General features: G+C 38.5%; 2 protein-coding genes across 3 annotated transcripts in view; both read left to right on the top strand.

The window, feature by feature from the left end:
* Positions 1-13,220: 13,220 nt before the first annotated feature.
* Positions 13,221-52,079, top strand: HELLS (helicase, lymphoid specific). Of its 2 annotated transcripts, XM_080823382.1 has the most exons (22): positions 13,221-13,406; positions 13,833-13,951; positions 19,774-19,896; positions 22,928-22,984; positions 24,436-24,472; positions 24,765-24,829; positions 27,668-27,709; positions 30,773-30,997; positions 31,339-31,521; positions 32,154-32,297; positions 35,165-35,361; positions 35,556-35,652; positions 36,191-36,352; positions 37,432-37,571; positions 37,658-37,796; positions 38,429-38,512; positions 38,593-38,712; positions 40,659-40,775; positions 41,092-41,251; positions 44,794-44,890; positions 44,983-45,059; positions 51,510-52,079. In XM_080823382.1, exons 1-22 carry the CDS (start codon positions 13,376-13,378, stop codon positions 51,602-51,604), a joined length of 2,511 nt encoding a protein of 836 aa, XP_080679508.1. In that variant the 5' UTR covers positions 13,221-13,375; the 3' UTR covers positions 51,605-52,079. The 2 variants fall into 2 exon arrangements, with proteins under 2 accessions (XP_080679508.1, XP_080679509.1); XM_080823383.1 differs by lacking the exons at positions 13,221-13,406; positions 13,833-13,951; positions 19,774-19,896; ... (5 more) ...; positions 31,339-31,521; positions 35,165-35,361 and having other exon boundaries at positions 32,186-32,297.
* A 10,952-nt stretch (positions 52,080-63,031) lies between these two features.
* Positions 63,032-72,089, top strand: part of LOC308354703 (cytochrome P450 2C41-like) — a 24,397-nt gene continuing 15,339 nt past the window's right edge. Inside the window, exons 1-4 of the mRNA XM_080822323.1 lie at positions 63,032-63,255; positions 65,477-65,639; positions 65,810-65,959; positions 71,574-71,734. Of these exons, the coding sequence (XP_080678449.1) occupies positions 63,088-63,255; positions 65,477-65,639; positions 65,810-65,959; positions 71,574-71,734 (642 nt within the window). The 5' untranslated portion in view covers positions 63,032-63,087. The remainder of the gene's footprint in view (positions 63,256-65,476; positions 65,640-65,809; positions 65,960-71,573; positions 71,735-72,089) is intronic.

Here is a 72,089-nt window from a genome sequence, read left to right as displayed (position 1 = left end):
CTCCTGCTCCCTCATCACTGCTAAACACTATCTCTTAATATTTTTGATAAGCTAAATAAAATTGCAAGGCTTAGGAAGTTAGCAAAGTTACATTTCTTTCCAAACATTCTACCATTCATATTTATCTTCCCTCAGTTCCAATTAATAAGGTTTTACTATTTTCATTCTGTGGGTGGGTTTATTTTCTAATAAGTAACCAGAAAAAACTTTGACTTTTAAAAAAAATTGCATTACAAAGTATTTTTATTTGTTGAACATTTACATAAACTGTACTTTCATGATTTTATTTCAAATGACTTTTATACTATTGCATTGAATTTGAAAAATCATTTTTATAATAAAAATGTAAACTAATTCAGATTTGGAAAAGTATATAAAATTGACAACAATATTGTATATATGTTCTCATTTTTCATTTTCAGGCAGAAAACTGTACATAATGGTTTTATAAAAGCAGTAAAACTTCACTTTCTCCTGTTCTAGGCAGTACTGATAATCAATATTGTAAGTAAATGATGTATTTTGATTATTACATAAATCTCAAGGCTTTTAATTTTAGCATCTATATTATTAAGAAACTTTGAAAGGGAAGTATTGACTTGGTTAAAATCTTGTAGATTGTATTTAGGGTGCCTGTGTTTGGACTTTGATAGTGAAAAGATAAATTGGAAAGTGTTTGAAGGATAGGGTTTGTATTCTTGAAGTAAACCAAGTGATTTTAAAATAAATTTTAGTGTAGAAAGGGAATTTCTCATTACTTTGTCTTAATATTTCTTCTGATTTGGTTTTTAAGGCCATTTATGTGAGCCCTTGAAAAGTAAACAGTGCTCATCAAATTTTTAATTAGACTACATGTTTTACTCTTTAAAAAAAAGAGAGAGAGAAAAATGAGAGAGAGTGAGCGTGAGCAGTGGGGAGAGGGAGAAACAGGCTCCCCGCTGAGCAGGGAGCCCAGTGTGGGACCCAGTCCAAGGATCCTGGGATCATGACCTGTTTTCTTCTTTTTTAAAAATGCAGGGGCGCCTGGGTGGCTTAGTCGGTTAAGCGGCTGCCTTCGGCTCATTTCATGATCCCAGGGTCTTGGGATTGAGCCCCACGTTGGGCTCTCTGCTCAGCGGGGAGCCTGCTTCCTCCTCTCTCTCTCTGCCTGCCTCTCTGCCTACTTGTGATCTCTCTCTGTCAAATAAATAAAATAAAATCTTAAAAAAAAAAAAAAGAAATAGAGAATGGGATAATAGGTAATCTAAGATTCCTGAACAGACTACAGGAAAATGGATGCAGAGCATGACATAAGGGAAAGTGGAAAAGGTGTTCAGATGAAGGGAGGTTTGTAAATTTGGTGTTGGGATTCTGAACGGGGAGTTCTGAATGCAAATGTTGTTTACTTTGGGAGGTAGGCAGGAAATGGGGCCATCTAGCATAAGCAAGAGGGAACATGGTTTTGTTTTTTAATTTTGGGGTTTCCCCCTTCACTTCTACAACTGGGTGGATAAACAAAACCACTAATAAATATGAAAGGGATTTCTAGGAGAGGTAGACATTTTATGTGGGTGGGGGAAAACCATGACTATAACATCTTAGAAGTAAGTATCAGTGCCTCATCTGGACAGTCTGCCTCTGACTTTTGTATCCCCCCTCCCCTGCCAACTTTGCTTCAATCATACTGGCCACTTTCTAATATTCAAACATGCCCAAGCTTATTCTTGCCTTAGTCTCTTTGCACTAGCAATAGCTTCTGTTTGGACTTCAGTGAGGGTTTCAAAACAAGTCTCCCCAGAATGTGCCAATTTTGCATGCTCATTATTTTGAGTGGAAGACATTTAAGGCCCAAAAGACTCAAGAAGAGTTTTTTAGGTTCCCCCTCAATTGCCTGAAAGAATTTAGATAGAGGGGCTGGTCCAGGAAGAGAAATGTCACCAAAGATAGTTACAAAGAATATGGAATACATATGGTAAGCTGGTAAGCTGGGTAGGGCCTATTTGTTCAAAGTTCTCTCTGTTCCTTTCCCTGTGCATGGCCTGGCGACCATTTGTTTGCCAAACATTGGTTCTTCACCTTTTCATGTGAATTGTCTTCCTTCCCTTTGAAGTCCCAGACCCCATCCCCTTCTTTGTAACTCAAATGGTGTATAAGCTTCAATTGCCTGATTGTTGGGGAACCTTTTGTTTTCATTGTGGGGCTACTATATGTATGTATGTAATTACATTTGTTTTTCTTTTGTTAACCTGTCATAGGTCATTTTGATTAACAGACCAGATAAAAGAGCCTAGAGAGGTAGAGGAAAAATTTTTCTTCCCCTACAGTTGGTTACCACAAAGGGAAAAAATTCTCTGGCTGTTGTCACTCTGAGGCTGCTACAGCTGTGAGATCCTGGGACCTCTGAAAAAAAGCTGGCGGAAGGTAAGAATTCTTACCCAATCACTCTCCCATCTTTGCCTGCAGGGTAGGATGGAAGCAAGAGTCCTTTCTTTTCCTTCTCTAAATTTAGATTAGCAGGAGGAAATATTTGTGGAACTAGTTCCTTGGGTATAGCAGCTCTGGTAAGGATTTATTATAAGTACTCTTAATTTTTTGTAAGTCAGCTGTTCAAGCCAGCCTTACAGACTAGTGAGTTCACAGTCCTCACCAGCCAGTGTCTGTGTAAACAAACTTTGTTGTGGTCTAATGGGCACACGAGGTAAAGGCTCTTGCTAAGGGACATCTATGAAGCCAAAGCTACAAAATTGATGGGCGTGGGCTGAGCACCTCAGAGCTGTTAGAGTGCTAAGGTGGTACCTTAGGATAGGATAAGTTGGTCACTGAATGGGTTGCGTTGACACAGGTCACCTGCCAACCTCAAGAAAATATCCGTGCAACAAGTACACGCCACACAATCCCCAACCCAGCAGCACATCCTCCTTAGGTATTAGTTTGGCTCCAAGAGACCCAAGGATTAACCAGAACTGTTTCTGTGCATATGAGAAAAACCAGATGGAAGTTTTCCTTTTGTCTTACTCTATGTCTTGAAAGCTTGGCTTTGTGACTAGTGAGAATATTGTCTCTGTTCACGGACAACTGGAAGATGAGTGTACCAGTGTGCATCTTGGTGGCCAGTTGATTATAGACTGAGGTTCCCAGTCACCAAATCACAAGCAGCATTCTCTTCATCTGACTGTGCCAGCTTCAGGGGAGCTTATCAGAAGGGGCTTTTGTCATCTCAACCTTCATTGTTTTTGTTGGTGCTGGAAAAAATCCCATTCCAGTAGTGCCTGCCCCATGTCATAGATTAGTGGGTCTATGACTGGAGGCAACTAAGACATTGTTTTCACTGCACAATTCTTAATGCCTGTAACCCTGTGGTGAGGGGCTTTAGTTTCCTAGATTATGTTTGGAGTGAACTTTTTGGATCATGAGGGCTGCATCTTCTGCACCCACTCCACGGATGCCTGTTGTATTCATGGTAAAAATTTATTCTGATCCCGAAAGTTGCCTCTTGGTCTTTACACAAAAAGGCTTACTGACTTGAGTTGCTATTAGAATAAATATACCATTGTAGGCCTTACTCATCAGTGGCCAGATGATGGACTTCTTAAACTACAAAAACTTGTACATTTGAAAAGTTTTTAAAAATCTCTCATCCTAAATAACTGTCTTAACTGGTACCTATGGAAAGACCAAATTGAAAAGAGGACACAAAGAAGTATAATGGCTAGCCTTAGGGAGTCCCTTAATAAGAGGAAAGAATGGAAACAGAATTTAGAACAAAAATTAAAAACCACATCTTATTCAAGTCCTTCCTTCTCTTTCCTCTTATACACACTGTTATGGCCAGCTTTCTGTCCCTTACCCTTCAGATCTTTTGGATCTCTGGGTCCTGGGTCCAAGACCCTCCTCTCAAAGCCCTACTCCATCTCCTCAGCCAATTCTCTTAGATCCTAAAATTTCTCCAATTTCTTCACAAAATCCCTTAAATACCCAGCTGCCCGTGTTCACTTCCCTGATTTGCAAGATTTACAAAGAGCATTCTGGACTGATCTCCAGGCCCGGAATATGCAGGTTGCTCACATAAATACTAAAAGCCAGGAAGTGAACTTAGCACAAGCACCTGAGAAGGGCGTAGGGCTTTCTTTGCTATTCCTTATAGCTCCTATTTTCCAGGTCTCTGTAAGCAGTCTCTGCCAGCTTCAGGCATTCCTATGTTATATACTTTGCAGATGTCTCCTGGACCTCCACCATAAAGAATTCATGTCCCCTGGAGAGCAGCAGATCTTTTGAATTTTAAAACCTTTTTACCTCTACTTTCAGAAGATGTCAAGAAATTTAGAGAGGAGTTGGAAAGATTAGTGGCCATTAACAACCCCATTCACAGGGACCCATGTTGACTACTAAAGGGTGTTCTTCCTGCCCATGATTATACTGTAGTTATCAGACAACCCAGACAGCCCCCTGGGGAAAACCCCACACACGGAGGAAACAGATGACCAGAACTTCTTCCAAGTCCTCCTATGAATGCCCAGGAAATGGCTCAGCTGGAGGCTCATATTCAAGGCTTGGTAGAAGCAATATTGACGACTACCCCCTCCCCACAAAGTAAACTAGTCTAAGGTTGAATTTTGCACTCAGGAGAGCAAAGACTTTTCTTGAACACTTTATACAGAATTTCCAATAGCTTACTGCATTAAACCCAGGAGGCCCAGAAGATAGAAATCTTTTAATTTCTGCTTTAGTGGGAAATTTTCTCCCTGGTATAAAAAAAGACATGGTGGTCCTGCCAACCTCTGAGGGTTATAAGGGAGGCAGCTACTCGTTCTTTGAAAATAACTTGCCATAGTACAAGAGGAGGGGTGTCCTGGCTGGCTCAGTTGGTAGACTATGTGACTCTTGATCTTGGGATTGTGAGTTCGAGGCCCATGTTGGGTGTAGAGGTAACCTAAAAAAAGAAGTAAGTTAAAAAAAAAAAAAAGAAAGAAGTTAAAAGCAACAATTCTTGCTTTGCAACTTGAATCTTCAGAAAAGCAAAAGCATGATTCTGAGAGTAACTCAAAATCTACTTAGAGCCCTCCCCATTTACCTCCAGAGAGTTGCAGATACTGTAAAAAAACAAACAAACAAACAAACAACAAAAAAAACAAGTGTTTTTGGAAGAAAAATTGTCCTGCACATAAGAGAAAAGAAAGTTTAAGGGACAGAAATAATCTCCCTAGACTCTATCACCCCCCAGAAGGTTTTTCTCCTCCTGTGGGACAGTTCCCCTTCAAATGAAAGGGTCAGCTAATTATTACACCCCAGAGTCTGCCATTAAATCTAAAATAGAGGATTGGGAATTAGACTTCTATTTTTTTTTTAAAGATTTTATTTATTTTTTTGAGAGAGAAAAACATGAGCAGAGGGGAGCAGCAGAGGGAAAGAGAGAAGCAGATTCCCCACTGAGCAGGCAGCCTGATGAGGGAATCAATCCAAGGACCCTGGGATCATGACCTGAGCCAAAGGCAGATAGTTAAGGACTGAGACACCCAGGCACCCCAACGGAACTGGATTTCTTAATTGACACTGGTGTAACTTTCTCCACAATCTGCTCAGAGAATTTATCTCTGCCTGTCATCCCTGATTCTATTCAAGCTGTAGGGAGTCCCTGGGCAACCTATTTCACTGCCTCTATCCCAACTCACCCCATTATCTTTAGGCACTCTTAATAGCCATCATGCTTTTTTTTTTAAGGTTTTATTTATTTGAGAGTAAGAGAGAAGCAGAGAGTATGAGAGTAAGAGAGAGGCAGAGAGAGAGAATAATTGGGGGTGGGGCGGAGGGAAAGGGAGAAGCAGACTCCCTGCTGAGCATGGACCGAGTTCGGGGCTTAACCTCAGGACCCTGAGATCATGACCTTAATTGACTGAGCCACCCAGGTGCCCCCAGTCATGCTTTTCTGGTCTCCCATCTCCTCACCAGCATAACTTTCAGGTGGAGGTTTGTTATGTAAATTTAATGCCACTATAAAATATAATAAGGCATTTTTATTTCCCTATCCTCAAACCAAACCCCAAATTTCCCACTTTGCTTACTGGAAACTCATCTCTATTTAAGTTCCTCTGAATAGAATGAGTGTTTAAAAGATGTCCTTGTTGGGGCACCTGGCTGGCTCAGTGGAGCCTGCAACTCTGGATCTCAAGGTTGTGAATTTAAGTGAGTGAGTAAATATATACACACATATGCACATATACACATGTAAGTGGTCCAAATTCATCTCTGGGCTACATGTGCAGATGAAGTTGCGTTGTTACGAGTACAGAGCCTGTGTACCTTATTTGGAAAAAGAAAAACTGTTTCTATCAGTACTAGCCCATCATCCTCTTCCTAGAGACTCGAAGTGAGGAATTGGACCTACAGTAGATCTCTTTCACAGCAGGGTATACTTGTCTTTACTTCCTCACCCTCTAACACTCCACAATCTTGCCGGTAAAGAAAGAAGGTAAATTTGACTCAGACAGGAACCAAACATTGATTTGTACAAGACCTAAGAGCTGTCAAATCTTTTCTAATTCTTCACAAACATGGAGTCCCTGATCCAGCTACTATTCTTAACCTCAGCTCCTGCTGATGCAGCCTGATTTACAGTAATTGGCCTCTGCTCAGCTGTCCTTTCAATCTCATTGCATACTGACTCACGATTTCTCTTTGCTTTTACTTTTAGAGGGAGACAGTTAATGTGGGCTTCCATACCTCAGGGATACTGAGAATCTCCCTCAGTGGTTTCCCAGGTCTTTAAAGCTGACTTGGATTCTATAGCCTTCACTCAAGGTTCCACTCTTGTTCAGTATGTTGATGACCTTTTACTTTGTAATCAGACTAGGCAAGGAGCTCTTACAGACTCCCTCATTCTCCTAAAGGCACTAGCAGAACAAGGCCATAGAGCCTCCAGAGCTAGACCTCAACAGGTGCGAACAACTATTACCTACTTCAGACATGAAATATCTCAGAGATCTCAAAACTCACCCCCGGGGCACCTGGCCGGCACAGTCAGAGGAGCATCCGACTCTTGATCTCAGGGTTGTGAGATCAAGCCAAACATCGGACTCCACACTCAGCAGGTTGTCTGCTTTAAGATTCTCTCTCCCTCTTGCCCTCTGCCGCTCCCTCCCATGAGCTCTCTCTATTTCTCTCAAATAAATAAATAGATCTTAAAAAAAAGGTAGACGGCCTCTGCTATCATCACAGATCAATAAACTTCTCTTTCACCTATACCCCTCCACCTTTTAAGACTCTGTACACACACACACACATACACACACACACACACATACCCACACACACACACACACACACACAAAATGCCACTTTCTCTTATTAATGACGCTTCTCATTTATTCATTATTTATTAGAAGGCTGATTGGAGAGTGCTTTATCTGCCCTCCTTTCCCTGAGTTTTCACTATAGACTCTTTCAACCTGTGCCTTGCTCTTATTAACCTCACTTTTCCAACAAGTTAGGGGCAGACCAAACATACCCTTATATCAGTTTACCAAACCCTGACCACATTAATCAATATGACTGCTGATTATGTCTTACATATACATAGCGCAAAAGAACCTGAATATTTGGGGCACCTGGGTGACTCAGTGGGTTATGCCTCTGTCTTTGGCTCAGGTCATGATCTCAGGGTCTTGGGATTGAGCCCCGCATCGGGCTCTCTGCTCAGCAGGGAGCCTGCTTCCCCCTCTCTCTCTGCCTGCCTCTCTGCCTACTTGTGATCTTTCTCTCTGTCAAATAAATAAATAAAATCTTTTTTAAAAAGAAAGAAAGAAATCAAGAAAGGAAGGAAGAAAGGAAAGAGCCTGAATATTTTTTGTTCCTATCACTGTGAATATGTGGTTGACTAAGTATGGAAGATGTATGTATGACAGGGTAAGGTATCCACGACTAGCAAAACTCCACTCTGCCTCTTCTGTTGAGTTATTTGGACCCAAGAAAACCTCTATAGAAGTTCAAGGACTGTTGCGCCTGGGTGGCTCAGTCGGCTAAGCGTGATCCCTGGGTTTGGGTCTGCTTGGGATTCTTCCCCCCTTTCCTCCCCCTCTGCTCCTCCCTCTGTTTTGCTCACATACCCCCTCTCTCAAATAAATACAATCTAAAAAAAAAAAAAAAATTCAAGGACTGTCCCTTGCCCAGATAAACACAATAGGCAAAAAAGTTTCCCTTTGTATCAAAAAAAGATGCCACAGAACTTTCCCTTGATGATATACCACGACAGTATTACAATCAAACCCTGTGGTTTGATTCCACAAGTAGTATCTTCAAACCTGTCAAGAAGATTAAAAATGACTCTGGCACTACTTTCTATAGCAGAGATGTTTGGCAAATCATGAAATGTTTTGAATGGTTCACAGGCCATCCTTGTACAACTTGGGATATCTTAGCTGCTCCCCTGACTGGACTGGCCAATATTCCGACTATATATAGGTAGACCAAAAATCTGAACTCTTGGTCAGGTGGCGAAACTAAGTTTTATAGCTGCCAAAGCCAGACTGCAGGCCTCCTAGAGCAAGTATTTTGCAACCTGTTCTGTTCTAACAAACCAGCAGGAGCACATGAAAATAAAGATGTATGGATGCTAACGGTACTAATAACAAAGGTCATGGGGTGTCCCAGATCTAGAAAATTACAGATTCTGCTGTGACCTTGTCTGTGAACCGCACTGGCTTTTTTATCTCATGTGGCAGCAAAATTTATACGGGCTTCCCACTTAAATGGTCAGGATCATGTGGACTCACACCTGGCTCCTTTGTCACCAGGTACTCCAGCTTAAATGCCAGCCAAATTGCAAACATGGGCTCCTCTTTTCATAAGGCCATGCCACATAAACATACGAAGCAAGAAGTTATAGGAAACTCACTTGTGTATTGGCACTCCCAAATTCTTTTGAGCATTGAGGACCTTCTTCCCAAGTTTTGTCATTTATGTCTTGAAAAAGATGAGCTTAAATCTCTTTGTGGTAGAGAACAAGGGTTCAATACTACTATGCAGACTTTGACAATACTCCAGTCAGAAGTTAATAGCTTAGCCTCTGTGGTACTCCAGAATTAATGTGCCCTGGACACACTGACCCTTAACAAGGAGGAGCTTGTGTAGTCATTGGTGAAAAATGCTGCTTCTGTGTAAATGAGACAGGACAAATAGTGTCTAACTTATGTCTATTAAAAGAGAATATTAATACTTTCATTTCAGCCTGATTCCTTTCTTTCCTTGCCAGTAGTGCATTCACAAACATGGTGAACATTCCTAAAACCCGCTGCACTTTCTGTAAGAAGTGTGGCAAACACCAAACCCAGAAAGTAACATAGTACAAGAAGAACAAGGATTCTCTATATGTCCAGGGAAAGCAGCAGCATGACAAGGAGAGTGGATATGGTGGGCAGACTAAGCCAATTTTCTAGAAAAAAAGGCTAAACCTGCAAAGAAGGTTGTGTTGAAGCTTGAATAGTTTGAACTCAACTGCAAATCTAAGAGAATGCTGGCTAATAAGAGAGGCAAATATTTTGAACTGGCAGGAGATAGGCAGAGGAAAGTTCCATGTGGTGGAGTTCTAAGCTCCATATTTTGTTTTATTATGAAACCTGTTTTATTATGAAATTGAATTTATTATGAAATTGAATGAAATGAAATATGAAAAAATCCTGTTTTGTTTTTTACAAGATTTTATTTATTAGTGTACCTATGTGGATGCAGGGGGTTGGGGAAGGAGCAGAGGGGGAGGGAGAGGGACAAGCAGACTGCACTGTGTCAGATCATGACCTGAGCTGAAACAAAGAGTCAGATGTTTGAGCCACCCAGGCGGCCCTGAAAACAATACAATCTTGAGTTTATGTTCAAGAAAAGGGAGAGAAGGGGGCATCTGCCTGGCTGGGTTGGTAGAGCAGGGGACTCTTGATCTCAGGGTCATAAGTTCAATCCCCATGTTGGGAGTAGAGATTACTTAAAATGGTTAAAGTGGCAAAGGTTATGTGGACTTTACCAAAAAAAATAAAATAAAAAGATATATATATACATATTTGTGGAATATAAATACTATTTGTGGAATTATATATATATACACATATACATGTATATATGTGTGTGTATGTGTATATATATATATATATATTTTTTTTTTTTTTTTTAAGAAAGGAAGAGAAGATTAACACTTTCCATCAAATAAATGAAGCACTGCCATTTTATTGAACTGATGTATTCCCAGGATTGAGACTGGTTAAATGGGTTGTGGAGAAAAGTGCTTCAATTTGTTCTTTTCTGTTTGTTCATCTTCATTCTATGTTTTTTTTCCTTCCTTTCCAGATGTCTTACTGCCCAGCTACTCACCTGATTCTTCTGTCCTTGGTCACTAGCTCAGCTTTTAATGTGTGCAACTTACAGAGAAGTTTCAGACAAGTGGTTCAGAACAAGTCTCCCCAGAATGCATGCAGATTATATTGAGCTAAAGACAATTAAGACCCAAAAGGGTCAAGAAAAGTTTTTTTAACCTTCCCCTCAATGCCTGAAAGAATTTACAATTAACAGAGATTAGGGACTAGGTGTGGGAAACGGGAGAATTTGGGGAGCCTATTTGTTATTTGTTATTTGTTAGAATTCTCCCTGTCCCCCTTTGTCTCTGCATGGCATGGCAAACATTTGTTTATGAAACATTTGCTCTCCCCATCTTCCTGTGAATTCTTTTCCTTCCCCTCTTAGCTTAGAATGGCATATAAGCCTCAATTACCTGCATGTGCTGAGCCTTTCCTTGACTCTATGGGACTCCTATATGTACATAAGTAATTAAATTTGTGTTTCTCCTGTTAATCTATTGTATGTCAATTTAATTAATAGATCAGACAAAAGAACCCCATAAGGTAGGAGGAATTTTTTCTTTCCTACAGCTGTCTTCCCCTGGGCTAGCTGGCTGCTTGACATTTAATTTCTAGCTTAAATGTCCATCACTTCCTCAGATACCTGACTACCCAGTCTAAAGTAACTACCCAGTTACTCTTACACCACTCTATTCTAATATTCTTGCAGGGTACTCTTCACACACCTCCTCCTACACATGATTACTTGCTTTTACTCCTGAAATGTTAAGATCCATATCAACAGGGACCTTGTCTGCCTTGTTTATTGCTGTACAGCTCCTAGAAATGTTTCTGGTACTCAGGAGACATTTAAATGTAGGTCCTTAAGTAAAAGTGAGTGAACAAAACTTTGAATAGCCACTCTGAGAGAAGGCTGGCATAATGGCAAATGTGTCAGGAAATAAATGCATCAGTGTGCTTGTACTAACAAGTGTGGGGCCAGATGTTAGATGAGATGTATTTCCTTTGGAAATCAGATGAAATTGCCTTGAACTCCATCTCATGTGTTTAGACAAATCTTCCCTACTCTCTCTCTCTCGGGAATTAGAAGGGAAGTTGTCAGCTTTGAGCTGATCATTGAAGATTGTAAAGCAGATGCTACAAGTACATAGAATATAGTATATAGAAAAACAAATATGGGAAAGATTTTGGGAGCTGGGCCAGGATTGAGTTCAAAAGAAGGAACAAGAAGATTGTCAATACATCGGGGAAAACCCTGTGAAAAGCTGTGTTTCAGAAGTCAGGGGAAACAAACTTTAGGGGATAGGTTGGGGAAGTAAAAGATGTTAAGTGAGACTGATAGCTATTGTTTTAGGTTAGAGGGAGGTAGGATTTAAGAACAAGTATTAATTGAGATTATATTTTATCTTAAGATAATACTGAAGTAGGAGTCAAAAGGCCTGGGTTTGGCTCCGTTTTATCACAAAATGACCATAGACCTCTGGGCAAGTCAATGTCACTGAGCACCAGTTTTCTTACCTACAGTGTGGGAATAAAAATAATCTCAGAGTGTTATGAAGAATAACACTCTTCAGAAGTGATTAGAAATAAATTTAATCTCAGAGTGTTATGAAGGTTGCTGAAGATGTTCATGATGGATGTATGTTGCAAGCTCTTAATTTTGTACAATTATTAAAGTTGTCCCAAGTCAGAAATGAAGGAAACAGATGGTAACATGACTGGTATACCACAATTTCCGGAAGGGGAGGGAGCCAAGGAATTTATTGAAAGGGATTGCAGGCAAGAAAGGGTGGAATTATAGGCTGAAGTAAAAAAAACAGTAACAAAAGCCCAGTCTCTTTTTCAGGTTCCCATTCTAGTTATTGGTCTATTCCTTTTTTTTTTTTTTTTAAGATTTTATTTATTTATTTGACAGAGAGAGAGAGCGCGCACAAATAGGCAGAGAGGCAGGCAGAGAAGGGGAGAAGCAGGCTCCCGCTGAGCAGAAAGCCGGATACAGGCCTCCATCACAGGACCCTGAGATCATGACCTGAGCCCAAGGCATTGGCTTAACCCACTGAGCCACCCAGGTGCTCAGTCAATTCCTTTCTTTTTTTTTTTTTTTTTTTTTAAGATTCAGTTATTTTATTTAGAGAGAGAGCCCGCGCATGCCATTGCAGGTGAGCAGGAGAAGGGCATCGGGGAGAATCTCAAGCAGACCCCCTCCCCCCGCCCCGCCTTGGAGTGGGGAGCTTGCCTAAGGGCTCATTCCATGACCCTCAGATTCTGGGGGAGCAGAAATCAAGTGATTCGCATAACCGACTGAACCACCCAAGCACCCCCTGGTCTATTCCTGAATCTTCTTTTCTCCTGGCCACTCCGTTTGCTTTATCACTACAATCAGTTCTCCCTTATCCTGAAACACCTTTCCTGAACTCTGCCATAATCTTACTTTCATATTTTTCTCTCCCATCTCACCCACAACGGAGCTCTCTTCTGGGTCATTTCGGGGAGTTTTCACCCAAAATGGGCACTGTGCACCAAGGATGGTGAGTGAGATTGGCGGCATTTGTCTCTGACATTCTCACCTGAATAGTCATACATATTTCCTGTCTAAAGGATCATCGATTGACGGGATTTAATCATATCAGCCAATTTGTGAAGGTGCCTTGCTAATAAGAGCGCTCCTAAAGTGTAATTCTGAACCATCATCCAATACGTGAGGAAACTGGGCCCTCCACAGTGGGCAGACTCACTCGTCCAGTGTTACAGACCTAGTTAAAAGCTAGCAGCAGAACCCAGTTTTCCCAGGATAAACATCTTGGTAATCGCCCACGGTCCGCCAGGTGGGTTCTGATGAAAACTAAATTGCGCCAAATCTCGCGCCTCCGGGATTCGGGGGGCGGGGCGGAGAGCAGAAAGTATCGCGAGATGACGACGTTTTCCCGCGAAGTAGAAGCGCGCGTTTTTCCTTGGCTGGGAAATTGGTGAGGAGGCTGAGCAGGCAGCGTCTGTGTGACTTCGGCGCGCGGCGTTGCAGACCTTGAGAGCCGAGGATCGGGTTCCGGAGTGCGTATCCAGCCATGCCCGCGCAGCGGCCCGCGAGTAGCGGTGGTGAGTGCGGAGACCCTTCCTCCGGGCGCCCGCGGCGGCGTCCCGGCCGGGGGCGCGGGGGTGGGGGGGCGGGCAGCATGGAGGCTACAGCAGAGATTGGTGGGTAGAGCTGACTCCAGGCAGAGACTGAGGAAGGAAGGGCAAGAAGCTGTGGAAGGTGAGTGGAGGGCCCCAGGTGCGCATATGTGCACATAGGAGACTTTACACAGCGGAGCCGCATTTTCGCGAGCATCCCTACTGGTCAACTGGGGTCCTGGCCACTTGTTGACATTGTGGAGACGCAGGATGTTTTCGGAGGACTGATGCTGGCGTCCCGTGGGTTTTCAGCTTTTGCCTCAAATGCATCCGGGAAAGATGGTTGAATGTGGGAGTTGAGTAACCGGTAATTTTTTAAAACTGCAGTTTAAAAACTTTCTCCCTTCTTAGGGTCCCCGACTCCAGACATGGTTGAACCGGAGCCTGCCGTGATTACTCAAGCCATGCTGGAGGAGGAAGAACAGCTAGAGGCTGCTGGACTTGAGAGGGAGCGGAAGATGATCGAAAAGGTAATTTAGGAATCAAGTTCATCGTCGTTTGAGCCAGCAGTGACCTTCCTCGGAGGTTTGGTCTCCCGTCTGCTTTTTTCATAATCTTTAAAACGGGCTGTTATTTATCTATTAGCATGTTTACTCAACGCTATCTTTAAGACACCTTTGCTCGTGCTTTCAATGATGCTTCTGTGATTTGTAGTCTTGGTCGGAGAACTTTTCAAGTTGCTTCTTTAGCTAGATTAATTCTTCCAAAATCGGTAGTGAATTTCTTAGGTATTTAGTGCTATTGACCACCTAAGTGATAAACTTGCTGTTTTCCTTTTGGTTTCTTGGACTAGTGCTAAGTAAGATTGTTTAGATAAAAATGGGGTGTACATTTTCGGTGATAAGTGGATTTCTTTTACAGAGTATATATTTTGCAGATGACCGAAGCAGTTTTTAACCACTTGAAATTTCAGTTCTTAAGTGTATTTCATTTCCAGTAATAAAGCCCCACTTTGCTGCTTCATCATCCCCTGTTCAAAAAAAGGAGTGATAGCCACCCCCACTTACATTCCGCCTCCTAAATTATTTTCTTGTAGTAATTTATTTAGCACTCCCGATATTGTGATGCTGTAGGTACTTTTGATATCTCTGCATTTACATATGAGGAAGCTGGGGCAGTTGGGTGGGGTCACACACCAGTGAACTTGAACTCTGTTCAAATTCAGTGAATTTGAACTCTGGCTGTCTTAAGTGTTCTTATCCTTAACCCTATACCTTAGGAAGTATACTTTAATATTTAATTAACTCTGTGCAGAACTACTTAATTTGGGAAATACTGCACCTCAAAGGCAATTAATGAATCAGTTGGTTCCCTGCTATTTAATATTAACAGAAATGATTCTTCTGCTAGCACTGTTAACACCTCCTGAACACTTTTGTGAATGTTGTACATGTATTTACTAATTGGCTCCTTAATTAGACTACAAAGTAGATACTGCTATTCATTTTAACTATTAAATTTACTAGCTTAATTACTAGTATAAACTATTATTTTTATTAAAGCGTTCTGTGAAGTAGGTTCTGTTTTCACTTCATTTTACAGATGAGAAAACTGAGGCATGTAGAGAACGTGCCGGGAGCAGGGAGTTCCACAGCTTTAATAGAGCCAAGATTGTAATGTAGGCCATGTCATTCCAGAATTCACACTTTCTAACCACCAGGCAGTACTTTCACTCCAGTAATACTAGTTTTGTTATTATTCGTCAACCATAGTTAACCATAACCAGTTACGGTAATGTTAAGAAATTTTAATAGAAAAACAAATTTTAATAGAGTTGGGAAGTCGACCAAAAATCACCTTTTACCTTTCCTCACTGTATAAATTTTTGTAGTACTAAGCAGTGTTATCATTACTTACCATTTTGTTTACTGAGAGGACTTCACTTACTGTTTTGTTTTTGTTGGCTGTTCACCTATCAAATAGGCAATCAGTAAATTGTTTATTGAATTTCGAACTATGGAAAAAGAATACTTTATTATTATACAACATATATAAGATTATGTAAATAAAATAAATGTAATTACTAGCCATGTAACCAGAGGATAATTATAAAGGGTGAATCCTGGGGCAAGTGTCTAGAACTGAATCAACTGCAGAGGTTGTAAGAATGGTAAAGCCTTCATTTTGAGTAGTATATCTTCAGTTTTGTGACTCATGAAGATTGTTGGGAAAGAAAGTACTGTTTGAAGAAAGAGTATGAGGTACAATAAGAATACATTTCCAGAATGCATTAATTCAAGGGATGAAACATTTTTACATTTTTCTTTTAAAAGATTTTATTTTTAAGTAATTTATACACCTAACATGGGGCTTAGACTTACAACTCTGAGATCGAGTCACATGTTCCAGCCACATGCCCTCATTTCCACATTTTGGAAAGATCTCTCAAAATTTATAGTACATAAGTATTTGCTGATTAAACAAGGAATCAAAATGACTTACACTTTAAGCAAAATATTTAAGCTTTTGAACAAACGTTTTGCATCAGTCCAAAAATTTTTTGTAATTGGTATTGTTGAGGGATAGGTATGGTAAAGCTAGCTTTTCTTTAGCAGTTATTCATCATAGAACTTTAAATAGCAATTTCTTTTTTTTTAAGATTTTATTTATTTTTTTGACAGAAAGAGATCACAAGTTGGCAGAGAGGCAGAGCGGGGGAGCAGGGAGCCCAAATGCGAGGCTCGATCCCAGGACCCTGAGATTATGACTGATCTGAAGGCAGAGGCTTAACCCACTGAGCCACCCAGGTGCCCCTAAAATAGCAATTTCTAATCCATTTTCAGTCCCTCCATGAATAAATTGTATAGCTCTCTTCAGTTCTTACACTAAAACCAGGGTGTGCTTTGCCAAAAAGCTGGTAGTATTATGGTCTATTATTATTATATTGACTTTTAATTTATAGTATTGAAAGAATTTGATTAATTTTTGCACTTTTAACTTATAACTTGTTCCTTACTTGACCATGGGGAAAATTCTAAGAATTAGTCTCTCCTTGCTTATCTTTGGAGACCAAAAAATTGGCAGTACAAAAATAAAGATTCCTTTTCTTTTGGGAGAAAATGTATCTATGGGCATATATTTAGAAGTACTTAAGAAGAGCTTGCTTAAGATTCTTAATGAGGAGCATTTACTTTGCTTTAGGAGATTGTAAAGTTTGTAAAGAGTAGAGAATGGCTTTTACATTGATTTGCTACAGTTATTTTCTTTGGCTTTTCACCTGTATTTCCTTTTGAAAGAAGTCATTGTTAGTCTAGAAGAGGTGAAGAATAGCATTAATGTGTACATTGTGGGGGAGGGGAAAGGTAAAGAGTTATGATAAGTGTTAGATAAAAGGAAAATAGTTCAGATTGTGGAGAGTGAAGTGTAACTCCACCCCCACTCCCAAATCTGGTGGTGTTGTTCGGAGAGATAATGACATAGACCATGGGAATTTATGTCGTTGGTGTCCACTGGCATACTCTTCCAACTCTACTTAAAAGATAATTCCTGCCAGGCGCTCAGTGCTTTCCACAGAGCTACAGTTTACCTTAATATAACAGATAAAATTGTTAAGAAACAGTAATGGTAGATAAAGGCTTACTACCAAATTATTTTGAAATACGGAAGGTTGGTGTTGAAGGTTAATAATTGATTTAGTTTCCTAATTATATTATTTACAAATTAGTGTAACATATTTAATCTTTAATTACTTAAAAAATGTGTGCTGGGGCGCCTGGGTGGCTCAATGGGTTAAAGCCTCTGCCTTTGGCTCGGGTCGTGATCCCAGGGTCCTGGGATCAAGCCCCACAACGAGCCCCACAATGGGCTCTCTGCTCGGCGGGGAGCCTGCTTCCTCCTCTCTCTCTGCCTGCCTCTCTGCCTACTTGTGATCTCTCTCTGTCAAATAAATAAATAAAATCTTTAAAAAAAAAAAAGTGTGCTAAATTATTCTGAACAGGATTTAAGGTAGCAGATATATCTAAATTAATATCTAAATTAAGCCCAGAATATTTTAATTAAAGTTTAAATAAATTTTAAAAATTAAAGATTTTTTTCAGGGGCACCTGGCTGGCTCAGTTAGTGGAGCATGCGACTCTTGGTCTCAGGTTTGTGAGTTTGAGCCCATGTTAGGTATAGACTACTTAAAATATTTACCCAAAAAAAATTTTTTTTCAAATTCTAAGTAATTTCATCTTTCAGTTTATAATATCTATTTCATTCATTGACGATTGTAATCCAGTAACATTGGTAGTAGGAAAAGAAACTGTTCTAAAAGAACTGAAAATAGTTTTGTAAGATGGCAACAGAGATTATCTGCATGGATAGAATTGTTTTATGTGTGTTTTATAACTATATAATTTCTTTTTTTTTTTTTTTTAAGATTTTACTTATTTATTTTAACAAACAGAGATCACAAGTAGGCAGAGAGGCAGACAGAGAGGGGGAAGCAGGCTTCTCGCGGAGCAGAGAGCCCGATGTGAGGCTTGATCCCAGGACCCTGGGATCATGACCTGAGCCAAAAACAGAGGCCTTAACCCACTGAGCCACCCAGGCGCCCCTAAATATATAATTTCTCTAAAATGTGTATTTATTTTCATTTTATTTATTCTTACACATTTTATTGTCATTGCTTTTGTAGTAGAAAAATTCATTTTGAAAGAAAAGCTAGAGAGATGATAGAACATCTAGGAAGTACAATGGTGTCTGAAGTACAAGATCAAGCCTTAAACATTAAAATTAATTAGGGTATGCTAACTCAGCCTCTGTGCATGTATGCATACATGCGTGTGTGAACCCTCATGCGCACACAAACTTTGTCTCAGGAGTAGAATTGCTGGTTGGTAAGGTTTGCATGTATTTAGCTTTGATAGGTGAATTCAACTGGATTCACTTCAGCGCACTTAGTGTGTTGTGGGTTATTTCTGTTTTTTTTGTTTTTAAATTCAGATTATACTGAGTTGACAGATTTTGAACTGGATCGTGCCTGTTTAGGTAAATAAAGTTCTATTGGAACATAGCCTTGCCCATTTGTTTATATATTGTCTATTACTGCTCTTGTCCAAAAAGGCAGAATTGAGTATTTATAAGCCATATGCTCAGATATTTAAATATTTACCCTTTGGCCCTTTACAGAAAGAAGTTGTGGACCACTGAACTATACTATTTATTGTTGCTTTTATGTTTTTCATCTTGTGCCCTCTGGTATTTTTATTTATTTATTTTTTATTTTTTTATTTTATTCCCCCCCCCCGGTATTTTTAAAAAATATTTCACTTTATCATTGTGAACTGAGAGAGGATGCTTCCTCAGCCACTAGCCTATTGTAGATTGAGAAATCGCTTAATAAATGGTGTGTTAAAGTAATATAGAAAGCAGGTTTGTAATTTGAAGATGTACAGAAGAGGAAGATTGAACTAAGAGTAGGAATAAAACAAGCCTAAAAACAAGGGCAAAACTGGGGACACAACGCTGAGGAGGGAGAAGCTTCTAATAATCATAAGTAGATTTAGCATGTTGAAATATTTTGACAGCGCACTTTTTTTTTTTTTTAAGATTTTATTTATTTGACAGACAGATCACAAGTAGGCAGAGAGGCAGGCAGAGAGAGAGAGGAGGAAGCAGGCTCCCCGCGGAGCAGAGAGTCCGGTGCTGGGCTGGATCCTGGGATCGTGACCTGAGCCGAAGGCAGAGGCTTTAACCCACTGCGCCACCCAGGCGCCCCTGTTTTTTGTTTTCTGAAGCAATCTCTAGGCACAACTGGGGCCCGAACTCATACCCGGAGATAAAGAGTCGGCATGCTCTACCGACTGAGCCAGCCAGGCATCTGGACAATATAGTTTTAAAATTCTAAGAACAGTTGTTCTAGTTCCTAGCCAATTAAATTATTTATTAATTCTAATGCTCTTTCAAATAAAACTGGTATGTAAAAATTTTCTGAAATCATTTGATTGTTTAAAAAACTTAAATCTACTTGAAGTGTTTACATTCTAATGTTAATTTTATAAATTTCAAAAATTGATGGATGCCAGTAAACATGTCCGGTGTCTGAAATTTCAGTATTTTGGCATCTAAGCTACATCATACCAAATGGCATGTTGAACCCTGGAATCCTATTTTTTAAGCTATTTGTCCTGGTTTGGGGTTAAAATAAACCATTGTTAGTAAAGTTAATCCTAGAAAAATATTTTTCCCCATTAATTACAGGAAATATATCAAACTCAAAGAGCATTTATTTAGCCTTTTTTTTTTATGTCTTATGCAAAACATGTATGTCAGAAAACTTAACAGTCATGGAAATTTTCTTTTTGGATAGGCTCGCATGTCTTGGGATAGAGAGTCCGTGGACATTCGGTACCGTAGACTTCAACATTTACTTGAGAAAAGCAATATCTACTCCAAATTTTTATTGACTAAAATGGAACAGCAACAACTAGAGGTATGTGTATATAATTGATTAGATTTTTTAAAAATCACTTTATTGAGATAAAAATCACATGCAGTAAGCTGTACATATTTTAAGTTTACTGTTTGATGAGGTTTGACCAGTGTATAGATCTGTGTAACCACCAGCACAGTCAAGATGAGGAGCATTTCCATTACCCCAAGAACTTTTCTTGTCTCAGTGATCCCCATGCCTGGCCTCCAAGACCACTGATTTCTGTTTTCTGTCACAATAGATTGGTATTGCTTTTTCTAGAATATACAAATGGAACATACATTAAGCACTTTATTGTATCTTGCCTCTTTAGCTCAACATATTGCGATACACTTGTGTTTATTCAGTAGGCTGTTCTCTTTATTCCTGAGAAGGATTCCACTGTATGAATATACCTCTGTTTATTTGTGTGATTTTTATCCTGTCTAGTGATAGTTTTTGAATGCTGGAAATTGTGGACTTTATGTTGCTTAGTCTTTTTTTTTTAATTGATTTATTGAGATTGATACATACAAAACACATGTATATAGTGTACAGTTTTATATGTTTTCACATGTATACACCCATGAATTCACCACAATCAAGGTAATCAACATAACCATCAACTCAAAAAATTATGTACCCCCCCTTCTTTTTTAATTAAAGTAAAATTGACATAACATACTAGTTTCAGGTTATGATTCAGTATTTGTGTATGTTGCGAAATGATCACCACAGTAAGTCTAGTTAACATCTTTTACCATACATAGTTAAAAAATTTTTTCTTATGATAAGAAATTTTAAGCTTTACTCTTAGCAACTTTTAAATATGCAATAGAGTATTACTAACTATAGTCACCAGGCTGTATAATACATAGCTCTGACTGACTTTATAACTGGATATTTGTACCTTTAAACCTATCACTCATTACACCACCACCAATCATCAGTCTTTTCTCTGTATTTATGAGCTTGGGGTGTTTTTTTTTTTTAAGATTCCACAAATGAGATTATGTGGTATTTATCTTTCTGACTCATTTCACTTAGCATAATGCCCACAAGTTCCATTCATGTTTCAAATTGCAAGGTTCTCTTCTTTTTTAGGACTGAATTCCTGCCCCTTTTTAAATTTTCTACCATCCTTCACTTCCTGTCTTCCTCACCAAATATTCACTGCTCTGCTTTCCGTTATAATGGATTCATTTGCATTTTCTTTTGATGATATATTTTTTAGCTTTTGTATTTCTGAAAAAGTCTTCATTTGCTTTTGTTTTTGGAAGTATTTTTATTGAGTGAAGAATTATTTTTCTTCAGTGCTTCCTTTCTCCTCCCCAGGTGATCCCCTGTGTTTCACTGTTTTCTATGATGTTTCACTGTTTTCTAGTTTACATTGATTGTGACAAAACCAAAATCTTTTTTTTTTCTTTTTTTTAAGGTTTTACTTAATTTGAAAGCGATTACAACGGGCAGGGCAGGGGAAGGAGGAGGGAGGTGCAGGGGGAGAGGGAGAATTAGCCTCCCTGCTCAGCAGGGTTGGACGTGGAACTCTACCCCAGGATCACGACCTGAGCCAAAGGCAGATGCTCAACCAACTGAACCACCCAGGTGCTCCAACAAGCCCTAAGTCTTAATAGTGGTCCACAAGACAATAAGCATTCTTAACTGTCTCCTTCAACCCTCTTACTTTTCTAGACTTCATTCTAGAAAAGTGTGTTTCTGCCTTTGGGCCTTTGCACTGGCTGTTTTGTACTTGGAACCATCTTCTTGCAGATATCTGCATAGCTTACTTCATCACCTTCAAGCCTGGCTTAAACGTTTTCCTGATGAAGCCTGCCCTAACAATCTTAAGTGAAATTGCTGTCTGACACCTTTTCCATCTGCACACTCCTGACCCCCTTTACCTTGTTCTGTTCTTCCCATTGTACTTATATAAGATACTATATAATTTATTTATTGCCCACTAGAACCTATGAAGATTTAAAAGCTTGTGCAAATTTCAAGGCTACAGTAATGCCCTGTGTCCCCATCATTCACAGTTCAGTTATCAATCAAGATTTTGCTTTTGCTAAGTATTTTTTCCTTTGCTCATGAACTTCTATATGGTAAAATGAAATACAAATATAAGAGAGTAAAACAATCCACGCTTAATGAGTTATTGTAATACATGTATCTTTTTTTTTTTTTAAGATTTTATTATTTATTTGAGAGTGTGCACAAGCAGGGAGGAAGGGGAGAGAGAGAAGCAGACTCCCCCTGAGCAGGGAGTCCAATGTGGGACTTGATCCCAGGACCCTGGGACCATAACCTGAGCCAAAGGCAGGCACTTAACTAACTGAGCCACCCAGGCACCCAAGGCATACATCTTTTAACCACCTTTTGGAAGTGGTTTGAATCCTTTTTTGTCTGTCTTTTAAAGCTTTGTTAGGGTGCATATGGAACATCTTTTAGTCTGGTAATAACTTGCCCCTCTTCTGAGCGCTCTTGTCACTTTGCCTGTTGGGTACAAACTGTTCCTGATCGATCCCCTGTAAGCACAGGGATTACTTTATTTGCTATTTTCTAGTTGGCTTGGTTTTACACTCCTGTCACTGATAGTTCTCAACCTGAAATTTCAACTACGTACCTTTAGGGCTTTCTTTGTGTACCTGACCCTGAGTATGCTAGCTGCTCTTAAGTTTTGTCCCCTTGTCTCTTCAACTCAGAGAGGCTGTTGAGCTGTTAAGATTCTTCCTCCACTATTTACACTTGAGACTTGCCTTCAGGCAGTAAACTGCACAATCAAGATTCGTCTCATTTATTTCTCTTTTTCAGTGTTCACTCTCCTTTGCTGGATATTGTCTGAAAATCACTGTTTAATATACTTATATGGATTTCAGTTGTGTAAGGCAGGAAGGTCTGTTCTGTTCCTTGTTGCTCCTTAAAGGTTTGAAATGGAAGTTCTCCCTTGTTTTTAAATGTTTATATAGTTCTTCATTGTGCACATGTTACTTGAGCTGTGTGTTTTATACTTTGCATTTTCCACTTGTGGCACTAAGAAAAAAGTATCTTACAGGAACAGAAGAAGAAAGAGAAATTGGAGAGAAAAAAGGAATCCCTAAAGGTTACTAAGGTAATATGTAGTAAGCTAGAAAGTCCTTTATGTTACCTTAAACATTGAGGAAATTCCTCTGTAGTTTTAACTTTATAGATCATCTACTTAATTTTCACCTTCTTTATCTGAAAACCTATCTTTGTTATAAGCTACATAGGAACATATAAAATCTGTTTTCTCAATATTTTTAGATATGGAAGGAAAGCTAAAGTATAACCCTTTCAGTTTCTTATTGTTTTTCTTAATTTCAAAATTTCACTCTTCTAAGTGGCCAGTTCTTTTGGTGCTCATAGTGATTATTCTTTCCCCTTAATGCCTCCAACCTCATCATGTCAGCGTGGATCCATAATAATTTAAATTTGTATCGTGCATAGCTGCAGCAGTGGAGCCAAAATTGGAGCAAATTTATTCTATCTTCTAATAACATTTCAGATAATAGAGCATTCATTTAGGGATAGCTTGAATTTTAGATGTGATCTTTTGGGGTAAATTTGTTTTAACATGAGGCTGTTCAATGCCGTATTGTTGGAATTTGTATAAAGAACAGTTGTACTAGTGAAAAGAGAGGGCAACATTTAGAGTACTTACTGTGTGTCATGTATTCTAAGCTTTACGTTTATTTTTTATTTTTTATTTATTTTTTTAGATTTTTTCTTTTTTTTCTGATTTGACAGAGAGAGAGATCACAAGTAGGCAGAGAGAGGGGGGAAGCAGGCTCCCTGCTGAGCAGAGAGCTGGATGCGGGGCTCAATCCCAGGACCCTGAGATCATGACCTGAGCTGAAGGCAAAGCCTTAACCCACTGAGCCACCCAGGCGCCCCTAAAATTTACCTTCTTGAGGCACCTGGCTGATTCATTCGTTTGGTAGAGCACATGATTCTTGATCTCAGGTTGTGAGTTTGAGCCCCATGTGTGGTGTGGGGTTTATGTAAGAAATTTAAAAATTTACTTTTGTAATTTTGATACATATTTTTCTCCCTATTCTTGATCTTCCTTTCCACCTCTCATTTTGAAACTTTTTTTTTGAACATCTCTTCCTTTCCTGTATTTCCCCTCACTAATATTTTTAAATCAGTATTCTCTTTTATTTCTGCTTTCAGTTATATTTAACTTAAAAATTTTACTGAAAATGAGTTGTCCTTCCATATCATACCCACTGAATATCTTTAGCATAAAGCTGCAGTTACAGAAGATGTACATGGCAAAATAAAAATGCCTTCTGTGTTTAATTTGGAAATATATCAAATGGGAAAAAATTGAGGAAAGTAGAGTCATCAAGAAAAAGGAATACAGTTATAAGCAAGTTCTGGTGGGGAAATGTAGAAAGAGGTTACATGTTGGTAGGAGTAATAGAGTTGTGGATGTGGCTCAAATGCAAGGAACATTTGGCATTTATTTACTTAGTGTCTTTTAATATGTAATACCATAAAGTCCCTAGAAAAATAATATCCTAAATTCTTGTTTTGTAGGGTAAAAATTCCATTGATGCAAGTGAGGAGAATCCAGGTAAACTTCCTTGTTCTACTTTTTTTTTTTTTTTAAAGATTTTATTTATTTATTTGACAGATAGATCACAAGTAGGCAGAGAGGCAGGCAGAGAAGGGAGGAAGCAGGCTCCCTGCTGAGCAGAGAGCCCGATGCGGGGCTCCATCCCAGGACGTTGGGATCATGACCTGAGCCGAAGGCAGCGGTCTTAACCCACTGAGCCACCCAGGCGCCCCCCTTGTTCTACTTTTGAAGGATATGTTTATATTTTCACTTTTATTGCTATCAAAAATAAAATATTTTTTTTTAATAGTCATGAGAAAGAAGAGAAGAAGAGAAGATGAATCCTACAATATTTCAGAGGTCATGTCAAAAGAGGTAAAAATAAAGTGGGGAGGGCCCATAAGATTCACTGTTCAGTAAAACCTGTTGTGGATTTCGAACCACATTTAAAGCTGTATGGATTGCTGTTACTTATTTGGCTTTTCAGGCTGTGAAGGGACTATTTCAGGGAAGAAAATGGCACCGTCTTCCTGTTTGCTAAGGGAATGTGAGCTTGGCCTAATTAGAAATTATTATAATAAAAAGTTACTATTATCAGATATTTCTCATGACTTCAAGATCGTATCTTCAGAACTTTGTTCTTGTTCCTTGTTGAGGACCTTTAGGGAACTGAAATCATATAGTCATTTTTATCTTATTTTTTATTTTTTAAAGATTTTATTTATTTGAGAGAGAGAGCAAGAGCACAAGCTTGAGGGAGAGGCAGACTGCCCACTGAGCAGGGAAGGGAGCCTGATGTGTGTCTATCCCAAGACCCTGGGATTATAACCTGAACTAAAGGCAGACACCTAACTGACTGAGCCACCTAGGCACTGCCCCCCACCCCCATATAGTCCCTTTTAAAACCAGATCCTTTTTTATCTTCTTGTCACATGTTACTTCATAAAATAGAAATTAAAAAGCATATTTAATTGTAGCAAACCTTAAATATCCCTTAGGCATATTTTAATGTTACATTCTTACATTAAAAAAAAAATTATAACATTGGCATTTACTATATTTTTCTATAACCTGAGATTCAAACTCTTGAGATCTTCATAAAGTATAAGATACAAAATTTCACATACTTGTGTTTATGGATGCACTCTAATATTTCTTTTTTTCTTTCATTTAAAAATAATGGTCAAGAACCATTTGATTGATTATGAACATAGCCTACAATTTGAAAAACACTATTATTTAAGTATTACTTAGATTTATTGAAATTCAGGCAGTTATACATTTATCAAATGTTGGTAGCATATCAGGTGTGGGCAAACTTTGTCTTACATGTGTAAGACCAATTGATCAAGGAGCTTAGTAGATACTGTCTTTGCCTTAGCTTTCATCCCGTGAGAAATAAGTAGTCAATTATAATTGGGCTCTTTTGAGCTTATAAAAGGACTCTAAACTGAGGCACTAAGTTCATAAAATTTTCATCCAGAAGGTGGCTTCTGAGTTGTGACTTGAAGCATTGAAGTAAAATCGTTTAAAGGTTGGGGAAAGTTAATAGGGAAATAGTAAGATATAGGGAAGGTAGTGAAGAGTGTTCTAGGAAGAACGAATAACCTTTGGCAAAATAACCTTTGACAGACGTCCAGAGGCAGGAGAGATCCTGGCAATTTCAAAAACTTAAAAATACATATTACCAGTTTGTATATAAATGAAAAGGAGGTAAGGAGGGTCAGGAGTTTAGTTACAAGGTTTAATTTTTAACAGTGCTTCATAGATAGTATTAGATTTGTTTTGACTGATACACAAATTGTTTTTCAAGAAGGTTCAGCTAAGTCATTGTATTTATTTTTACTTAGTTTAAAAGACAGCTCTGTTCCCTATATCCCTTCAGCCTTAGGGTATGAATATCTATACTTAAATAATACTTTACATACACATGTGACAACACATGTAAGCATGTATATATGTTTTTGTCAGCCACTTAACTCTTGTGTCCCATCATCCTATGTATCTTAAATTTAAGATACATTTGAAGTTTCTTGAATGTATCTACCATTTCATCCCCTTTGTCCTCTGCACATGCTATTCTCTGCTTGAAACATACCCTAACTTAATCTTTAGTGATTATGTCCTGATGATAACTTTTTCAGATAATTTGATATAATACTCTCCTAACTCATCAAGTGGCATTCAGGTATTGCTTGTCTTCATAATTTTAGCATCTGTTTTTCTTTTTTTAAAGCTTTTATTTATTTATTTGACAGACAGAGATCACAAGTAGGCAGAGAGGCAGGCGGGGGGTAGGCGGAAGCAGGCTCCCTGCTGAGCAGAGAGTGGGATGCGGGGTTTGATCCCAGGAACCTGAGATCAGGAGCTGAGCTGAAGGCAGAGGATTTAACCGGCTGAGCCAGCCGGGTGCCCCCATACCCTTAGCATCTAGTAGGTACTTCAAAATCAGAACACTTGTATTCTGTATTTTTAATTTATTTGTCTTTGCCTCTTGCTCAAAATTACAAACTCAGATGTCTATCCACAGAGGCCTCTAAAGTGGGATAGAGTTGGGACTATAATACATTTGGAAGTGAATCCTGAAATACCAGGAGTAGTTACAACTTAGACTGTAGAGCAGGGTTTGGAAAACCTTTTCTGTACAGGGTCAGATAGTTGTTGGCTTTGAAGAGTTGAGTGGGTAACTACTCAACACTGAACTTGGCCTTTTGTAGCCTGAGAGCAGTCATAAACAGTCATAAACTAAGCGAATATGCTCAACTTTGTTCTAATTAAACTTTATTTACAAAAACAGGTTGCCAGCTGGAGTTGGTCTACATGCTATATTTGCCAATCCCTGTACTAGAGGGTTATTGTCATATGTGCATTCGGATTTAAGTCTCTTCAGTAAGCTTTGGCTTAAAAAAGAAACAAAACAAAAACCCTGGAAATTTTAGGAAGAAATAACCCAATTTTTAAGTATTGCTAACTAATGCAGAGTTTTATAAGACAGTGTAACCTTAATTTTGTTTGAGGTCCACCAGTTTTGAGTCCTGTATTTTAATTACCTTGAGAGCCTATCCCCATTTCCTGGCATGAAGATATAACAGAATAGAATATTCTGTAGAATATTAGAATAGAATATAACAGAACAGAATAATTGCTTGTTGAGTAAATAAATGAATGAACTACATATATTGTTACTTTATTTCTGTTTTCTCAATGTTCTAGGAAATTTTGTCTGTGGCTAAAAAAAATAAAAAGGAGAATGAGGTAAGAGATTTATGAGAAATTAAATATAGGAGCCATATCTGTTTCTCTCATCATTAATTCCTTTAATCTCCATTGTACATTTTTTTCTCACTAGCTATTCTATTTCTTAACCTTAAAAAAAATTACTTCTTTCTTATCCTATCGTTCTGCTTACTTACATAATCAACTTAAGGTGTTCTATCGCATGGTCCTTAATGTGTAAATATTAGTTTATGGGTCCTTGGGAGTTTAGCAGTAATGCGAGTGCCTATAACCAAATGCATTCCACGTGTATATATTCCACAGCTTGTGGAAGCTCTAAGAGGTGCCTTAGTCTTACTTCTTTTTTTTTTTTTTTAAGATTTTATTTATTTATTTGACAGACAGAGATCACAAGTAGGCAGAGAGGCAGGCAGAGAGAGGAAGGGAAGCAGGCTCCCCGCTGAGCAGAGAGCCCGATGCGAGGCTTGATCCCAGGACTCTGGGATCATGACCTGAGCCGAAGGCAGAGGCCTTAACCCACTGAGCCACCCAGGTGCCCCCTTAATCTTGTTTCTGACATGAAATATTGTGTTTGGATCTGTTTGGGAAGACTTCTCACTCCATCCCCATTTTATGTGGAGAGATTCCTTGTTACCTGAGTATTCACTGTCCATGTCCCTTCAAGTACAAGATTTCTTAGGGAAGCAGAAACAGTTGTAATACGAAAATGCTTACCAAGGCTTATAGAAATTAACTTACCTACCAAAGATTAAGAGGCTTTTGGGAAAATTGATGACATTATAAAATGGGAGCTATTCTGTTTGCCCATCATAATTTTGACCAAAATTTGTCTCTTATATAAGTGCACTAATTTTTATTCTTCATTCAGTATAAGGATTAGTTTATGATACAGTTAAAACTCAACAATGTTAAATATAAATAAGATTAAGCTTTTTTTTTTTACAATATATAGTTGCATATTTATTTAATTTTTTAAAAAGATTCTATTTAAGAGCATGCCCATGAGCAGTGGGAGGGGCATGGCAGGGGGAAGGGGCAGACTGGGAAGCAGGCTCCCCACTGAGCAGGTGGGGCAGGGCTCATTTCCAGGACCCTGGGATCATGACCTAAGCTGAAGGCAGACTGCTAACCTACTGAGTCACCCAGGGGCCCCTTTAGTTGCATTTTCAAAGATAAAGCTTCAGTCTAATTTCCCATGACTTACTATGGAATTTTGACCATTTTATAGTATGCAGTAAGTAAATGTGTACCATCCTTACGTTAATTCTGATGAATTTTGATAAATGTATGCATTCGTGTAATTACCACCCAAATCAGGATCTAGAACCTTTTCATATGATAGAAGGATCCCTTGTATCCCTTGTTAGTCATTTCTCCCACCACCAAACCTGGAGGCAACGACTTTTTTGACTTTTGTCACAGACCAGTTTTGCCCAGTTTTTAACCTTTTTCACAGGGTATTTCTTACAAATAAAATCCAAATATGTATCTTTTATTTCCTGTTAACTTATTATTCAACATAGTTGATACTCACTTATATTGTTGTTTATTAGTAGCTTTTTTTAAATTGCTGAGTAAAATTCCATTGAATGAATATTATAATTTCTTTATCCATTCTCTGGATGGGCATTTGAATTGTTATCAGTTTGTGACTTATGAATAAGACCACCATGATAATTTGTGTACAAGTCTGTATGGACGTGTTTTCTTGTTCTTGAGTATATACCTGGGAATGGAATTGCTGGGTCATATTGTAAATGTTTGTTTTAAGTTATAAGAAAATTCTTTTCCTGAAGTGAGCACACCATTTTACTCTCACCAGCAGTGTATAAAAGTTTCTGTTAAGAAAAAAAAAATAAAATAAAAGTTTCTCTTGATGTTACTACCAGCATTTCGTGTTAGTCTTCTTAATTTTAACTGAATATGAAATGAATTTCACATTTTACTGAATGTGAAATGAATCTTGTGTGGTTTTATTTTGCATTTTCTTAATTGCTAATGTATATTTTCATGTTCTTAATGGCTTTATGTTTTCTTTTATAAAGTTTCTCTTCACATCTTTTGCCCATTTATTGGGTTACTTGCCCTTTTATTGTTGATATATGAGTTCTTTATATAATGCACAAGTTCTTTGTCAGACTTATGTACTGTATTTTCTTTCAGTTTGTGGCTTGCCTACTCATTTTCTTAATGGTGTCTTTCAGCAAGCAGAACTTCTAAGTTTTATAGTAGCTCAGTTTATCGCTTCCCCCCAACCCCTTTGGTAGTTAGTGCGTTTTTGTCCTGTTTAAGATATTATCACGAGGTTATCAAGATACTCTGTTTTCTTCTAAAAGCTTTATGGTTTTGGTTTTGACTTTATGATGAACATCACAAATTAATTTTATGTATGGAATGGTAAAATTCAGGGCTTGTAATTTTCCAGTTGAATGTCTAGTTGTAGCATTATTTGTGACTTCTCATTTATAAGACTTCCATCTGAATTGACTCAATCCTCGTTTTCACATTCTTAGATGTGAAATAAAGAGTTGTGGACGTCACTAACCAGTAAAATCTATCATTTGTCCTAAGTTGGTAATGCGTGTCATTACAGATAAATTGCTGCTCTTAAGTGTGATGTAGGGAGTTCTTAAACTTTATTTACTTTGTCCCTTTTTCTTCAATGAAAATAATTTAGACGGAAGTAAATGTTCCTGTTTCCTTGAAAGGATTTTTTTTCCTTTTTATTTTATAGACATTACCCATTATTTTTAATTTGGGTGAAAGAAATTATTATTAAGAAAATAGTTTAATAAATTCTTGAGTAGCTCATTTAAAAAATTTGGATGGGAGGTACAGTTGTAAAGGTCATTTAAGTAGTGTGTGCCTGTAATCTGTAAGAGTTATCTCAGAATTTTTTTTCAATGGCTTTGCGTTTGTGAGAGAATGGGATAACTATCTCTAAGGTTTTATTCAACAAATGGTTTTATTTCTATATACTTAATGATTATAGGACTGGGTAAATTTTGATTAAATTTTCTGATAAATAGAGGGTAGCAGCATTATGTATCAAAGTTCTAATTAAGCTTTTTTTCTTCACAGAATGAAAGTTGTTCTTCTAATCTCTGTGTAGAAGATCTTCAGAAAAACAAAGATTCAAATACTATAATTAAAGACAGATTGTCTCAAACGGTTAGGCAGAACACTAAATTCTTTTTTGACCCAGTTCGGAAATGTGATGGACAGCCAGTACCCTTTCAACAGCCAAAACACTTCACGGGAGGAGTGATGCGATGGTACCAAGTGGAAGGCATGGAATGGCTTAGGGTAATGAATTCTCAATTTTAATAGAAGATATTGGTTCATTTCTATATAATAACCTATTAATGTACTGTAACATAACTTGAGTTCTTCTAAGTTCATTATTAAATGTGAAATTTTGTGTGTAAATACTTATTTTCAAATTTATTCATGTAGACTAAATTTTTGGTATTTTATTCAAGATTGCCAACACTTCTATGGTTTGATAACCAATTTCCCACAAGTGTTATAACCATGAATATGTCAATCTTATCATTATTATCATTGGGTAAAAAGAAGAAATAAACTTGCTAATCCAGCAGGTGTTTATATCCAAATTTAAATACAGTGTGTATTGTTTTGTCCAGATGCTTTGGGAAAATGGAATTAATGGCATTTTAGCAGATGAAATGGGATTGGGAAAGACTGTTCAGTGCATTGCTACAATTGCATTGATGATTCAGAGAGGAGTACCTGGACCTTTTCTCGTCTGTGGCCCTTTGTCTACACTTCCTAACTGGATGGCAGAATTCCAGAGATTTACACCAGATGTAAGATATGTTTCCTTTTGTTGAATATATTATCATTTCTATTATTGTTTTGTTGCCTGAATTGTAAAATTATTATTATAATTGATTTTTGTACTACATCTTAAGGGTTGTGTTTTTTGTTTTAAGTTTTTTTAAGTAATTTCTACCCCAGTGTGGGGCTTGAACTCATGACCCCAAGGTCAAGAGTTGCATGCTCCTCTGACTGAGCCAGCTAGAAACCCCTAGTTGAATTATTTTTCAAATGTTAGCAAAATCCATGTTAAGTGTATACGGAAGAGTAGGTATTATTAATCTCAGGTATTTGCCAAAAATATCCCTGGATGATTTTCAGTGCATTGGATAATTTCATTCACATAAGACTGACATAGGTAGAAGTTATTTCTCTTACTGTGGTGTTTTCCTTCCATATATTTGTGTCGTCTTAGCCATATCCTTCCCTTATATTTGATTTGTTTTCATGGCTTATTTTATTCTCTTTCATTAGTAAAGTAATTTATTAGAGGTGATTGGCTCATTTTGCTATAGAAAAATAGAGCTAAGATTAATCATCTTTTCTCTCCTATATTTTCCAAATTGTTAATAATTTGCATTTTGTCCTTAAGTTTGTTATAAATCAATATAAAATCTTTTAGATTCCTACTATGCTATATCATGGGACCCAGCAGGAACGTCGAAAATTGGTAAAGAATATTCACAGACGAAAAGGGACACTGCAGATTCATCCTGTGGTAATTACTTCATTTGAAATAGCCATGAGAGACCGAAATGCATTACAGGTATTGGTCTCCATTGAACTCTTTGTGATCCATAAACCACATTTTTCTTAGTTCATAGCACTTTCGCACCATCTGGTAGCATTTGTTGATTTTTTTTTTTTCTTTTTTTTTTCTGATGGAAGCAGTGGATTGTGTTCTACAGATTCTTTCAGAAACCAAAAGTTGGTATTAACAGATTGAGAAGGTTGTAGTCTTTAAGAAGAAAATTGAAACGATAGCACCTTTACCTATAGCCATAATATCATTCTAGTGTGTTAAATTCAGCTAGACATAAACCTAATCTGAGAATATGTTCCAGATGTGTCTGACATGTGGTTTAAGTATATAGAACTTATCCATTTAGTTTTAATTAAATAAGAATAGCATATATGAAGACAAGTTATTTTTAGACTGTCTTACGGCTATATGGTGTATCTGTTTTTAGTGTATGTTGTAGCTACTTAATTATTAGTGCTCAAGTTATACAGTTGGAAAGTTAACCTTTGCTCATTGTCCCTCAGTTCATTTTTTGGTATTTGCACTTCTCTATCACTGCTCCACCTATTTCACATTTAGTTCTAAATTTACAACTTTTCCTTTTTCTGTCTGGTACATCAGATTTTACTTGTGTGCTGGTGGAAATTTGGGCTATGAATTGCAGTTATGTTACTTCTTCACAATAAAAGTAATATACACTGCTTGTAAAAGAAAGCATACAGACTTCAAAGCAGTTGTAATTCTGAGAATGCTGCTGCTATATTAAGTATTTTTGTTAGCATATAGATATAATTTATATATTGTATCTTGAAAATTCAGTTTTCTACCAAATGATATAACATGAAGACCTTTCTAGTTATTTTGACCTCCCTACCCTGACCATATTGGAACAGATGAGCCTTATTGTCAATTCCATTTGCTAGTGGTTAGAATTTTTATAATTTTCCCTTTCACTGAACTTAGGATATTATTTTAAGGATCTTCGCTTTGAGGGTACAGGGCTCCTATTCCTGACTGGCAGCAGAAGTATCTGTTAACTTAGGAAAATTTTTTTTTTTTTTAAGATTTTATTTATTTGACAGAGAAAGATAGCAAGAGAGGGAACACAAGTAGAAGGAGTGGGAGCGGGAGAAAGAAGCAGGCTTCATGCCAAGCAGGGAGCCTGATGTGGGGCTTGATCCCAGGATCCTGGGATCATGACCTGAACTGAAGGCAGACACTTAACGACTGAGTCACCCAGGTGCCCAACTTACAAAATCATTTTTCAGAACCCTCATTTCTGTTGCATTGGGTTTTCTCTTTGCTTTTACATATTCATTTATATTTGTTTTGCTTTTTTATGGTAGATGTCTTATAGTGAGAGATTACTTAGGTTATCTGGTATTACCAGCAAGAGCAGTCCCAATTTGTTTTTTTCTTTTAAAAAAAAGTCATAATATTAAAAAAAAATTTTTTTAAGATTTTATTTATTTATTTGACAGAGAGAGACAGTGAGAGAGGGAACACAAGCAGGGGGAGTGGAAGAGGGAGAAGCAGGCTTCCCGCAGAACAGAGAGCCCAATGCGGGGCTCAATCCCAGGACCCTGGGATCATGATCTGAGCCAAAGGCATCTGACGGAGACACCCAGGTGCCCCCCCCAAAACTTTTTTTTTAAAATTCTGCTATGAATCTATTAGAATGAAATGCAAAATATGTCCCATTTCATGTTCTTTCCCCCAATTTGCCAATCTTGTTCTCCAAGGATACCTACAATTGCCAGCTTGGTATTTATATTTCCCAGAAATAGTCCATATTTTTGTATTTTTAAACAGTAAAATAGATGAACTTTAAGATTGCCTGATCAAAATAAAAGAGAAAGCACAGATAATAAAAATGAGAGTAAGAAGCTTTGCACAGTGGCAATATTGTAGCCAATGAGGTTTATCCAAGGTGCGATTATTGCTAATTGAAAAATGAGAGTAAGATTTTTTTTGTTGTTTTTGCTTTTTTCCCCCCACAAAGTTTTTTTTCCTCCTTTGAGTTGATGATGCTCAGAGTAAGATTGTAGTTTTGTTGTTTTTGCTTTTTTTTAACAAGGCTTTGAAAAATGAGAAATTAAAATTATTTTTATAACAACTTACTGAAAGTAGTTGGATGGCTTTCTGTGAAGATAGAAATTATTAAAACTGGCCCCAAAAGAAAGGCAAAGCCTAAACAAATCAGTAATTATATTAAGAAACCGAGAACACCATCAGATTAGAATGTCCATTTCAGATGAGGGTCTCAAGAATGAAAATTCTAATATTTAATGTTTCAGAGCATGTGGCACTAGTAAAGCTTTAGTTCTTTTTAGGAATCTAGTATAACACTAATCAAAACCTGATAAAGCATTACACAGGGAAACCACGGACTGCTCCCCCACCCCCGTTTCTTTTAAGATTTATTTTTAGAGAGAGAGAATGAGAGGGAGCACGAGTGGGAGGGATAAGGAGGAAGGAAAGAGTCTTAGGCGGACTCCACACTGAGTGCAGAGCCCAGTGCCAGGCTCCATCTCACGACCTGAGCCAAAATCAAGTAGGACACTCAACCAGTTGCACCGCCCAGGTGTCCCCAGACTGCCTGACTAAAGAATGTGAATAGAAAAAATTTAAGTACATAATAGCAGGTGGACTTTATTAGTTCATAGCCAAGGGAAGTCTATTTTAGGAACAAAAGTATGCATCAGTTTTAGGAGATTTATTTATCCTTTTAGTAGATCAGAAGAAAACATGACCATCTCAATAGATACAGAAATGCCATTTGATAAAATTGAACATCCATCCCTGATAAAGAAGTTTTATTTTTAGAATTGTTTTTAAAAAAAAATTGTGAGATCATCATTTTAAAGTTTTTCCCTAAATTCCTTTTCTAGCACTGCTATTGGAAATACTTAATAGTAGATGAAGGACACAGAATTAAGAACATGAAATGCCGTCTAATCAGGGAGTTAAAACGATTCAATGCAGATAACAAACTTCTTTTGACTGGTACTCCCTTGCAAAACAATTTATCAGAACTTTGGTCATTGCTAAACTTTTTGTTGCCAGATGTATTTGATGACTTGAAAAGGTAGGTAAGCCAGTTATTTAACTATTTTCTATATTTTTCTAACCTCAAATCTGTTCTTAATCAAAATTAATTCCTTTCTCATAGGTAGTTGGATTAAAAATGATAGCTTTTTGGCAACTTCTTTGTGGTATATATATGTTAATATAATTGATTTGTGGGATAGGTTAAGTTGTAATCATTTTTTTCTCTTACAGCTTTGAATCTTGGTTTGATATCACTAGTCTCTCTGAAACTGCTGAAGATATTATTGCTAAAGAAAGAGAACAGAACGTATTGCATATGCTGCACCAGGTTGTGACTTTGTCTTATTCTGCTTACTATGGACTCAGAATGAAAAAAGAACTGCATAGATTATCTTTTGTAGTAGATTTTGAAAAAGTGACCTCTGGGGCTGGGAGAAGAGCAAGGGAGTAAGTTAAATCTAAAGGGGGTAGGGGGCTCTTCATTTTTCAAGACTTGATAGTATTTTTATTTATTTACTTATCTATCTAGCTATCTATTTATTTAAAGGTTATTTATTTATTTATTTGACAGAGAGAGAGAGAGAGAGATATCACAAGTAGACAGAGAGGCAGGCAGAGGGAGAGGGGGAAACAGGCTCCCTGCTGAACAGAGAGCCCCATGCGGGGCATGATTCCAGGACCCTGAAACCATGACCTGAGCCGAAGGCAGAGGCTTAACCCTCTGAGCCACGCAGGTGCCCAAGACTTGATAGTACTTTTAAAGGAAAAAAGAGAAAGAAGGGATTAGGGGGTGTGTGGAGAGAGTATTGCCTGAAAGCATATGATTGCTTCATACTCACATATGTTTATTCATGTTTAAATTTTAGATTCTAACACCTTTCTTACTGAGAAGACTAAAATCTGATGTTGCTCTTGAAGTTCCTCCTAAACGAGAAGTAGTTGTTTATGCACCACTTTCAAAGAAACAAGAGATCTTTTATACAGCTATTGTGAACCGTACAATTGCAAACATGTTTGGATGCAGTGAGGTAGAGTATGACTTTGACATAAACTGTAAATAACAGTTGGTATTGGAAATTTCCTGGTTAATTTCAGTCTTAGATCTTACCACCTGTTTTTAGGACTTACAGAAAATGAATTTCTAACTAGAGTATAAAGCAATAACAAAAGTTGTCTCCTAGTAATTCTGTGATCCTACTAAAATTCAGGTGATGGTTCATGCATTAATTGCTTTATAGTTATTTGGAATGTTTGTTAAAATTTTTTATTCCTATCCCAGATTAACCCAAATTATGCTATGTGGCGATGGACTAGGAAATAACAGGCACACACTATATACAAGAGTTTCCCAGCTAGACCAATCCCCCATACACAATCCCTTTATAGGAGGTTACTGGTCTCCAAAAAATGTAATAGAATACCTTATTTGAAAGAAATATCTTCTTTCATTACCCACCATATTACATTAAAGTAGAATGTGATTATCTTAAAAGATTAGGGGACCCTTAAATTTTGTTTAAATGTCTAGACTTTTTGCTGTATATCATGCACCAGTCTGTTTTTCAAGACATTTATGGTTCTGTACATTTCTGTTTTGTGTAACCATTAGATTCTGTTCCCTAATTTTTATTATAATTAAAGAGAGGATCTGGCTTTTGAACTATTAGAAATTTATAATTATTGCTTATTGTGAGGAATTTCATTGCAGTGTTATACCAGTCCAAAGAAATGTTCTCTAATGCAGATATGTGGAGCTCCTTAACTTAACCCTGAGTTATTAAATTCTTTTATATAAGTTCAAAATAGTTCTGTCCATCCTTAATTTTTTCCACTGAGATACAGAGGCATTTACTCTAATGCTCTGAAACTGTCATAAGCGTTTAAAATACTTAGACTTAATATGACCACATTTGCACGTGGCCAGAGTTTATGGAGCCTTTATTTTGTGCCTTTGGAAATCCCTAAACTTGATGATGAAAGAAAATTATTTTTTTCTTTATATTTTAAAACATTTGTACATAAAAATATTACAATCCACTTTTATGTATTTAGAATTTAAGTGTATAGCTTCTTTAACATATATTCCTTTTTAATTATTCACTTTTAGAAAGAAACTGTAGAGCTAAGTCCCACTGGACGACCAAGACGGCGAACTAGAAAGTCAATAAATTACAGCAAAATAGATGATTTCCCTAATGAATTGGAAAAATTGATCAGTCAAATGCAGCCAGAAGTAGACCGAGAAAGGTGTGAGTTTTAAATAAATTTAAGTGTTCTTTAAACCATGATACTTTTTGTATTTCTCACATTCATGGATTATATGTTTTTGGTAGAGCTGTTGTGGAAACAAATATCCCTATAGAATCTGAGGTTAATCTGAAGCTGCAGAATATAATGATGCTCCTTCGCAAGTGCTGTAATCATCCGTATTTGATTGAGTACCCTATAGACCCGGTCACACAAGAGTTTAAGGTGAATACCATTTAATAATGTACTATTTTGATTTCTGTAACTACCCCTCCGTCCCTCCCATTCCCTCCCTCTCCACCCTTTCTCCTGCTCCCCCTCAAATAAATAAATCTTTAAGAAAAATCGACATTTGTGCTGTAAGTTTAAACTTAACGTTCTCTTATTATAAAGCCTCTGGGAGAGGAGTGAGAAGGGTAGTTCAAGGTTAGACTTAGATTAATTTTTTTGTGAAATCGTTCATTTTATTTATTTTTTGAGAGAGAGTGTGCACTCAATGTTGGGAAGGAGCAGAGGGAGAGAATCTTAAGCAGGCTCCATCCTCCATGTAGAGCCCTATGTGGGGCTTAATCTCATGAAGCTGAGATCATGACTTGAGCTGAAATCAAGAGACAGGCACTTAAGCAACTGAGCCATTCAGGTGCCCCCATTTTAAATTCCAGAGTATGTCTTTCCTTGAGAAAGAATTGTCTTCTGATTTAAAAAGATCAAATGATAAGGTCAGTTTGTTTTTTAATTTAAAGTTTTATGGAGACTTTGTCATTGAGAATGAACTATTTACCTAGATTTTATTTTTATAAAAACAGATTATTGGTAATTATTGTAACTGTTTTTTCTGTTCCTTCTCTGCTTTTAAGATTGATGAAGAATTGATAACAAATTCTGGGAAATTCTTAATTTTGGATCGAATGCTGCCAGAACTAAAAGCCAGAGGGCACAAGGTGGTACTTTTGATCGGATTTTTGATTATTTAATTACTTCTAATAATTGGTATAGATACTAAGATATATTTAAATTTCAGGTGCTGCTTTTTTCACAAATGACAAGAATGTTGGACATTTTGATGGATTATTGCCACTTTAGAAATTTCAACTTTAGCAGGCTTGATGGATCCATGTCTTATTCAGAGAGAGAAAAAAATGTAAGATTACTTAAGTCATACATACCAAATTATCTTTTGTAACTATCTAGGTTTCTAAAGTAATGTTCAGAGTAGAATCACAAATTGATAGACTAAAAACCTTGTAGTAGACTCAAACACATAAAACATTTTTTTTAAACTGATTTTTTTTTAAAGATTTTATTTATTTATTTGACAGACAGAGATCACAAGTAGGCAGAGAGGCAGGCAGAGAGGTGGGGAAGCAGGCTTCCCACCAAGCAGAGAGCCGGATGCAGGGCTCAATCCCAGGACCCCGAGATCATGACCTGAGCCAAAGGCAGAGGCTGAACCCACTGAGCCACCTAGGCGCCCCAAACACATAAACATTTTTATTTAGTTTTAGTAAGTCTTAATTTTTTTAAAAAGATATTTATTTATTTATTTATTTGACATCAAGAGACGTAGCGAGAGAGCAAGTACAAGCAGGGCGAGGGAGAAGCAGGCTTCCTGCTGAGCAGGGAGCCTGATGTAGGGCTCAGTCCCAGGACCCTGGGATCCTCATGACCTATCCCATCCACTGGGAAACCACTTGGGGTTTTAGTTGTTATTTTGGTCACTATGTTTTTAAGAGAAGTTGGTCTAGACTTTTTTTTTTTAATAATATATATTCTTCCTTCAATTTCCTTTGTGATGTGTGAGTTTTCTTTTTTAACAAAAATATCCTTTTTTTTTTTTTTTGAGGATTTTATTTATTGGAGAGAGAGAGAGAGAGCACAAGCAGGGGGGGCTGCAGAGGGGTGGTCTGTAGAAGCAGACTCCCCCAGAGCAGGGAGCCTCAGGCAGGGCTCCATCCCAGTACTCTGGGATCATGACCTGAACTGAAGGCAGACACTTAACTGACTGAGCCATCCAAGCACCCCAACAAAAATATCCTTAATAAAAGAGGGACTTAGAAAACAAATGGAGGTAACATAAGCAGATGTTTAATATGTTAACATAATTGCTCCTAGGTCTAAATGACGGATTCGGTTTCCTATGGGTACATCTTTTAATTGCTATAATTAAAAACAATTTCCCTCCTCAGTTCTTTTGGCTAAAGTTCTCTTTTCTTTATTTCTAGTCTCATAGCTATGATTTAATACAGTGAAAGGATACAAATTAAAGTCAACAAAAAGAAAAGTCATAGGATGAAGTCTAGGAGAAACTAGATGTGACTTTTCAGTGAGGTCATATAGATAGCACTTAATTCTCCCAGCAGCAATTTATAATTGCACATCTGAAGTAAGCCGGGGAAGCTCATCTGAGCCTTGCTGTCCGTGGTTTCCATTGAGAGTTAGTCATATAGGCATGATGCATCTATGTGATTGGCCTGAGCTACCTGGTCTCAAGCCCCTCTGAAGATCAAATTGATAGAGTTTCCCAGGGTTACAGTCTTAGCCTGGGCAGTAGGTAATGTTTAACGATTTTTTAATTTCATGAATGGGAAGTCTTGATAACTTTCTCTTTTCAGCAAATTGGTTTTTTTTGTTTTTTTTTTTCAGCTTTCATGACTTCTGGGTTTTCAGTATTTATTTATTCCACATCTGAAGAATTCATACCTAGTTTGAAGAGTTCTGGCTTATTGGGGCACCTGGGTGGCTCAGTCGGTTAAATGGCAGCCTTTGCCTCAGGTCATGATCCCAGTATCCTGGGATTGAGCCCCACATCAGGCTCCCTGCTCACTGGGGAGCCTGCTTCTCCCTCTCCCTCTGCATGCTCTGGCTACTTGTACTCTGTCTCTCTGTCAAATAAATAAATAAATAAAATCTTTTTAAAAAAAAAGAATGCTGGCTTATTATATCCCTTGGCATTGCTGTCCCCACTCCTTTGCTATAAACACATGGTTATAAGATGGTTGCTCTGCAGGCAGCACAATATCTGCATTCTAGGCTGTAACAGTTTCTTTCTTTCCTTAAGTTTACCTTTTTTTTTTTTCTTGCTTTTAGATGCACAGCTTCAACACAGATCCAGATGTGTTTATCTTCTTAGTAAGTACACGAGCTGGTGGCCTGGGCATTAATTTGACTGCAGCAGATACAGTTATCATTTATGATAGTGATTGGGTAAGTTGGTAAGTTGGAAGTATAGCAATATGCTATACTATGTTATATTTCCATTCTGAATTTTTTATCTTTCATTGTATGCTTTGCAGTTTTATTTATCTGTTTGTAAAAGGTATTCCGTCTTAAGACAAAAATCATTGTCAGGTGCCCTGTTTGTAAAGTCGTGAATATGTTTTATCATTGAAACTATTCTAGAAATCTAAAATGAGTTAAGACATTTTGACAGATTCTGATTGGATTATGCATTTAACTTCAATAGGAGTTTAAATAACTTTAACATTAAACTGTTAAATATTATTTTTCTTTTCACTTTAAGAATCCCCAGTCTGATCTTCAGGCCCAGGATAGATGTCATAGAATTGGTCAGACAAAGCCAGTTGTTGTATATCGTCTTGTCACAGCAAATACTATCGATCAGAAAATTGTGGAAAGAGCAGCTGCTAAAAGGAAACTGGAAAAGTTGATCATCCACAAAAGTAAATTATACTTCTTATCTTTTTATTATTTTTTAACATTCTTTTTTATTATATTCAGTTAACTACTATGTAATACATCATTAGTTTTTGATGTAGTGTTCAGTGATTCATTAGTTGTATATAACACCCAGTGCTCATCACAGCATGTGTCCTCCTTAATATCCATCACCATGTCACCCCATTCCCCCACCCGCCTCCCCTGTGGAATGTCAGTTTGTTTCCCGGGGTCCTTAAGTCTCTCATGGTTCACCTCCCTCCTTGCTCCCCTTTCAGAGTTCCCTGCCTCCCCTATGGTCCTCCATGGTATTCCTTATGTTCCACATATGAGTGAAACCATATGATAATTGTCTTTCTCTGCTTGGCTTATTTCACTTGGCATAATCCCCTCCAGTTCCATCTATGTTGTTGCAAAGGTTGGGTATTCATCCTTTCTTTTTTTTTTTTTTTTTAAGATTTTATTTATTTATTTGAAAGACAGAGATCACAAGTAGGCAAAGAGGCAGGCAGACAGAGAGGAAGAGAAGCAGGCTCCCTGCCGAGCAGAGAGCCCGATGTGGGGCTCGATCCCAGAACCCTGGGATCATGACCTGAGTCGAAGGCAGAGGCTTTAATCCACTGAGCCACCCAGGCGCCCCGGTATTCATCCTTTCTGATGGCTGAGTAATATTTCATTGTATATATATATACCACATCTTTATTTATTCATCTGTTGAAGAGCATCTTGTTTCCTTCCACAATTAGGCTATTGTGGACATTGCTGCTATGAACATTGGGGTGCAGGTGGCCTTTCTTTTCACTACATCTGTATCCTTGGGTAGTGAAATCGCTGGGTTGTAGGGTAGCTCTATTTTTAACATCTTGAGGAACCTCCATACTGTTTTCCAGAGTGTCTGTACCAGCTTGCATTCCCACCAACAGTGTAAGAGGGTTCCCCTTTCTTCACATCCTCGCCAATGTTTGTTGTTTCTTGTTCTGTTAATTTTTGCCATTCTAACTGGTGTAAGGTGGTATCTCATTGTGGTTTTGATTTGTATTTCCCTGATGGCTAGTTAATAATAATTTGTAGTGCTTTTCTTATTTCAGTTGTCTGTTTATTGTGAGATTTCATTACTGTTACTTCCTTATAAAATAAATTGGTATGACTTAACTAGTTTGGAATTTAAATAGGCAGTGGGGAGGGGCACCTAGGTGGGTTAGTCGGGTGAGTGCCCAACTCTTGATCTCAGATCAGGTCTTGATCTCAGGATCGTGAGGTCAAGCCCATGTTTGGCTCCATGTTGGGCATGAAATCTGCTTAAAAAAATAGATGGTGGGAGGGGCGCCTGGGTGGCTCAGTGGGTTAAAGCCTCTGCCTTCGGCTCAGGTCATGATCCCAGGGTCCTGGGATCGAGCCCTACATCGGGCTCTCTGCTCAGCAGGGAGCCTGCTTCCTCCTCTCTCTCTGCCTGCCTCCCTGCCTACTTGTGATCTCTGTCAAATAAATAAATACAATTTTTAAAACAAAAAAATAGATGGTGGGGAATTTGCTGGTATAAAGACCTAAACTAGGTTGGCGTGACTATAAACATACATGAAGAAAAACATTAGTGTTTAGATGAGCAGAGGGGCGAAGAAAACTCTCCAGGACAACACTTTCAAAGTGCCATATCCTCAATTCTGTCATGGGAATTTGGCATGATGTTAATGCTTATTCCTGATAAGAGATTGCCTGTCAAAAGTCTTTAAGAAAACGTCAAGCCGCTTCTTAATAGTCCAGTATATTAAGTATTAAAGATATGTTGAAGTAGCGCTATTAAAAAAAATCTGTTTACTTGGTTGAACTCAGTATTTCAAAAAATATTGGCTCTGTAGAATGTCCATTTCATCATTTCAAATCTAGTATTTTTCAAATACTGTGTGTTTTTGTTTTTTAAGAGAGAGAGAGAGGGTTTGGGGGGCAGAGGAAAAGGGAGAGAGAACAGGCTCTGCATGCAGCACAGAACCCAGTGTGTGGCTCAGTCTACGACTCTGAGATCATGACCTGAGCTGAAATCAAGAGTGGGGTGCTTAACCGACTGAGCCAGGCACAAATACAGTGTTTTCTTAAACTGGAAAAGATTCTGAGAGGTAGGGGAAGTAAAGTAAGTGAGGCATTGGTATTTTATATTTTATTCCCTAAGATTCTTTGGAGAAGTTCTACTTCTTTTCATTAAATACAAAATTCTATTCAGATAAATTAGCTTCATGGCTACGTTAAAAAAAGTTGAAAAAAGTCTGTAAATTATGAAGCCTAGAGAAATGGGAACATGACAGTGTTGAAAATCACTATTCATTTGTTTTATGCTACTTTTCCTACCTGCTCTCTACTTGAAAATACTTTCTCCAGTGTATCTGATTTTGAGGGAGATACGGTTTAGGTTTTAGAAATCTTTAATTTGACTTGTTGGAACATTTAGATTGTAGTTGGAATTTACACTGGAGGAAAAAACTTTTCTAGTAAGATTTTATGCAAATTAAAATTTTTTCACCTGTGCTGCTTTAGGAATTTGATGAAGTATATTTTCTTTATTTAATATAATTTAAATTCAGTAGAATGTGTGTCTAGTTTTATTTTTCCAAGTCTGTTTTTAGTATTTTGAAAAATTAATATCAAAAAGCAATTTGAAAGGAATTTTTAAAATACTGACAGTATTTTATTATAATAATATACATACAGTAAAATACCCAGATCTTAACTGTACAGATTAATGAATCTTGACAAATGTATATACTTATGTAACTATCCTCCAGGTCAAGGTAACAACCTCCTTTGTCCAAAAGCATTTCCTTGTGCACCAGTTCATTTTCCATGTGCCCTTGTTCCTCAGTAGAAGGCACCACTGTTCCAGTTTCTGCCACATAGATTCCTTTTCCCTTTAATTTCATACGTGGATTCATTTCTATATATGTAGCTGCTTTTGTTCAGCATAATATTTTGAGATTTGTTTATGTTGTGTGTATTAGGAATTAATAGTTCATGTATCCATTCTTTTTTTTTTTTAAGATTTTATTTATTTGACAGAGATTACAAGTAGGCAGAGAGGGAGGCAGAGACAGGGGAGGAAGCAGGCTCCCTGCTAAGCAAGACCCCGGTGTGGGGCTCGATCCCAGGACCCTGGGATCATGACCTGAGCCGAAGGCAGAGGCTTTAACCCACTGAGCCACCCAGCTGCCCCTCATGTATCCATTCTTAAGTTGGTTGACGTGTAAATTGTTTTCCAGATTTTGGTTTTTACGAATAAGCTGCTCTTGTACAACTGTTTGTGGACATATGCCTTTATTTGTTCATGGTCTTTGGGTGGGTGTATGTTTACCTATAGGAAACTACTAAACTTTTCCCTAAGTGGACATACCATTTTACACTTCTGCCATGAAAGTATGAGAGTTATGGTTGCTTTTCTTCCTTATCAACACTTGATTTTGCCTGTTCTTTTTAACATAAGACATTGTGATTGGTGTGTAATGTATATTTTGGTTTTAAAAGTGATTTTCAGTGTTTTTAATTTCTTGAACATTTTTTCTAGATCATTTCAAAGGTGGTCAGTCTGGATTAAATCAATCTAAGAACTTCTTAGACCCTAAGGAATTAATGGAATTATTAAAATCTAGAGATTATGAAAGGTAAGATTTTGCTTACAAATAACATTTTTTACAAAAATGTAATTCACAGTTTTGATTTATCGAATGGACTTGAATATTTTGTTTTCTTACAGGGAAGTAAAAGGATCAAGAGAGAAGGTCATTAGTGATAAAGATCTGGAGTTATTGCTAGATCGAAGTGATCTCATTGGTAAGTATCATGCTTTTACTTTCTTTAAGGGAAAGTGAAACAGACATTTTAAAAGAGAGAATAGTAATATTTAATGTACCCCTTTATGTAATTCATTCAGCCACTAGTCTACAACATTTAACCAGTCTTTTCTCATTGTAATTCTCTTTTGTCAGAATCTTAAAATCATGAGATTTTACCCATCTTTTACTCAGGCATCTTTTACCAAGAAGAACCTGTCTTTAAATATAGTCACTATGTCATTACATTATTACATTTAAGAATATTGGCAGTAGGGGCGCCTGGGTGGCTCAGTGGGTTAAAGCCTCTGCCTTCGGCTCAGGTCATGCTCCCAGGGTCCTGGGATCGAGCCCATGTCGGGCTCTCTGTTCAGCGGGGAGCCTGCTTCCCTTCCTCTCTCTGCCTCCGTCTCTGCCTACTTGTGATCTCTGTCAAATAAATAAATAAAATCTTAAAAAGAAAAAAAAAAGAAAAGAAAAAGAATATTGGCAGTAAAACTTTTGATATCCTTTACCTAGGCCATATTGAGATTTCTCCAGTGGTCTTTACAGTTAGAATCAGGGTCCAAATTTCATTGTTGGCTTTGTCTCTTTTCTTCTATAACACCTTCCTCACTTTTGTTTTTCCAAGTCATTGACAAAAACTAGATTATTTGCTCTCTGCAATGACCTGCATTCTGGAACTGGCTGAATTTTTTTTTAAACCCCTTTTGTGTTGTCCTTTGATTTGTTCCTCAATCTACTTATTTTCTGAAAAGTATAAATAGCTATATATGTAGCTGTACAAGCTTAATTAGATCTAGGTTCCATTTCTTAGGAATACTTCATTCATTCTGTCTTTGAGAAAAGCACTTGTTAGCATTTAATGAGGCTCCTTCCATGTGGCTTCAAGCTACCAGGACACAGCGCCCGCCCTCCCCAGCCCCTGTTGCCAACACACCATTAATATTCTCAGCTGTTCTGCTAAAGAATTTGGCCTTCTGTGATGTCAAGCTGCTTTAGGAACTTTCCCCTTCCCAGAACTCTGTAGCTTGATCGAATTTCATCATCGAACGATAGGATCAGCTCTAATCTTGTTCTTTGGCAGCATTTACCAGTGTTTGCTTACTGACAGGGTCCAGTTTATCAAGGTTGCAGATGTGCAGAAGCTCTGATTCCTCTTTAAGCAGTAATGTGCCATACCAACTTTTCCAAAGTAACGTGGGTGATAGTTGTTGAAGTTGATGACCCTGGCTTCCTGGGTGTTTCTGGTGCTTACCAATGTGGCCGTGGTTCACATGGTCCTGACATTTCTGTGTCTTTCTTAGTCTAGATGGTACCTCAGCAGCCAAAACAAAAGAGCTGTCGTCAGAGTTAAAATCCTACCAGGCAGTACATATATCTGAGTTTCTTATTTTTAGTGAGCTAGGATTGGTCAGCTGATTCAGGCTGATCTTAAAAAGTTTTCTGCCCTTCTGTTCGACCTGTTGGTTTTAGTATCCATTGATGATGGTTGTTTAGAATCATTATTTCCTGAAAGATTGCAAAAATGGTGATATTTCTTTTGTTATTCCTTCATTAGTTAGAATTAGTTTATTATGCACTTTTCCCTATCAATTATTTGGTTATTCTATAGGGGATGCAGTCTGTACAGGTGAGGCAGGATAAGTTGCTTCTTTTATTTATCAGTCTTTAGTGAATTGATATGTATCATGGTAACCATAAATAATCTTGAAAACAAATGCAATAAATATTTAAAACTCATCGTTTTCTAATTATATTATTAACATACTACCAGTATCTATGCTCTTGATTGTATTATATTTGTATAGTGGAAATAGTGTATAATGCTGTACTCTGCACATCTTTTCCCAACCCTAGTTGGACACTGTTATGTTGGTAGCTTGGTATTGATGATGATAGGGATATTTAATACCATGGAGATAGGAAAAAACTACAAATCAGGGCCTTTTGATGGGGCAGGGCATCAGGGGAACCAGTTAAAAACATTTACGAGCACATCACTGGGTTTAATTTCTTGATGTCTTTGACTTCGTTTCAAATAGCTCTTTTTAAAATTGTGCTCTTTGTCTTCTTATCATTGAGTTGAAAGAAGTCTTTATATATTCAAGATATAAGTCCTTTATCTGATACATGTTCTGCAGATATTTCCTCCCAGTCTGGAGCTTAGCTTGCATGTTCGTTCTTCTTCTTCCTCTTTTTTTTTTTTTTTAAACTAAATTCTACGCCTAGTGTGGGGCTTGAACTCATGACCCTGAGATCAGAGTCACACGCTGTACCTTCTGGGCCAGCCAGGCACCCTTGTCTTGCATTTTTCTTAAGTAGTGTCTTTTGAAGGTCAAAAATGTTTAAGTTTTATAAAGTCCAGTTTATCTTTTTTTGTAACCTCTCATGATTTTGATGTCATCTCTAAGTAATCTTTGCCTAACAAAGGTCATGGTGTTTTCTTTAAAGAGTTACAGTTTTAGTTGTTGTATTTGAATTAATTTTTCTATAGAGTATGAGGTAAAGGTCTAAATTTTTTTGTGCATGTTGTTACTCAGTTGTTCCAGCATCATTTGTTGAAAAGATTATTCTTTCCCTAATGAAATGCCTTAGCAATGTTACTGAAAGTCAGTTGATCATGAATGTAACAGTTTATTTCTGTACTCCCAACTCTGGCCCCTTGATCTGTTTGTCAGTCCTATGCCACTATCACACTGTCTTGATTATTATAGCTTTGTGGTCAGTTTTGAAATTGTGAGTGAATCCAATTTTGTTCTTTTTCAAAATAAGTTTTAGCTATTCTGGATTTTTTGGGTTTTGTTTTTTCTTTTAAGATTTTACTGATTTGGGGCGCCTGGGTGGCTCAGTGGGTTAAAGCCTATGCCTTTGGCTCAGGTCATGATCCCAGAGTCCTGGGATCGAGCCCCACATGGGGCTCTCTGCTCCGTGGGGAGCCTGCTTCCCTTCCTCTCTCTCTCTGAGTGCCTCTCTGCCTACTTGTGATCTCTCTCTGTCAAACAAATAAGTAAAATATTAAAAAAAACTAAATAAAAGATTTTATTGATCTATTTGACAGAGTGAGAGCACAAACAAAGGGAGGAGCGGGGAGCCTGATGCGGGGCTCAATCCCAGGATTCTGGGATCATGACCTGAACTGAAGGCAGACGTCCAATTGACTGAGCCACCCAGGAGCCCATATTCTGGGTTATTTGCATGTTTATTTTAGTATTCAAATAGTTCAGGAAAATGAGAAAGATAAAGCCCTATGGCCAAATTTTAAATACATTATTAAATAAAAATCAGTTGTATGGGGTGCCCAGCTGGCTCAGTCTGTGGAGTGTGCATCTCTTCATCTTGATCTTGATCTTGATCTATAGGTGATCTTGACCCACATTAGGTGTAGAGATTACTAAAAAAAAGTTAAAATCTTATATGGAGTGGGTGGTTGGGTTATGGACTTTGGGGAGGGTATGTGATATGGTGAGTGCTGTGAAGTGTATAAGCCTGATGATTCACAGACCTGTACCCCTGGGGCAAATAATATATGATATGTTAATAAAAATAATTTAAAAAATGGGGGAAAATCTTAAAATTAAAAAAATCAGTTGTATAGAAGGAATGTAAGGATGGTATAATATCTGAAACTATTTGCATTATCTGAATAAAGGAGAAGTAGATACTGAAAACCCACTTGAGATAACATCATAATCACCTCATATTTCTTAAACTAGACAGGGAGAAGAATGTTGTTAATCTGGTAAAATGCATCTATCCAGTAAGTTACTAAATCAAGAACAAAGATAACAGCTCTCACTCCCACTATACAGTATACAACATTGCACAATTTACAAGGAAGTCCTAACTAACACTATAAAATAATAAAAGTAGGTTTAGGGGAGTAGTACTTAATTTTACCCTTAAAAGTACTTTAAGTAGTTAATTAAGTACTGTAAAAGTAAATTAAGTAGTACTTAATTTTTACAGGGGGTATAATCATCTCCATAGAACATAAGGGAATTTAGAAGTGTTTAGATAGAATTCAAGAAGGTTGCTATTAATTAATGGTATGTGTGAGGCACCAGAGTGGCTTAGTTAGTTAAGCGACTGCCTTCAGGTCATGATCCTGGAGTCCCAGGATCAAGTCCCGCATCAGGCTCCCTGATTAGCAGGGAGTCTGCTTCTCCCTCTGACCCTCCCCACTCTCATTCTTTCTTTCAAATAAATAAATTTTTAAAACTCTTGAAAAAAAAAATTAATAGTATGTGTATCAGAAGTAATTATTTTGAAAATAAGAAGCTTCCAGTAACTACAAAACTGTAACATGCCTAGGATTAAGTGTAACAGTTTCTTTAAGGCCATTATGGGCAAAATTATGAAACATGGGACTGAATAAATGTACATATTTAACTATATTCATGGATGTGAATGATGAATATTGAAATGTGTATGTGTTAAAATATAAGTTGCTATTCCCCAACTTAACTTACATTTCTTATATGACTTCCTAATTAAAACTCCAGTATGACTCTTTAAAGAACTATGATAGGCAGTTTTATTTTTTATTTTTTTTTTTTTTATAAATTTTTTTTTTTTTTTTTTTTTTTTTTTTTTAGGATTTTATTTATTTATTTGACAGAGAGAGATCACAAGCAGATGAAGAGGCAGGCAGAGAGAGAGGAGGAAGCAGGCTCCCTGCTGAGCAGAGAGCCCGATGCGGGGCTCGATCCCAGGACCCTGGGATCATGACCTGAGCCGAAGGCAGAGGCTTTAACCCACTGAGCCACCCAGGTGCCCCTGATAGGCAGTTTTAAAAGTTTATGTGGAAGAGAAAAGGGCCAACAGCCAAGACAATTTTTAAGAACCACAGAGTATTCCATATCATGTATTAAGATATAATTTAAAGGTCACAATAATCGAGACTAGAATTAGGATATGATAAGATAAATGAACCAGTGGTTTGGCAGATTGAGAAAGCCAACCAAACTTGTGTGGAAAATCAGTGAATGACAGAAATGGCAATTTAAACTAGAGAGGGCAAATTCCTGTTATTCACATACATGATGCGGGGACATTTCTAACCAACAGCTGGGAGACTTTATATCATACTCAGTGACACATTCTAGATAGGTTAACCTAATCGGTCAAAACCTAAATATTAAAAGCAAAACTTTTTTTTTGTTAACATATAATGTATTATTTGTTTCAGGGGTACATGTCTGTGAATTATCAGTCTTATACAATTCACAGCACTTAACATAGCACATACCCTCCCCAATGTCCATAACCCAGCCACCCTATCCTTTCCCCACGCCCCAGCAACCCTCAGTTTGTTTCCTGAGATTTAGAGGCTCTTTAGGGTTTTTCTCCCTCCCTGGTCCCATCTTGTTTCATTTTTTCCCTCCCTCCTCACCACCACACCCACCCTGCCTCTCAAATTCCTCATATCAAAGAGATCATATGATAATTGTCTTTCTCTGATGGATTTATTTCGAACAGAGGAATATATTTGTATGATTTTTAGAACAGGGAAATAATTCTTAAGGTACAAAATTAAATGAATAGATTGGTAGATTTTATTACATTAAAGACTTGTATAAATACAGATGATACCATGAGCAGAGATGAAGGAGAAACCACAGAAATATGTGCAACACATAACAGACAGGAAGTGTTTATTACATATAGATAACTAAGTCAGCAAGAAAAATGGACAACTTGAGCAGGCAGTTACCAGGAAAGAAGTGGCCAGTTAACATTCAAAGATGCTTCAACATCCAAAGAAATTGGAGTAATGGCATTCAAAATCAGTAGAGATTCCATTAACAAAAACATAAAAGACCACATATTAGCAGTTAGGGGTGTGTATGAAGATAAATTTTCATGGTATTTTGCTTCCCAGCTTTTAAACTAATTACTATTGGGCTTTTTTTTTTTTTTTTTAAGATTTTTATTTATTTATATGACAGAGATCACAAGCAGGTGGAGGCAGGCAGAGAGAGAGAGGGGGGAAAGCAGGCTCCCTGCTGAGCAGAGAGCCCAATGTGGGACTTGATCCCAGGACCCTGAGATCGTGACCTGAGCCAAAGGCAGAGGCTTAACCCACTGAGCCACCCAGGCGCCCCTGTTTTGTTTTGTTTTGTTTTTTAAAACATCTCAGAGTGTAATTTTAAATTGGTGCTCTAAACCTGTGTATCTTAAATTCAGAAGTGATTTTGATTAGCAAACTGATGTTTATCTGTTCCCTAGAGGCCAGTTCTCATTGTAATAAGAGGAGTATGCTTTACTTTCTCACTTTCGCTGTGTTGACTATTGATTAAGGAATAAAGTGTCCACATTCCTGTGGGTTTTTAAGCTTTGGGCAGATGACTCTTCTCATAACAATATGTTGGACATCTCTTTTAAGATTCCTTTTTAGGTTTGTAACTTTTTAAAAAAATAAATCCTTGTTTATGTATTTTTCTCTTAGATCAAATGAATGCTTCAGGACCGATTAAAGAGAAGATGGGGATATTCAAGATACTAGAAAATTCTGAGGATTCCAGTCCTGAATGTTTGTTTTAAAGTGGAGCTAAAGACTATCTTTTAAAGTTCTTGTTTACATCTAGTGATTTACCTATATTGGTTTTAAAATTCAGATTATCCACTTTACCGTTTTGATTGTATCAGTTTACATAATGACTCTTGTACCATTGCATAATCAATAGATGGTAATTCTCTGAGCCTTATTAAGAACAAAAGAGTATTCATAGTAACTTTAGATTTTCCGTTAATTTTTCAGGCTCAGTAATATTTTTGGGTACAGGCTGATGTGTACTTAACCACTGCCAGATTTATACAGTCTTCCTGTGGAAGTTTAATGTCTTTTTCCCCGCTTTTAGCAGTACAGTTCATGGGTTTGGGGTACTTCAGTTATGGAGTAGGCTTTGATGGGGGAAAGATTGGGATTATACTTTCTGTTGTTTAAATAAGAAATTGTTTGATTTTAGGGTCTATTTCTATAAAATAGTTTACCAAATAAATGTTTGTTATAAGATGATCTCATCAAAATTTTTTTTTTTTTTTCAGAAAAATAATGTCTCAGGTGAAATAATAACAAACATCTTGACTGGCGTTGTGATTCAACATTATGTTGACTTGATTTTATTCATTAGTACTCTACACATATATAAAGATTTCATCTGGACATCTGTTCTTGCAGAGCAGGCTTTTGAAAAAACCGTAGGGTCTTGATAAAAGAAGTGGTAGTATATCACGCAAAAAAACAAAGAGTAGAACAAGGAAGAAGACACCTTGAAAATGTATAGTAGGAGAAGTAAATATTACCCGAGAGAGGAAAACAGAATGTAGGAATGTAAGTAATATAAAATTCATGGTATATGATAGATGAACATAAAGACCAAAATAGGAACAATTTAGGCCCTGTATGTATATCAGACTATGAGGAAGAGAGTTCCTGAATGTTTCCTGAGCCATTTCTGTGTAGGTGGTTTGTCTTCTGGGAAAATGTTATATTCAGTGTAGATCAGATTATCCTTGCCATAGGGTAATTGAGCTGGGACTCAGAAGAAAAACCGTTTTGAGAGAATATTCAGTTTGATGGAAAGACTACAGAGAGGTGTATTTTTTAAGTGGGAATGTTTACCAGCCAATCATGCTGACCAAACATCCCCAAACTTGGTTGCTTAGTAGTCCTCCTAAGTTTCTCTACTCCGTTCTATTATGTTCTCCAGTGACTATTTCATGGATTCACCTCTGTCCTCAAATCTGTAGTAACTCCTCTCTCACCTTGCTCCCTGTTGGCACTGAGGAAATAGAATCAGAAGAGAACTTGAAAAAGTTGCCAGATAGCATCTATAAACCCCCCAGCGTCTGTGCCAATGTATCCTTCTTTCCTGTTACTGTGGATATATTGTCCTAGCTAGAACCATCAGAAGTGTCTCCATTTCGTTCTCGTAAGGAAAACTCCTTGGAAAGTTGTAGGTATGCAATTTTTTGGTGGTGGTGGTTCTCTTCCATTTTTTTCTAAACCTGATTTAGTCATCCCTGTCTTTCCATTGGAACATTTCTTAACTGTCACCTCAGTTTGCTTGATCTTTTTTTTTTTTTTTAATTTTTTAAAGTTTATATGTCAGAGAGAGAGCACAGGCAGGCAGAGTGGCAGGCAGAGGCAGAGGGAGAAGCAGACTCCCTGCTGAGAAAGGAGCCTGATATGGGACTCAATCCCAGGATACTGGGATCATGGCCTGAGCTGGAGTCAGCCGCTTAATGGACTGAGCCACCCAGCATCCCAGTTTGTTTGATCTTTAAGCAACGTTTCCTATAGTTGTATAACCTCCACTAAGCAATTTCTGTAGTTTGCTAGTTTCTAGCAAACATATCACCTGGTTTTCCTTCCTACTTCTCTGGTCTTTTCTTAATCCCCTTAGCTATTTGTTTCTTATGTCTTTGAGCCCTAGACTTTAGAATGTCCCAAGCAAGGCTTGAGGTTCCCTTGGTGGTCCTACCTCATTGCTTTAAATAGATGACTCAGATTTATATCTCTAGCCAGAATCTTTGTCCTGAACTCACCTCCAGCTGACTATTTGACATTCTTACTTGGTTGCCTGATAACTCAAACTGTTCCAAACCTGAGCGTATGAACTCGTGTGCCAGCCTGTTGAGACTGACCTGAGCAGGAGCCAAGATTCAGATGCTTAACTGACTGTGCCAACGAGGTAGCCTGGAACTTTAACATTTCTATGCAAACATGTTTCATGGCGTCTTTCACTAATGTCTTGGCAATTACATATGATTTTTTAGTCTTAGCAGTTTGAAGTAATACTTTACGAGAAGACTAAAAAGCAATAATGCTTGTATTCACAACATTAGGTGTTTCTATTTTAAGGTCCATACTCAGAATTATTTTGGTTTTGAGCTTCTTTTTAAGTTAATGGCAGATAAGTTTTTGTGATCTTATTTGCTGTATTAGCCAGTACATTTCCACAAATAACATAGTGTACTTTTTTACTTCACCATCAGTTATGGTTACCAAGTTAAGCCCAAGGAATCATACTTAAGAATAAAAATCTTCTAAATCTCCTTTGCACTTCAGTACTTTGGAATCACTTACTGTCATGACTTGATTTACTACCATTAGTGTTATGTTCAGAGAACATGTAACTTGTCAAAATCTAGTGAAGTTTGGGGCACCTGGGTGGCTCACTTGGTTAAGTGTCCAACTCTTTATTTTGGCTCATGTCTTGATCCTGAGGTCCTGGGATCAAGCCCCATGTTGGCTGCCTGCTCAGCAGGGAGTCTGCTTCTCCTACTCCCTCTCCCCCAACCACCAACCTCATGTTCTCTCTCTCTAAAATAAATGAATAAAATCTTTAGCTCCAATTCATGAGCTATGTCTGCAGAGTCCATTATGAGAAACAAAAGCCTAGATTTTTCCTAATCTCTCTTTCACAAATCTGTCCGCTAGCCATATCAATCAGTAGATTGACCCCCAAGTCACACCTCTGAATCTTTGTTTATTCCTGAGTCTTGTTGCTTAATATCCATCACTGGCTTGGTTGAATATCACCATTTGAAGAGAAGTCTCTTAGAGGTGTGTGGGGAAATAATGTGAGCTGCTGCTCTTCTCTAAGTATTGAAGAAATTTATAAAGTATGCCTGCCTCTCTTAATACTCAGTACTCTGTGACCACTTACTCACCTAAGGTGGTCAGATTCAGGATTCATTCCTTTTCTAGTTTTAATAACTTCTTTAATGAAATATAAAAATAACATAGTCGTTAGAGAAACATGACATTTCTTTACTTCTTAATGGGTGTGTAACTTCTATTCAGGAGAGTATAGAATCAAGTGCTTAGTTGTACGCATGCATCCACTGTAACTGCCTGTGTTACAGCTAGCATCTCTGAAGGCTCACTGTTCCTCCTAATTAAACCCTACCCCAGGGTAACCACTTTTGTAATCTTTATCACCGTGAACTAATTAATTCTACACTGCAAAAATCTTTGCCAGGCATGTGAATAATGAAGTTTGGAACATTTTTAAATTAATAAAAAGCACTTCTTCCAGTATAGATGAAATAAATGGTAAGAAAACCTCTAGTGAGAAGAGGTCTGTTATGTTTATCTTGCCTTCCTCTTACTCTGTGTACCATTTTTACTGGATTTTAAATAAGGATTGTGTGCTTTGTTGCCCCCAACACTTAAGTTTATTTCTCTGGTTACTTGCAAGATATGAGTCCTATTTTAATGTTTTATCAAAATGAGATCTGGGACTGACTGCTTTGTGCTGCAGAACAAGGTGCAGACTCATCTGGGAGCATTGGGTGCAGGGGGTTTGGCTTTACCCTATTTCTCTCAATCCCAAGGTTGTATCTGTCCTTGTTTCTCCACCTTTCATTGAATCCTTTTTGTGTGTAAAAGCGAAGTGATACTAGAATTTTATACAGCTTGGCACAATACTGGTTTAATCTTTCCTTGGGAGAGAATGGGAAGTTCCAAGATTTGAGTGGACTCTAACAGAGGCATCAGCAGTGCCAAAGGTAATAAAAAATTCATAATTCGTCAATTCATTATTATTAGAACTTGATATTTGGTCTTGTTCTCACTCAGATATTTGCATGGTTGGCTCCCTGGCATTCAAGTTCAGCTCACAGTTCACTTTAGAATGAATGTCCCTCACCTGTTCCCTCTCCCTTCCCAATCTGTCGGCCTCTCATAGCTCCATGTGGTGGGGTGTACTGTGACCTGTCTTGTTCACTATATAAGAGAGTGAGTTGGAAACATGAAGCGGGAATACAGTTACGAAGAAGAACCGGGTAAACTGCACTGGATTAAATAGTATGGACTCTTAACTAGAATTAAAGAAAGATGAAGGACCTCCATTGATTTAGTTTATCAGGTGCTAAAAAGAAAAGACAAGGAGGGGCACCTGGGTGGCTCAGTGGGTTAAAGCCGCTGCCTTCAGCTCAGGTCATGATCCCGGTGTCCTGGGATCGAGTGCCACGTCGGGCTCTCTGCTGAGCAGGGAGCCTGCTTCCTCCCTTCTCTCTCTGCCTGCCTCTATGCCTACTTGTGATCTGTCTGTCAAATAAATAAACAAAATCTTAAAAAAAAAAAAAAAAAGAAAGAAAAGACAAGGAAACTACACCTGGATGTGTTGTAGGTAAAATAACATCAAAGAAAATCTAAAGGCTAGAGAGCTCATTCACAAAGGGACAGAGATCAGGTAGATGGCACATGTCTTATTTTAACGAAAGGAAGACCGTAAAGTTGTCAGTGTGTTGTAGGGAAAAAACTCCAACCTAAAACTTATATCCATCATTGGCTATCCCTTGGAGATTCATACATAACATTCAGGTGCTTGAGTAGGCGGTTAAAAGTCCTATAGATAAAGAATAGAGGAGGGACACATGGGTGGTTTGGTCGAGCATTGATGGGACTCTTCCTCTCAGCTCAGCGTCCTGAGTTGAAGCCTGACGCTGGGCATGGGGCCTACTGTATATATTTTTTTAAAGACTTTATTTGACAGGTCACAAGTAGGAAGAGAGGCAGGGGGGTGGGCGGGGGGAGGCTCCCTGCTGAGCAGAGAGCCCAGTGCGGGGCTCAATCCCAGGACCCTGAGATCATGACCTGAGCTGAAGGCAGAGGCTTAACCCACTGAGGCACCCAGGCACCCAACGGAGCCTACTTTAAAATGAATAGAGTGATGTAATTTTAAGTGTCGCACGTTGGACAGATGTTATTAGCAGATAACCTTGTAACAATTAAAATTCACCATTTTGGACTACAAAAAATTCTCAACCTTTAAAAAAAATTACTGAAGATCATTCCCTATAATCCCATTTCAGGATAATTACAAACAAAGTGTGAACTAAGTAGCGCAATTGCTTGGAAATTTTATAACTCCTAAGTCTTGGGATCAAAGAAGGCACCCAAGACAGTATTGCACAATAATTTTGAAGTACGAGAAGTGGATGTACTCATTGTGTTGAATAGCGCTAACATTCACTGCAGAACTTGAGAGCATTTATGACAAACATGTGAAGATGAATAATGAACTTAAAATGTTATAAATCAAAAAGGAAAACAGTTAAATTTTTGCATAAAATGTTTTAGGGGTCTGAAAGTCAGAATTTTTTTTTTAAGATTTTTAAAATTTACTTGACAGATCACAAGTAGACAGGCAGGCAGAGAGAGATGGAAGGAAGCAGGCTCCCTGCTGAGTAGAGACCCAATGCATGGCTTGATCCCATGACCCTGAGACCATGACCTGAGCTGAAGGCAGAGGCTTAACCCACTGAGCCACCCAGGCACCCCTGAAAATCAGAATTTTTTTTTAAGATTTTATTTATTTATTTGACACAGGGAGAGGGATCACAAGTAGGCAGAGAGGCAGGCAGAGAGAGTGGGAAGCAGGCTCCCTGCTGAGCAGAGAGCCTGATGCGGGGCTTGGTCCCAGAACCCTGGAATCATGACCTGAGCCGAAGGCAGAGGCTTAATTAACCCTCTGAGCAACCCAGGCGCCCCCAGAATTTTTGATAGGAAAATGTAAGAACTGCTCTTAGGGTTATTTTTCTTCTCGGGATGTCCAGTGAATTCTGCGAACTCTGCAGAAAGTTCCCCTGCCTAGTTTAAGGTTCAGGGGTCATGTAAACCAACTCATTTTCTGAGGACGCTGTGGTTTTGGCCAAAGGGGGAACCTGGTGTTCTCTGAACCTCTGAACTTGCCCTGCTGGGGTGCTCGGATGGGTCAGATCTGATAACACTAGCCTGGGAGGCAGGTGTTTCTGTCACTTAAAACCTTGGTCCACAGAGGTCACATGTTATGCTTGCCTGTCCTTTCCAAAGTGGGTGTAACTTACATTCTCTTCAGAGAATGTGAGACTCCTAATTTCTTTTAAGACTTTTTCTTTTCTTTTTTAATTATTTGGCAGGGAGAGAATACAAGCAGGGAGAAGGAGAGGGAGAAGCAGGCTCCCTGCTGAATAAGGAGTCCAGTGAAGGTCTCAGTCCCATGATGCTGAGACCATGACCTGAGCAGAAACCAAGAGTTGGTTACTCAACCAACTGAGCCACCCAGGAGCCCCACCAAACTACATTTGTTTTTAAAAGAAAGATTTTATTTATGAGGGAGAGCATGATCCAGGGAAAGGGTAAAGGGAGAAACAGACTCCCCTTGAGCAGGGAGCCTGATTGGGCTGGATCCCAGTACCCCAGGATCACAACCTGAGCTGAAGGCAGACTCTTAACCAACTGAGCCACCCAGGTACCCCTAAACCACATTTTTTTTGAAAGATTTTATTTATTTAGGGTGCCTGGGTGGCTCAGTTGGTTAAGTGACTGCCTTCGGCTCAGGTCATGATCCTGGAGTCCCAGGATTGAGTCCCACATTGGGGCTCCCTGCCCAGCGGGGAGTCTGCTTCTCCCACTGACCTCTCTCCTCTCATGCTCTCTCTTTGTCTCTCTCTCAAATAAATAAAATCTTTTTAAAATAAGTATTTATTTATTTGAGAGAGAGAGATCACAAGTAGGCAGAGAGGCAGGCAGAGAGAGGGGGAAGCAGGCTACCCGCTGAGCAGAGGGCCCAATGTGGGACTCGTTCCCAGGACCCCGAGACCATGACCTGAGCCGAAGGCAGAGGCTTAACCCACTGAACCACCCAGGTGCCCCTTAAACCACATTTTTTATTAAGAACCAGGACTCTGGAGAAATGACTGATTGGAGAGCCAAGCAGGAGAAGTAGGAAATGAGACTGAAATATATTGCTCCATTAGAAAATAAGAAATTGCTCAAAGATTGATGGGGTTATGTGAAGAGTAAAGAATCCCATCATTAGATAATTTGAAAAAGAAAATCAATGATACAATAGATTGTGACCTATGAAAGTAATTGAATGCCTGATTTCATAATGATATATAAATACCATTGAAAACTTGACGAATAGTTATAAGATTTCAAAGAGTCTGCCTTCGAAATATTTCTTAATTACAAATGGTGTTAATTACAAATGCTATTAAAATAATTTTATGGTGGGGATGCCTGGGTGGCTCAGTTGGTTAAGTGTCTCTCTTCAGCTTAGGTCATATCCCAGGTTCCTGGAATAGAGCCCTACATGAGGCTCCATGCTCAGCAGTGACTCTGCCCCTTCCCTGCTGCTTGTGCACTCAAATATAACATCTTTTTTAAAAATAAAAAAAAATAACTTTGTGGTAGAGGAGTCTGACAGGCACTCTTAAGTAATCAAAATGAACACCCATAATGGGCAGATTGGAATTGTCATCTAATAGAATGCAATGAGAAGAAAAAGCATTCTGTGATATTCCTTTCAAAGATGCATAACCTCAGGGTGCCTGGCTGGCTCAGTTGGTGGAACGTTTGACTCTTGATCTCAGGGTTGTAAATTCAAACCCCAAGTTGGGGATAGAGATTACTTAATATCTTTGGGGGGTGGCAGGGCAGATACATAACCTGAATCTAATCATGAGGAAATACCAGGCAGACCCACATCAAGAGACATTTTACAAATATCCAACATATATCTTCAAGAGTGGCAGGGTCATGGAAGTCAAGGAAAGGCTGAGGAACTATTCCAGACTGAAATAGATTAAGGAGACAACTTCTTCCAACATGTGCTTATGGGTTTAAACTGGATTCTGAACTGAATATCATGGGGACTTTTGGTGAAACATTAATAGAAATGAGGACTGTGGGGTCCTAATGCATCAACTTTAGTTTCCTGATTTTGAAAGTTGTAGTAGGGTTATATGGGAGAATTGCGTTGTTGGTGGTGGTGGTTTTTTTTTTTTTTTAAAAGATTTTATTTATTTATTTGACAGACGGAGATCACAAGTAGGCAGAGAGAGAGAGGAGGAAGCAGGCTCCCCGCTGAGCAGAGAGCGCCATGTGGGGCTCGATCCCAGGACCCTGGGATCATGACCTGAGCCGAAGGCAGAGGCTTAACCCACTGAGCCACCCAGGTGCCCCAATTGCGTTGTTTTTAACCCAAAATATGGTTTTGGAACTTCAGGACCACAGTTTACTCTCAAATGTGCAAAATAAGGAAAACTACAAACTTTGGACTTTTCTATACACTTAGAATTATTAAAAGTAAAATATGTAAATATATATATGTGTGTGTGAAGCCAGCAGTGGGCTCATATCTAAACTACAGACCCTTCACAAAAGAAGTGATATTGTCAATGGACATCTGAAAAAGCACTCACTCAGCATCACGAATTGTCATGGAAATGTGAATTAAAACTGCAATGGGGTATTACATATCTGTCAGATGGTTAAAATGAAGAACTGAATATACTTAGTATTGACAAGAAAGTAGAGTAACTGACAACTCATAGTAAAATTTTTAAACCTTTTAGATAATTATTTGGGAGTATTTACTGAAAAAGAACACTTGCATATCCAGCAATTGTAGATAAGTGTTGAACAGAAAACCTATACACTGGGATACAGAAAAGCCTTCTATAGGAAATTAATACTATTCATAATAGTCTCAAACTAGAATCAACCCACGTCTTATCACAATACAGTGGGAAAAAAACAGTGGAATAGTTATAAGACACTATGAGAAAACATAACTAGTGCTATTTGCAACATCATGAAGAAAAGAAACTAAATACTAAATGTATGATTTCGTTTATGTAAAGTTCACAAACAGGCAAAACTAGCTTTTGACATAATGGATACATTTAGTGAGGGCAAGGGGAGGTTCTGAATAGGAGGCATAATGGGGCTTCTGGTGTCCTGGCAAAATTTTTCTTGGCCTGTGTGTTGGTTTCACAGTATATGTTCAGATGATAACTCACTGAGCACAACTTTTAGGACTTTAGGTTTATTATGCGTCAATGAAAGGTTTCTTTAAAAAGAAACTTCTAGGGGCATGCCTGGGTGGCTCAGTGGGTTAAAGCCTCTGCCTTCGGCTCAGGTCATGATCCCAGGGTCCTGGGATCGAGCCCCACGTTGGGCTCTCTGCTCATCGGGGAGCCTGCTTCCTCCTCTCTCTCTACCTGCCTCTCTGCCTACTTGTGATCTCTGTCAAATAAGTAAATAAAATCTTTTTTAAAAAAAAGTTAATTTTCGGGGCGCCTGGGTGGCTCAGTGGGTTAAAGCCTCTGCCTTCGGCTCGGGTCATGATCCCAGGGTCCTGGGATCGAGCCCCGCATCGGGCTCTCTGCTCAGCAGGGAGCCTGCTTCCCCCCCCTCTCTGCCTGCCTCTCTGCCTACTTGTGATATCTCTCTCTCTCTGTCAAATAAATAAATAAAATCTTTAAAAAAAAAGTTAATTTTCTTTAGTAAAAGCTTAGAAAGAACTGTACTAATCAATTAAGGACAAATATATTTAGAGAACATCCCTTTGTACAAACATTACTATTAGTGATCTGATAATGTATAGCTATCATTCCAGTGATCGGTAGATCCTCCTGACCACTGAATGTCATCTGTTCAGATCTTCGTGTGGTGGTGGTGGTTTTTTTGGGTCTTTTTTTTTTTTTTTTTAAAGTATCTCTACACTGCATGGCATGTGGGGATCGAAGTCACAATCCTGAAATCAAGAGTCGAATGCTCCTCCCGCAGAGCCAGTCAGGTGCCCCCGTCCTATGGGTCTATTTAATGAACTCCCTGCATCCCATTCTCCACTGAATTCACACCTTTTGTTTTAAAATCTTGCCTTCCTTGTTGTGCATACTTCATTCCATCATTTTTGACAGTGGCAGCCCACCCCCTCAAAAAATATCAGAAGTTATGTTTGGAGGTCACTGGAAGGTAGGGGAAACCATATTTTCTCAAGTCTTGCCTCCTAAATTCTGAGACAGGATCTTTTTTCAATTACCTGAGCAAGTTTCACCTGTGCAGTGATGGAGAGGGGAGAATCCCTTTCTTTTATTTTTTTTCTTTTGAGAGCCTATGGTCCTTTTATCCTTGGAATCAAACAAAGACTTCTACTTAGTGAAACTTACTATTTCGTGAACCGTCAGTGAGGTATGCATACAGAGGAACTAGTACTTGGGGGGTTCGATTTTGTTTTTCCTATAATTATTGAGGCAGCTGTGGTGTAAGCCCTCATGCATCATAATGGTCCTCAAAAGATCTAGGTTCAAATTTCATTTTTGTCACTTAGAAGGTGTACAACACTGGATGGGTCTCCTGTTGCCTCCAAATTTCCCCTTCTCCTTTTGTAAAATTAAAATTCCTTTTCCCTGTGTGTGTGGGTGGGGGTGGGCATAAGAGTTTGATGGTAAATATATATAAATTTACTTAGCTAATTACTTGCTACATATTTGGACATTCAAGAGTTCTGTTACCTAGGTTTTGTTTAATGTTTGTACAGTCCACAAATATTTCAAAAGGCTTTCATTTTCTAGGACAAAATATACTGGTGTTTGCTAAAGCATTAAAGGATAAATGTTTTTGTGTATAAGGATTTCCTCTAAAATCATAAATTCTCAACTGGCCATTAATCTGAGAATCCAGAATGTTTTGCAGTTTTTGTGATTAAGTGATTTACTTCACTGGCTCTCAACTGGAACCACCTAGAATGTTAAAAAAAACAAACAAACCCAAAAACTGAAAACATTACCAGTACCTTGGCTCCACCCCAGACCTGTTAGACCAGAATCTCAGGACAGTAGTAGTAGAAGCAAAAGAAAAACACGGGGGGCTCCTGGGTGGCTCATTGGGTTAAAGCCTCTGCCTTCGGCTCAGGTTATGATCCCAGGGTCCTGGAATCGAGCCCCGCATCGGGCTCCCTGCTCAGCAGGGAACCTGCTTCCTCCTCTCTCTCTGCCTGCCTCTCTGCCTCCTTGTTATCTTTGTCTGTCAAATAAGTAAATAAAATCTTTAAAAAAAATATTTAAAAGAAAAACATGGCATTTTTATCTTTATCAGTAGGCCAAAGTCCTTTCAAAAGAGAGATTAAAGTAATCCAGCTGATTGATTAGTTTATGAGTCAGAGGGAAAGTTTGAATTAGCAGGGAGTATTATATAAGCTTTAGATGTCAAGCTCACAGTCGTCCAAAAAGAGAGTGCTTCCATGGATCTAGTTGTGATTCTGGTGCTCTGTCTCTCCTGTTGGCTTCTCCTTTCACTCTGGAAACAGAGCTCTGGAAAGGGGAAGCTCCCACCCGGCCCCACTCCTCTCCCTTTCATTGGAAATATCCTCCAGTTAGATGTGAAGAACCTCAGCAAGTCCTTGAGCAATGTAAGTATGCTTTATGCTTCTCCAGCTCCTCTACTTTTAAATAAAATATATTAAAATTAACCACATTATATTAAAATACCAAGGTATGTCTGTAAAGCATATACTTGTGGAATATTGTCAAGAATAGTGGAGGGGCGCCTGGGTGGCTCGATGGGTTTAGGCCTCTGCCTTCAGCTCAGGTCATGATCCCAGAGTCCTGGGATTGAGCCCCACATGGGGCTCTCTGCTCCAAGGGGAGCCTGCTTCCCTTCCTCTCTCTCTGCCTGCCTCTCTGCCTACTTGTGATCTCTCTCTGTCAAACAAATAAATAAAATCTAAAAAAAAAAAAAAAAAAAAAGAATAGTGGAATAAGGGGCGCCTGGGTGGCTCAGTGGGTTAAAGCCTCTGCCTTCAGCTCAGGTTATGATCCCAGGGTCCTGGGATCGAGCCCTTCATCCCTGCATCTGCCTATTTGTGATCTCTGTCTGTCAAATAAATAAAATCTTAAAAAAAAAAAAAAAAAGAATACTGGAATAAGGGGCGCCTGGCTGGCTTAGCCAATACGGCATGGCACTCTTGATCTCAGGGTCATGAGTTTTGAGCTGCAATGTTGGGTGTAGTGATTACTTAAAAAAGAAAAAAATAGTGGAATAAAATAATGTGTTCTATGAGTAAAGAAACATTTAGGCTGTTCTGTGGTAGCATTAAAATAATAAAGTCCAGGGTGCCTGGGTGGCTCTGTTGATTGAGTGTCTGGTTCTTGGTTTTGGCTCAAGTCATGATCTTGAGGTCATGGGATCAAGCCCCTCATTGGCTCCATGCTTGGCTCAGCACAGAGTCAGCTTGTGATTCTTTCCCTCCCCTACTCCCCCTCTCCCCAACCCCCATTCATGTGCTGACTCTCTCAAATAAAGTCTTTAAATCTTTTAAAAAATAATAATGAATGACAAAAGCCAGGAATTCTGCTGTCTTTGTTTGTTTCACAGCCCTTTGCTGTGATTTCTGGCTGAAGGTAAATGGTAAGGGTGGTGTTTTGTGATTAGAGATTTCATTCGAGGAGTCATCTAGTATATAGTCTGTGTATTTTGTTCATGAAAGTTGAACTCTGAAGAAGCAAATAGTGCCTAATGTCAAGCAAGTAACTGGGTCCAGAACTAGCTTGAATGAATGCAAAAAATAAGAAATCATCAGGACCAACTGGATGGTAACATGATCCCCGGATTCCCCACAAAGCTGCTGTCTATACCCTGTGAATGCTGCAGGATAGAAGCAATTGTTGTTCTGTGAGATGTTGCCTGTCCCGGCACTGCCTTTGGTGTTAGTAATACCAGCAGATCTCAAAGTGGAGTGGGCATGAGCACCAGCGGGGGTGGTTTTCTTTGTTTTTTTTTTGTTTGTTTGTTTGTTTTTGTTGTTTTTTTTTTTTTTGAATATGGATTTCTAGTAACTATCATAAGGCTACCAAGTCAGAATCTTCAGGAGATGGGAGCACCTGGCTGGCTCAGTCAGTGAGCTTGAGACTCTTGATCTCCGGCTCATGAGTTCAAGCCTCACGCTGGGTGTAGAGATAACTTAAAAATAAAATCCTTCAGGTTGTTTTTCAACAACCTGAGGGTTTTGAAGGGGCGGGGGGTGGGAGGTTGGGGGAACCAGGTGGTGGGTATTAAGGAGGGCACAGATTGCATGGAGCACTGGGTGTGGTGAAAAAACAATGAATACTGTTACACTGAAAATAAATAAAATTAAAAAAAAATAAAATCCTTAAAAAAAAAAAACAAAAGAAAAGAGAAATCTTTACAGGTGGTCCTGAAACAGCTGGGTACTGGTTCCGAGATAGGCACTGGAGACAAAATAGGTTGGCTAAATAGGGTTGAAATTTGGGTGTTCTGTTATTAGACCCTGGGATTATACAGGAAATTCTTTGAACTTCAGTCTCTTTATCTGTACAATAGAGTAAATAAACCTAGCTCAAGGCATTGGTGTAATAATCGGTTGTAATTATCTGAGTACCAATTCCCCGGACCATTGCCTGTCACATCAGTGGCCCTCTCTATGTGTCAGCTGTAACAATCTTATTTATACATAAGATCCAGGAATATTTGAAGCCGTGTTTGGTAGAATAAAAACATCGACAATATGATGATATCAGGCTTAATCACACACACACACAAAATCATGCACAAAACATAGACTAAATTGTAACTTCTTTTGCTAACATATATGTTTTCTTTGAAATTCTCAGCTCTCAAAAGCGTATGGCCCTGTATTCACTCTGTATTTTGGCATGAAGCCCACTGTTGTACTGTATGGGTATGAAGCAGTGAAGGAAGCCCTGATTGATCTGGGAGAAGAGTTTTCTGCAAGAGGAAGTTTCCCAATAGTGGAAAAAGTTAGTAAAGGACACGGTAGGTGAGCATGTACACACGTTCGGCGCTGGTTATGGAGTTGGAAAGGATGGAAAACTGGAATTTGAAGAGCGACTCAGCGGAACTTGGCCCATCGTGAGGCTCCTGAGTAGGACCTTCCTCCTCCTTGCTTAGGACCTCCCACCCAATTTCTGTTTCCCCTCTGGTAGGAATCCTTTTCACTAACGGAAACAAATGGAAGGAGATACGGCGCTTCTCCCTCATGACCCTGCGGACTTTGGGGATGGGAAAGAGTGACCTTGAGAGCCGAGTTCAAGAGGAAGCCTGCCACCTTGTAGAAGCTTTGAGAAAAACCAAAGGTGGGTTATTCTAAAGCTCTGATCTTGGCAGGCTGTTCTCTTGTCTACTGATGTCCTTGGAAACTTTTCAGCCCTCACGTGGAAAGAGGGAGTGCAGCAAAGAGCCAGGGGGAGCTTCTGTGTGTCTATGCTTGTCATGTGTCATTTCATGACTGTGCTACAGTGTGGGTATAAAAGGTCATTTAATCCTTTTCTGTCCCAACTTTGTTTCCACATCATTACACCATGAAGGTAAAACATTTGGGGACTCATTTTTTTCAGAGTTAGAGAACGGTATTTTTCCCATAGTGTAAATGTGGGTTACCTATTTCAGAAAAGGTCACCAGGGAATACTTGTCAAATGGACACAGTGGCAATGATTTCACACCTTTCACATGGAGCACCTGTAGCCAGTGACGTGTGCTTTTTTTTTTTTTAAATATTGCATTCTTTTCATTTCTTTTTTTTAAAATTTTTATTTATTTTTTTTAAGATTTTTTATTTACTTATTTGACAGAGAGAAAGAAATCACAAGTAGGCAGAGAGGCAGGCAGAGAGAGAGGAGGAAGCAGGCTCCCTGTCAAGCAGAGAGCCCGATGTGGGGCTCAATCCCAGGACCCTGGGACCATGACCTGAGCTGAAGGCAGAGGCTTTAACCCACTGAGCCAGCCAGGCACCCCTCATTTCTTTTTTTTTAAATTAACATGTAATGTATTATTTGATTTTTTTTTTCAGGGGTACGGGTCTGTGAATCATCAGTCTTACACAATCCACAGCACTTACCATAGCACACACCCTCCCCAATGTCCATCACCCAGCCACCCTCTCCCACCCCCGCCGCCTCCCAGCAGCCCTCAGTTTGTTTCCTGAGATTAGTTTGTTTCCATCCCCAGTCCCATCTTGTTTATTTTTCCCTTTTCTTCCCCTCACGAACCCCTGCCCTGCCTCTCAAATTCCTCATATCAGAGAGATCATATGACAACTGTCTTTCTCTGATTGACTTATTTCGCTTAGCATAATACCCTCTAGTTCTATCCACATCAATGCAAATGGCAGGATTTGGGGTTTTTTGATGGCTGCATAGTATTCCATTATGCACATATATATGTGCATTATGCACACATATATATACACACACATATTTACATACATACATACATACCACATCTTCTTTATCCATTCATCTGTTGATGGACGTCTGGGCTCTTTCCAGACTATTGTGGACATTGCTGCTATAAACATTCGGGTGCACGTGCCCCTTCGGATCACTACATTTGTATCTTTAGGGTAAACACCCAGAGCACAATTGCTGGGTTGTAGGGTAGCTCTATTTTCAACTTTTTGAGGAACATCCATACTGTTTTCCAGAGTGGCTGCACCAGCTTGCATTCCTGCCAACAGCGTAGGAGGGTTCCCCTTTCTCCGCATCCTTATCAGCATCTGTCGTTTCCTGGCTTGTTAATTTTAGCGATTCTGACTGATGTGAGGTGGTATCTCACTGTGGCTTTGATTTGTATTTTTACTTCATTCATCTTCTGAGTGTTGCTTCTCCATTTCGGGCCAATAATGATACTTTTTTTGTGGTTGTAATTGCTTAGGCATCTTTCATGCCACCCTCATCAATTGTGATTTCCTTGTCAACAACTATTTTTTAAAAATTTTTGTTTAAATTCCAGTCAGCTAACATACAGGGTTTTGGGTTTTTTTTATTGGTTTCAAGTGTACAGTGTAGTGATTCAGCGCTTCCATACTTCACCCGGTGCTCATCCCAACAAGTGCCCTCCTTAATCCCCATCACCTACTTCACCCATCCCCTCACCCACCTCCGCTCTGGCAACCATCAGTTTGCTCTCTACAGTTAAGAGTCTGTTTCTTGGCTTGTCTCTCTCTTGCTGTCTCTTGTTTTCCCCTTCGCTCATTTGTTTTATTTCTTAAATTCCACATATGAGTGAAATTATATAGTATTTGTCTTTCTGTGACTGAGTTATTTTGCTTAACATAACGCTCTCTAGATCCGTCCACATCATTGCAAATGGCAAGATTTCATTCTTTTTATGTGTGAGTAATATTTCATTTTGTGAAATATTACACACACACACACACACACACACACACATATCTTTATCCATTTATCTATTGATGGACACTTGGGCTGCTTCCATAATTTGACTATTGTAAATAATTCTGCTATAAAAAGCAGAATGCATGTATCCCTTTGAATTAGTATTTCTGTATTCTTTTGGTGAATACCTAGTAGGACAATTGCTGGATCGAAGGGTAGTTCTATTTTTGAGGAACCTCCATACTGTTTTCTAGAGTGGCTACACTGGTGTAAAGAACTATTTTAAAATGATCAGTTTGAGTTATTTAATGTTGTTCCCTATTTACTCTAATACCCTTCAATATATGTTAAGAAATGCATGTTATAGCAATAATCCTGAAACTTACACAAATACCAGGTTATAAAATGATTTATTTAATTAGACTTCAGCTATCATTAATAACTCTTTACCCTGCCTTTGGCTCTGTTTTTAGCTTGATTCATTTTACTCCCTTTTATTGGTCTATTTTTTAAAATTATTTATTTATTTATTTATTGGATACAGAGAGAGAGAGAGCACAATTGGGGGGAGCTGCAGGTGGATGGAGAGGGAGAAGCAGGCTCCCTGCAGAGAGCCCAGTGTGGGGCTTTATCCCAGGACCCCAGAATCATACCCAAGCTGAAGGCAGCTGCTTAACCAACTGAGCCACCCAGGCACCCCTCTTTTATTGGTCTATTAATCATGTTTTAAGTTTTCTCTATTTTGTGATGTTTTGACATTTTAGGGACCTTTAGGGAACCAGGGAGCAACCTCCCCTCCTGGGGTAGCTAATTACTAGATACAGCAAACATAATGTCTTTGATTTGTAAATCAACCTATCCAAGGCCCACACCCCCAAGTTGCCTCTGTCACCAAATTCCCACACACCAAGCCAATATTCTCCCTCCCTGCTCTAAATGAAACCAGGTCCAGTTACTGGATAACCAGTTAATACCACTATAGCCCATAGCCCTCTGCAAATATTCAAGCTATCCAGTCCTAAATTTACTTAGCATACCTATCCTGCCTTGCTCGTTCTTTCCCATGAAAACCTCAATAAAGGATCTGGAACATGCTTTCCCCTCGTGCCTCCCGCTTTCCCCTTGCTCCTCCTGCCTCCTGACCTCCTTTGGTCCTTCTCCATGTGGCCCTGTGTGATGCACTTCTCTTCCTGGGAACTATGAGTAACAAACTCTCTTTTCAATGGGTACCTTCCCTGATCTATTGGCCTCACCATCTGAATGAAAACAGAATTGCAAGCACATTTTAAAACACAGTGGGATTTGGGGTTAGAACTTTTTTTTTTTTTTTTTTAAGATTTTATTTATTTGTCAGAGAGAGAGAGCATGAGCACACACAGGCAGGGGGAGCTACAGGCAGACAGAGAAGCAGACTCCCCGCTGAGCAAGGCGCCTGATGTAGGACTTGATCCCAGGACCCTGGGATTATGACCTGAGCTGAAGGTAGACGCTTAACCTACTAAGCCATCCAGGATTCCGGGGGTTAGAACTTTTATGCTAATTATTTAACCCCCTCTGCCACTCTATGAAGTGCTTGTCACGATGAATCTGATTTTCACTCTGGGTTCCAAATTACCCTGCTTTTAAATTCTCTCAAATGAAGTGAAAAATCCTAAAATTACCTATTTTAGCTGTGAATCTCTCTCTCTCTCTCTCTCTCTCTCTCTCTCTCTCACACACACACACACACACACACACAGAAAGAAATCTCAAGTTACCCCCTACCTTCTAAAGTTTTTCTGAAAGCTTAGTGTCCTCAAGTGTTTCAACTGAAAAAGAGTCTGGGGGCACCTGGGTGGCTCAGTTGTTAAGCGTCTGCCTTCAGCTCAGGTCATGATCCCAGGGTCCTGGGATAGAGTGTCACATCGGGCTCCCTACTCAGGGGGAAGTCTGCTTCTCCTTGCGTGTGCTCTCTCTGTCAAGTAAATAAATAAATAAATAATCTTTAAGGAAAAAAAAAAAGAGTCTGGAATAGAAGCAGTTACCTAAACACATTTCCTTTTTTTAAATTCCCTCTCATTTTGGATTCTGGTCACCCTTAATTACATCACTGATGTCGATTTGGGGTCCTTTTGCATATAAAGTTTATTGATCATTTGATTATAGCAATTACATTTAAATATTTCTCACTAAAAAATAAAATTCTTCCTCCGCTTTAATTTATCTGTAAAATGACAGACTTGGCCTAAATAATAGTCCAGTTAAAAATTTACAACTATGGTCTTCTACCAGTGGCTATATATAGCAATACTCCAGAATTCCATAAGAGGGCAAGCTGTCCAAAAAATGTGGGGCCTGATTGGCGATGAGGGACCCTATTTCCTAAAGGAAATTATTATTTTTTGTATTGTAATAAAGAAACACAAGAACTCCGTTTATTGCCTTTTCCTTTTTAAATTTAAAAAAATTTTAAAGATTTTATTTATTTATTTGACAGAGAGAGAAAAATCACAAATAGGCAGAGAGGCAGGCAGAGAGAGAGGGGGAAGCAGGCTCCCTGCTGAGGAGAGAGCCTGATGTGGGGCTTGATCCCAGGACCCTGAGATCATGACCTGAGCTGAAGGCAGAGGCTTAACCTGCTGAGCCACCCAGGTGCCCCAATTTTTTTATATTTAAAAAAAATTTTTTTAAGCAAGTTCCATGCTGAACATGGGGCTTGATCTTACGACCCTGAGATTAAGAGTCACATGCTCTGCATACTGAGCCAGCCAGGTACCCCAGGACTCTATTTGCAAATTTGATCTTTTTTCTTTGCCTTAGCTGTGATTTAAGTTTGAAGTGAAGATTTCTTATTTTACTTCTGTCTGAGGCAAACAAATCTGCACTATAATTTTACTCATTTGTGTTAGTTTTCCTCTCAGACAACATGGATACCTTTTGCTTTTTTGTTTGTTCCATCAAATACCTGAATTTTTCCATCATCTTTCCTCCTTTAATCTTTTCCTCTGCTGACTTTACACATAATTCGCTTTAACTATTCATTATCTATAGAAGGTTTCCAGGTCCCGAGCCATTTCTTCCTTCCTACAGGAGTGTACAGGTTTAACAGACAGGTGTGATTCTGCATTGATAAATTATTAGGTGTTTTTTAAAAATGTATTATTATTATTATTTTTAAGTACTCTCCACACCCAAGGTGGGACTTGAACACATGACCCCAAGATCAAGAGTCAGGTGCTGGCTCCACCTACTTAGCCAGCCAGGTGCACCATTAGGTGTTTTTAAAAGTGGCGTCTTTAAAGTTTTTTCTTTTGCTCTTCAAAGTAATAGTCACCTTGGGTCAGAATCAAGCAAACAAAGGTAGTGATCTAAATGGAGTATTTGGAAGATTGCTATTAAACAAACTAGGGTGGGATGGACTTCCCATTTAAGGGAAAGGTGATGTGTTGATTTTGAGCATGCTGAAATCTTCGCTGACAAGGGGACTGCTAGGTAGATATTGTTTTAGAGATCCTAAAATTACCTATTATGAACAACAAAGAGTTTTATATGTATATATTTAATGGTATTTTCTAATTCTTTCCTATTCTTTAGCCTTACCCTATGATCCCACTTTTGTCCTGGGCTGTGCTTCCTGCAATGTGATCTGCTCCATCATTTTCCAAAATCGTTTTGATTATACAGATCAGACTTTAATTGGCTTCCTGAAAATATTTAACGAAAACCTCAAGATTCTGAGTTCCCCATGGATTCAGGTAAGGTCATGTGAGATCTTTCCTCTGACACATCCAAAATTCCGTATGGACCATGCTGTGAAGTAAATGAAAACTGGACATTTTGGATACTGTAATGTAACTGTGGAAATGAGGTTCCTCCCCCTCCTTGAGATTTGTTTTGTCTTGTTTATTCTGCTTGCTTTAGGTTCATGTTGCTTTTTGCTTTCTGTAGGCTATAGATATTTGTTTATTTCGTGACTTTTATGGACCATGTTTCTAAGTCTCCTCTTCTTCATCATGTGTGGTCTCTGAAATCTCTGTTTCTTTGTGTTCAGCTAGTGTTTGCTGCAGTTTTCCTTGAATGTGAGGGGCTGAAAAAAGGGTGTGCGGGGAG

Source organism: Martes martes (genome assembly GCF_963455335.1).
Source record: "Martes martes genome assembly, chromosome: 14".
NCBI lineage: Eukaryota > Metazoa > Chordata > Mammalia > Carnivora > Mustelidae > Martes > Martes martes.
This window is presented reverse-complemented; position numbering and strand designations above follow the sequence as displayed.

Excerpts from the sequence above, each read along its gene's own strand:
- HELLS (XM_080823382.1), top strand. The coding sequence starts at position 13,376 with ATGCCCGCGCAGCGGCCCGCGAGTAGCGGTG. Across the intron at positions 27,710-30,772 it reads AAAATAAAAAGGAGAATGAG|AATGAAAGTTGTTCTTCTAA; the intron begins GTAAGAGATTTA and ends TTTTCTTCACAG. Across the intron at positions 31,522-32,153 it reads TCCAGAGATTTACACCAGAT|ATTCCTACTATGCTATATCA; the intron begins GTAAGATATGTT and ends AAAATCTTTTAG.